The 72089-nt window shown below is 35.8% G+C and overlaps 5 protein-coding genes and 1 long non-coding RNA gene across 7 annotated transcripts; 3 read left to right on the top strand and 3 right to left on the bottom strand.

Annotated features, from left to right (window-relative positions):
- Positions 1-31418: 31418 nt before the first annotated feature.
- On the bottom strand, positions 31419-34440 carry LOC147568960 (FK506-binding protein 2-like). The gene is made up of 6 exons (XM_086655405.1): positions 34120-34440; positions 33872-33921; positions 33276-33338; positions 32185-32275; positions 31890-31994; positions 31419-31695 (listed from the first exon to the last, which is right to left on the bottom strand). Exons 1-6 carry the CDS (start codon positions 34181-34183, stop codon positions 31601-31603), a joined length of 468 nt encoding a protein of 155 aa, XP_086511531.1. The 5' UTR covers positions 34184-34440; the 3' UTR covers positions 31419-31600.
- Positions 34441-35080: 640 nt separating this feature from the next.
- LOC147568961 (large ribosomal subunit protein eL32z) lies at positions 35081-37350 on the bottom strand. Its single transcript, XM_086655404.1, has 4 exons — positions 37258-37350; positions 36117-36211; positions 35577-35758; positions 35081-35348 (listed from the first exon to the last, which is right to left on the bottom strand). The coding sequence occupies exons 2-4, from the start codon at positions 36204-36206 to the stop codon at positions 35219-35221; spliced, it is 402 nt and encodes a 133-aa protein (XP_086511530.1). The 5' UTR covers positions 36207-36211; positions 37258-37350; the 3' UTR covers positions 35081-35218.
- An 817-nt stretch (positions 37351-38167) lies between these two features.
- LOC147568962 (cytochrome b561 and DOMON domain-containing protein At3g25290-like) lies at positions 38168-40531 on the top strand. The gene is made up of 3 exons (XM_086655406.1): positions 38168-38962; positions 39445-39699; positions 39886-40531. Exons 1-3 carry the CDS (start codon positions 38297-38299, stop codon positions 40156-40158), a joined length of 1194 nt encoding a protein of 397 aa, XP_086511532.1. The 5' UTR covers positions 38168-38296; the 3' UTR covers positions 40159-40531.
- A 1057-nt stretch (positions 40532-41588) lies between these two features.
- LOC147568963 (ras-related protein RABA5e-like) lies at positions 41589-44753 on the bottom strand. Its single transcript, XM_086655407.1, has 2 exons — positions 44268-44753; positions 41589-42132 (listed from the first exon to the last, which is right to left on the bottom strand). The coding sequence occupies exons 1-2, from the start codon at positions 44593-44595 to the stop codon at positions 41825-41827; spliced, it is 636 nt and encodes a 211-aa protein (XP_086511533.1). The 5' UTR covers positions 44596-44753; the 3' UTR covers positions 41589-41824.
- Positions 44754-54480: 9727 nt separating this feature from the next.
- LOC147568964 (uncharacterized) lies at positions 54481-55839 on the top strand. Its single transcript, XR_015231155.1, has 2 exons — positions 54481-54557; positions 55623-55839. It is a non-coding gene; the product is annotated as an uncharacterized LOC147568964 (long non-coding RNA).
- Positions 55840-59159: 3320 nt separating this feature from the next.
- Positions 59160-65748, top strand: LOC147568965 (Nucleic acid-binding proteins superfamily). Of its 2 annotated transcripts, none has more exons than XM_086655408.1 (10): positions 59160-59670; positions 60572-60731; positions 61991-62052; positions 63055-63214; positions 63328-63448; positions 63938-64019; positions 64113-64216; positions 64862-64940; positions 65050-65100; positions 65477-65748. In XM_086655408.1, exons 1-10 carry the CDS (start codon positions 59329-59331, stop codon positions 65558-65560), a joined length of 1245 nt encoding a protein of 414 aa, XP_086511534.1. In that variant the 5' UTR covers positions 59160-59328; the 3' UTR covers positions 65561-65748. The 2 variants fall into 2 exon arrangements, with proteins under 2 accessions (XP_086511534.1, XP_086511535.1); XM_086655409.1 differs by having other exon boundaries at positions 59185-59670; positions 64122-64216.
- The last annotated feature ends 6341 nt before the right edge of the window (positions 65749-72089 follow it).

Raw genomic sequence — 72089 nt, forward strand, 5'->3', positions numbered from 1 at the left:
TTATGAAATAAAGTATTCAAGCAAAAAGTCAAGTTTAAAGGTTGTTTGAGTGTTCTTTTATCATTAAAGGCGTCGACATTCTCGGGAATTCATCATCTTACATTCCATAACGTGTATCTGTTTACCTTTAGGAGACATTATTAGAGGGTAGAGTGAGTGAGAAGGGTGAGTGAGCTTCCCCATTCCATTAGTGGTTATTTTCATTCTTAAGAGATCATTTCGTTTTATAACTTGTTATCCTCATTTAATTTTGTATCTGTTGAGTTTCCTTTCTTCCATGCTCACACATGTGAGTGAACCATTATGATTAGATTTTGAGTGGTTTCATGTTTAAGAGCGTATGACCGTGAGGCTAAAGTCGAGGCGAAATGTGCTATGATTGGAAACAAAGTTTTGTTACTTTAGACTTGGATGATGCTCATGATGAGGAGACACTTTCACTTAAGTATGAAACTATTAGCGAGGACACTCTTAGCATGCTTTTGTATTTATTGGTTTGATTCATATGTTTGACATACTCAAGTCTCTCACTTGTTAATCGTCACCTTATTTGCATCGATAGTTGAATTCTTTTGTCTCTTGAAAATCTTGAATTTTGTGGGTGTATTCACTGGAAACCCTCACAAGACAATACTCGTCCTTTAGGGGTAACCTAAGGGTTTAGAGGTTTGTTGCATACGCTAAATGCAATCGGGATTCCTCCAAAAGTGAGTTAGGTTTTTATTTTGTTTTATTTGCTCGAGGACTAGCAAAATTTAAGAGAAAAAGTACTAGATATAGAAGAAAAAGTGAAAGCTGCGTTATATTATGGATTAAGAGGGAACCCAAAGAAGAGTTTCATATTAGTAGATCATGTACTTTCTTCATCAGTCGTGAATGTAAATTCGATTGTTCTGGATAGAGAAAGTAAAACACAGTCATTTAAGAATCCAATAACAATAACTAGAAGAGAAATCAAATACCCAATGTCTCAACTCGTCATCAAATTCATCAAGAACAAACACATAAATCCAAACAACTTAAGAAGAAATCCAAATCGATCAAACCCATTAAAGTTGTACATGCAAACGAATTAGAACCAATAAGTTCAGTTTCTGATAATACTATTGAAGAAGATTTAGTTATTTGCTTAATGGTGCTTTCAGGGGATCACTAGGTAAATGTAAAGGAAGAAGAATGATGAAACATGAAAATGTGTCATCTAAATCTCTTAACTTGGACTAGTTAGTCTATTTCGGGCAGTTACTCTGATGAATTGGTTGTTTCTCTTACTAAGTGGATTTCCATAGAATTGAGCACGAAAAGTGGTTAAAAACGGAAGAAAGACATACAAAAGGGTAGTTTGGGCATTTGGAGATTCTGGTAATTTCGCCAATATTGATGATCAAGTGAAGGAAGCAGGGAAGCAATTGAGGAATTTCATAAAGACGAGATGAAATCTTGTTTCTCATTAACTTTCCATTCTTTTGGAAGGTTCGGTTGTTTTCAAACAACCATAAGAAGAAGAAGGAAAAATAACTCAGTGGGGCTAACTATTTAGTTGGGTTAGGTAAATAGTATTTTTTACCTTTCATTTCTCGTTAACATTTTTTTTGAAAAAGAGTGTCCAAAGTGCAACACTGGAAAAAGGGAGTCCAAACAGCAAATCTTTCTATGTGGAATAACCATTTTGAAAAAGATGAAAGTGTTATTGGCGCCCCTCAAGGCAATTTTTAGAGGGCTTGAGTATAGGGGTGGGAAAAGCCTTGCGAGCCCGGATACGCCCACGAACCGCCCAAACCCGATGTGGGCGTCTGGTGTTCGATACGAGCACTACTGTGTGGAACGTTAACTTTAGTCAGGTTGACACAGATGAAAGGCTCTACCCGACCTTCCGTCCGAGTCTGACCAGAGGCCCGACCGATTGATATTTTCAGCTTAGAAATTTTAATCGTGATAGATGGTTATGATCAATTAATGGCATTAGCATTTAGATTGCGTACTTACATATATCTACATGCTAAAAATAAGATTCACACGTTTCTTATTTATAAAGTTTTGCATCTTTTTCATCTCAAAGAATTTACAACGGGGGACTATGTTATTGTTGCAAAATAAGTTGCGTTCTCCACATTTTAATCCCACTAGTGATAAAGAAAAAATGATTGAAGTCTTTTAAAATAGACCCTTCTTGGTTGGGCTATGTTTTGTGGGTTTTGTGAGTGAAATATTGTTGAGTATCTTGTATGGGCACTCAAACGAAAAAAAAGAAACATTATGCCCGAGTCTGAATGGTCTGATACCCGGATTACTTGACAATTTAGACGGGTTCGGACAGGCAACCAAATGTTGTCAAGTGGCCGCTTGATTTGTCTGGTCCGCCCTATCACGCCCATAAAATTTTGGATAAATAATAGGCCAGTTTATGTGCATAATTGACACCCCCTTCCTCCGTGGGAGCCTTTAAAATTGTCTAAGAAACTCAAAAGACATCATATTAGGCCTAGCAAATGAACTCGGGCTATGTTTTACACGCTAATGGGGCCGCCAAGGGAGGAATTCTCTAGAGAGTTATGGAGCAACTAGGAGCATTCTAAAAGGTTTCTAGAGATTTCCATGGAGTGATGTAAGCAAGTGAGAATCCATTGTATGAGAGACATGTGTTTTAATCTTGTCCATCCATTGTATGTTCTTATAGTATAAATATGGGTGAACCTTCTCATTTGTAACCATCCAAGGAGTGATGTAAGCAAGTGAGAATCCAAAGTGAGTGACTTGTGAAGCTTGGTCGTATAAGTTTGTACTTAGAGAGTTCTTTGGCAATAAACTGGTTTATTCCACCAAAGTGTTAGTGTGGTCTTGTTGAGCTTTCTTACTAGTTCTCTACGTACTTTAGTAGCTTAAGTTTCTTGTGTGAGTCCGCCACAAGGGAGATTGTTTGCCTATAGTTATGTTACAGGAAAATATTAAAGTAAAGGTTGATTTGTGCTTGGCAAATAAAATTTGAGCATAAGTGTCGCACGACTTTCGAGTGATAGTGCCGAATCACTCTTTTATCCGTGACAGCCCGGACCAGAAAAGTAAGTAACCCTGGAGTGCGCAGTGCGGTTCGTTTCTCACCCTATTTGAGTGCGAGGAAAATGGGCGCCAATAACACTTTGGAAAGACGCGTTTAAAATTACCCAAAAGATGGATCTCTGATCTCATAACCAATCTTAAATCGACCCGTTTTAACAATGACAAATCTTAAAAAAATTAATTAATCACTGTCTATTGACTAAAAGAATTAATTAGTGTTATGTGATTATCCGGATCCACAACATAAAATGAGGATAAAGTCTTATAGCTGCTTTCACAAATTTTTTGTTCATTTTCTGATTTACTAACATAAGAAAGAGGAAGTGTTTCAAAATGAAATCGTTGTTTTAGGATATCTATTGTTGCATGTGTGGTTGTCCAGTGTTGAGCTATCTTCTTTCGTTTGAGGGTATCCACAATTTGGTGCGAGTCATAAGCAAAAAAGTAACTTATTTTAGTGTTGCCAAACGACACCTTGGTGTTTGAAACAAAAATGAAAATTAAATAAAACCGCAGACACTAAGATTTGAACCCATGTCTTTTGGTTGGAAGCTTACATACTCCTCCACAAAAACCAAACCATACTGTCGTTTATGGTGGTACCTTAAACAGTATATGTGGAGATCAGGTCGGAAACTGCCCATCCTGGTCTCCACATAGTTACTTCCGCCCCTGGTAGTAGTTGACGTGTTGTGAGTAGAGTTGTAGCGTTCCTAGAAGGATCATCGTGGTAGTTGATATGTCTGGAGAAGGATTATCGTGGTAGTTGATATGTGCGGAGAGTAAATGGGAGAGCGAACACAATTCAATGAACTGTGTTTCTATTCGGAGGAGTTGCATAATGATAGAGAAAGATATTCTCTATATTTAAATTAGGAGTTTCTATAATTTGGAAGATATTTTATAGTTATTTAGTATTAAAAGTTTCTATATTTTAGAGTTTCTAAGTAAGTTTCTATATTTTAGAGTTTCTAAGTAATTTAGGAGTTTCTATATTTTAAAGTTTTCAAGTAATTTAGGAGTTTCTATATTTCTATATTTCTAAATATTGAGTCCTAGTTAGAGTCTAATTTGTCTAGTTGTAGCCTATATATATGGTTGAGTTCATAGTAGTTAGGGATATATGAATATGAATTTTGAAGTTATTAATAAAGTTTTATATTAGTATTACGTTTATCTTTGGTTGGCCTAAAGAAGAACTTGAAGGTTCTTATCAATTGGTATCAGAGCAAACGCTCCTATCATTCGCTTTCGCATTACTTTTATTTTCGTTAGAGAATCTCGTTTATGGTACAAACTCGAAAAGAAAAGAAGAAAGAATGGAGAAGCAATTAGGTGAATTGGCGGAAAAGATGACTGAGATGACAGTGAATTAATCATTATTGATTGAGAAGATTGGTCGATTGGTCGAAAATAGAGAGATTGTATCTCAAAGAAGTGATCGTTTTAAAGGTGAAAGGTTATATTTTGCACGGTTTAACGGATCAGATGTAGAAGGATGGATTTTTCGAGCTGAACAATATTTTGATTCTATGACATTGCACAAGACCAAAAGATTCAATTTGCAATCAGTTACTTAGATGGGAAAGCATTACAATGGTATCGATGGGCTAAAAGAGGTAACTATTTTCGTTCGTGGGACGATTTTGTCGAAGCGGTTGTAGGTCGCTTTGGGAAAACGACGTATGAAGATGCAGGGGATGCATGATGAGACATGAAAATGTCCCATCTGAATCTCTTAACTCGGGTTAGTTAGTCCAGTTCGAGCGATTACTCCGATAAATTGTTTGTTTTTTTTTCTCAGGTGTCTTTTACGGAGTTCAGTGTGAAAAACGATTAAAATCGGGAGAAAGGCATGCTAAGGGCATTTTGGTCATTTGTTGATTCTGGTGATCCTGGTCGACTTTGATGCTCGGATGAAAGTAGAGTTCAAGACGAGTCCAACGGCGAAGACGGAAGTCAAATCGGAGTCTAGACGACAAAACTAGAGCAAGTCAAAGTTGGGAGTAGAACCGATTTGACCAAGTCAGCTTGTAGACACGTGGCGGCCAACCTAACAGGTAATCTGGATTTTCGGGCTAACGTTCGGTCATCAGTGGTGGTACGTAGGGGTTTCCCGGGTACCACTCCCCAGTATAACAGCGCGCATGATCCTGTGCACCCGTGTGCAAATTTATACCGTGCTTCCAGCTCGTCCACCGTCCAGATCTGTCCTCTTGGAATCCGACGACCACCCAATCTCTCCACCCAACACAGCAACACGGGAATGGCAACTTCCCACCATCTTCTCTGATTTTATGTTCTCATATTATTTTGGAAAGAGAGAAAGAGTTATAGGAAGGTTTTTTATAAACAGAAAGAAGAGAGAAGAAGGAAAGAAATCGAGGGAGAGAAGAAGGAAAGAAATCGAGGGAGAGAAGAAGGAAAGAAATCGAGGGAGAGAGCTGGAGATGGAAACAAAGAGAAGGATTTGTGGGATTGGTTTTGTTATCTTTATAACAGGAGGTTTAGAGGAGAAAAAGATGATCTCTCGACGGCAAAAACAGAACAGGGAGTGAAGTTTAGAGAGAGAAACCGAGAGCTAGAGGGTAGAGAGAGAAGGTGAGTGAAAGAGCTTCTTTATTCTTTTCTTTTTCATCTTCGAATCCTTCTCTTTGTGAGAGAGAGAAGGTTAGAAAGAACGAGTTAAGAGAGAGAGAGAGGTACTGTAAAGAGAGAGAGAGACTTCAGATTAATAAAAATTGAGTTTTGATTACATCTCTTCTTCTTCTTCTCCTTTCTTTCTTGTTTCTGTTAGAGAGAGAAAGAAAGATCTATATTATTGTTTATAGAGATAAAGAGAAAGGATAGAGTGAGAAAGAAAGAGAAAACAGTAGAGAGAGAGAAAAACCAGAGAAGGAAAATTATTTTCTCACCAGGAAACCGTTTCCGGGAAGACGAGAAAATAATTTTCCCTAAGGTTCTGTTTGGCAGAATTCAGCAAATTCAGAAGGAAAATACCCTTCCCTAAGGGTCTGTTTGGCTGCGCAGAGGGAAAATTGCGAGAAAAAAGGTTGTTTCTTTGCCGATTCTTTATCCCTCTCTTATTTTATTAATTTTTATCTCTCCCACCATGATTATGATGAGTAGCTAAATACCTAGTTTAGGGTTTTGATGACATTTTTTGTGTTATGCATGATTATTATGATTATTTCGACAACTTAGGTGCTTAGATATATTTCAATTTCTTTTTAAGTCTTTCATTATTTATACTTCGTTAGTCTTGATCCATTATATTTAGATTAGGTTCTTTAATATTGGATACTTGATAGTTGATAAATAATAGTTAGAATCCTTAAGAATTGATTATTAGTTTAGTCACCAAAAGGTATAGATTTAAATCGATGTTTATGCATGATTAAAATAGATTCAAAACCCTAGACTTTTCCTCCATTCATCCGTTCTCCGTTATTACTTATTTACGTTATTTTAATACTTTGCTATTTAATCGTAAAAAAATCAAAAATCGAATTCTTAAATCTCTATAGTTTTAAGGTTAGAATTTAGTTTAACTAAGTCTCTGAGGAACGAACCGGTCTTACTGGAAACTACAACTTGACACCCGTGCACTTGCGGGTGTAGACCTATTTAGGTAACTTTTTAGGCCCATCAATGCACTAGCAAAATTACGACAAACAAGGTCCATCTTTGAATATCAAGAAGAATTTGAGCGTCTCTTAAACATGGTTAATGGTTTACCAGATAGTTTTTTAATGAGTTGTTTCATGTGTGGATTGAAAGATGAAGTTAGACTGGAAACCAAATCCTTTAATCCAGTAAACTTACATGAGGCAATGTCTATAGCTAGATTGCAAGACAAAAAAGTCTCTTTGAGACACCAAAGTTATAGAAGTATTACAAGACCAAACCCCCTTATCAATGCAAACCCACTAAACTCAAGACCACCAATAATACCAAACCGGACTAATAATGAAGCACCCGTAATTCGCCGACTCACATCAGTTGAGGCTGAAGTAAGAAGGAAATAACAATTATGTTACAATTGCGATGAGAAGTGGTATCGTGGGCATCGATGTAAGACACAAACTTTATTTCTCATTGAGAAAGAAGAAGATAATGAGGACGTAAACAAAACTGAAAGCGCGAGAATTGATGAACAGGTATACACACAAGAAGAAGAACATGTGGAGATTTCTATGCATGCATTGGATGGCTCCCCTGCCTCAAAAGATTTTAGTTTTGTCGATGTATGATACGAATTATTGTACCAATACTCTGCCCATGGTATCCATACAACCCAGCTTTTTGGTTTATCTCCTACAAAGCATCGCAAATACGTTTCTAAACAACGATTCACCACCTCCGATTGGCCATCGGTTTGAGGGTGGTATGCTAAACTCATCCTAAGTGCAGTACCTTGTAAACGAAACAATTCTTGCCACAACTTGCTAGTAAATACTGCATCTCTGTCGGATACTATAGATTGGGGAAAACCATGCAATTTGACCACCATTTCCAGAAATTTTTGAGCAACTGTAGCTGCTGTGTATGGGTGTTTTAATGCCATGAAATGGTTGTACTTAGTGTGACGATCTACCACTACCAAAATTACTGATTTTCCTTTTGACTTTGGTAATCCTTCAATGAAGTCCATAGATATATCAATCCATATGGTTGTAGGAATGGGTAAGGGTTGTATAAGACCTGCAGGAGAGAGGGTGCTATATTTATTTTTTTGGCACGTGTCGCAACTAGCAATATATTCTTTGACATCTCGATGCATCCCCGTCCAGTAAAACAACTTTGAAAGTCACTTCATAGTCTTCAGTTGCCCTGCATGCCCTGCGGCCGATGATGAATGGAACTCAACCACTAACAATAGTTTCCGTCTAGATTTTGGACTTATCAATAACTGGTTTCCTCGGAAGTACACTAATCCATCCTTTACCGTGAAATTCTTCTCACTGAAAGAGGATTTGTTTATCTTTTGTATAAAATCTACTATCCACGGATCTGTTTTTAACTCAAGTTTTAGATCATCCATCCAAGCACAACTCACATATGTAATTCCCGATAATTCCCCCGACCCATACTTACGAGATAATGCATCAGCTACTTTATTTTGGCTACCAGGTTTGTACTGAATAGTATAATCGTAACCCAATAATTTCGCAGTCCATTTTTGTTGCATGGGGGTGGCTGCTTTAGCTTCCAAAAAATGCTTCAAACTTTGTTGATCAACCTTCACTATAAACCTTCTCCCAATGAGCTAAGGTCGCCATTTAGTGATGGCATGAACCATTGCTAATAGTTCCTTCTCATACGTAGATAATCCAAGGTGTCGTGGCCCAATAACCTTACTAGTATACTCTATGGATCTACCTTCTTGCATCAAAACTGCCCCGATTCCTACCCCACTTGCATGACTTTCAATTATGAACTCCTCACAAAAATTTGGTAGTGCTAATACCGAGGTAGTCGTCATAGCGGTTTTCAAGTTGTTGAAGGCTTCAGTTGCTTCCATGGTCCATTTGAAACTATCCTTCCTAAGAAGTTTAGTCAACGAAAAAGCCAATTTACCATAATCAGCCACAAATTTTCGATAATAGCCAGTTAAACCTAAAAACCCTCGTAATGCTTTTAATGACTTCGGCAATGGTCAGTCTATAATGCTTTGAATCTTGCCCGAATCCACTTCTACACCCTTAGATGTGATGACATGCCCTAAATATTCAACTCTTGGTACCAAACCAACACTTACTGAATTTGACCTTGAGTTGGTGTTTTTCAAGTATCTGAAATACTTCTCTAAGGTGTTCAAGGTGTAAATTCCAATCTGAGCTATAAACCAATATATCATCAAAGAAAACCAACACAAACATATCTTACTCCCACAACTGGGAAGATATCAGCGCTGCGCAACCTAATAACTTAATCCCGGACTTTCCAGAAAGATCTCAGTCGGTTACACATCTTGAAGTGTTTAAGCCCGGTTGGACCCCACGTATCTAAAGGAGGAAACTTCTCCTTTAGAGTGTATCACTCCGACAAGATATCAACGAAGTATCCTTGAACTTAAGAACTTTCACTTATCAAAGATCCGGGATAAACTCGAAGAGAAACCCTAGATACGCAAAAGAGGTAACTTCTATTACGATTTAACAGCAACCGCCTCACCACCGCCGCTGAGGACAGTCGGCTTACCTTCGCCTATAAAAGGCCCCCCACATCGTCCTTCAAGGGACACGACCTCCAGAGGGAAAAAAATAGATTCTCTCTCTCTCTAACAGACAAACTCTGGAGAACAAACACACCATCTCTCCTAAAAATAAGATCTCTTCATACCAGAAGGATCGCCCCCAAAAACTGAATTCTCATAACTCGCCCTCCAAAAGGATCAATCAATATTCATTCTTTTACTGCAAAGAGCACCCTGACTGTCTTGAGCGTCGGAGCGATTTTTGAACCCTTTGCAGGTTTCCCCCCTCGGGAACAGACAAACAGGAGCAAGGAATCAGGAGCTGGAGCAAGGAGCCACGAACTGGAGCAAGGAGCAGAGAAGCAGCGCAGAGGAGCGGAGCAGAGTAGAGAAGCAAAGCTGAACAAAAGAATCTCCCCTCTCTAAACAGAATATTCGATCATAACAGAGGCTGTCATGCATCAACTCCCTTTTTCATGCTGATTTAACCGGGAGTCAATTTTCGACATCAGCAGTCATAGAATTCAAAATATTGTTCAGCTTGAAAAATTCATCCTTCCACATCTGATCCGTTAAACCATGCAAAATATAACCTTTCACCTTTAAAACTATCACTTCTTTGAGACACGATCTATCTATTTTCGACTAATCGACCAATCTTCTCAATCAATAATGATTGATTCACCGTCGTCTCAGTCATCTTTTCCGCCAATTCACCTAATTGCTTCTCCATTCTTTTTTTTTTCTTTTCGAGTTTGTACTATAAACGAGATTCTCTAACGAAGATAAAAGTAATGCGAAAGCGAATGATAGGAGCGTTTGCTCTGGATACCAATTGATAAGAATCTTCAAGTTCTTCTCTAGGCCAGCCAAAGATAAACGTAATACTAATATAAAACTTTATTAATAACTTCAAAATTCATATGCATATATCCCTAACTACTATGAACTCAGCCACATATATAGGCTACAACTAGACAAATTAGACTCTAACTAGGACTCAATATTTAGAAATATAGAAACTCCTAAATTACTTGAAAACTTTAAAATATAGAAACTCCTAAATTACTTAGAAACTCTAAAATATAGAAACTTACTTAGAAACTCTAAAATATAGAAACTCCTGATACTAAATAACTATAAAATATCTTCCAAATTATAGAAACTCCTAATTTAAATATAGAGAATATCTTTCTCTATCACATTGTCGAGTGGTTGTCCTAGTGTACCACGCCTATCCCGGTGTACCGTGTATCCATCTATATTGCCAGATGCTTATCGAGCGCCCGCTTCCTACTTCCCAAACCGTGCCTTCATCTATTTTGGGTCCCTACTTAGTTACCATGGCTGCCCCATACAACTAGGGCTAAATCTCATTCCTAGTTTACAAAAATATCAAACCTAATAGATAGCAAGTTGGATATACACAAGGATTCCACATCTACCAACATTATCCTAGCCTACCACGTCGATAGTAAGCAGGGTCTTACTTTTTTTTTGGTCTTACTGTCATTACCTTTAAAATCAACATCAAAAGCATTCGGTGCACGGCTACCATTCAACTACTAATTTAACAGAATACATCTTCCATCAAATTCTTATACTTGCTTCTGCATCAACCCCGTAGCCATTTGAGGGTTGTTTACTTACCCTTTTGTAAAAAAATTGGTATGGATACAGGCTCTAAAGGTCTAATTCAGGCATTTATGATTCGTGTTGTCGCCTTTAGAGTCTTCCTATAACCTTTAGGAGATCTAAATATCTATGTTATCGCATTGTTTGTGCTTCTTTAATCATCATGTCGTTTTTTAATTTCGCTGAAGGGTAATAGTTGTTTTTATTGTTTAGAATATTTTCTTGTTTCCAATTTCAGTCAAAAATTATCAACTCCTTTTTGCTTAACTACTTTATTAGACATGTGGTAAATACCTATCAAGAGTGTGTCAACACAATTTACAGTATCAGTAATTTTCAACCCCAAAGTAGAACCATCTCATGCAATGGAAACTTCTAGTTAATTAGAGTTGTTTTTTTTCACATTAATTTCATCAAAATGAGAAAGGCGCATTAGGTATGAGAAATATGTTTGACATGTTCAAATTAACGACTTGTTCGTGAATATTTCATTTCGTGGTTGCCTCTGTCATGGTTTTAAATAATGTAGAATTATAGGTCATCTATATGAAAAGATTTGAAAGAAGCATAGTTTTATATAATGTATAGCTTTATAGGTTAATGTGTTATGTAAAAGTTGTAATGGGAGCAAGGGTTTATATATCGAACTTTGAAGGTTACTACTGAGGTAAAAGGTTAAGCATGAAAATGGGGAAACAACAATTAGGATGTTGGGGTAAATTGAGGAAACAATACTGGACACCTAAACAAGAAGGTTTGCTATTGCAAATGAACTTAAGGTTTTCATTATTTACAACAACCAAAGGAAGAACTAAAAATATAATAGAAGAATTAAAACAAGATAATGATTACTCAAAATCAACATTTTTATTGTTCATTAAGCAATAAAAACATTTGTAAGGGTCTTTTATCTTTCTCGATTGCAAACCATCAATCTTTTTGTTGAAAACTGAAAATGGAAGAAAATCAGTATTTGAGTCATCTCAACATTCTCACCTATATTTCCATGACATTGACACATGAGTGTATATTACTAGAGAAAATGACGGTTTAGGGTGAAAAAAATATTATAATAACTAAAAAAAAGCCTACATTATTTTCTATTTACTAAAGGTTGCTCAAATTTATAGTTAGATACATAAAATTTAAAATAATATGAGTAATTGTCATTAAGGTCATTTTTTTTTCCCAAAATACCCTGCCCATTAAAATTCTCTTTCTTTTCCACAAAAACACATCACGATTTTTTTAGGGGTTCTCTCTCTTCTACTTCTTCATGCTTCTTCTTCGACTGTTCTTCGAATCCTTCTTCTTCGATGTTTCTTTTCCAATTCTTCTTATTTTTCAATCTTCTCCAACATCTATGTTCTTTAGCCATCAATAGACGTTTTGAAGAACTTCATCAATAGACGTTTTATTCTCATCTGTGATTTTGGTAAGTTATTAGCTAGTTTTGGCTTCATGGGTCTTCTGATTTTAAGATTTTAAGATACCCAAATTGATATGATTGCTTTATCTGTACAGTGATTGATAATTTCGTCCTTGATAAATTGTAAGTGTGAATGAGGAATTCAAATTTCAAATGATACCTGAAATGTTAATTAAGGGGTCATAACAAACTTTTTAGTAGGAATCTAACAATTGAATTTGGTTCTTGTGGTTTGGTCATCTCAATTAATATTGAAAAGTTTGGAGCTGATATGTGTCACTTACGGTTTTGTAGTTCCTGTAAAGGGCAAACAAGTGAATATCAGTAAAAAAAAAAAGTGGAAGTTTCCAAATTCGTATGCACTAATGGGTATGTTTTATATTGGATTTCTGACCTAGCATGGTGAGATCTCAGTTAGAAATTTCATGAGAGACTACCCATTTAGTGTAGATTGGGTAGGCATTTGATTGCACGAACACACACATGTTATTCGGTATCACGGTGTTGGATATAGAAAACTTTTTCAATTCATAGTCATTTTGACCGTTCACTTTCCATAAGCCTATATCGGTTCTTCAACATGGTACAAGCTTCTCAATTTCGAGCTCTCAACCATAAAATTAGGGTTAAGTATAACAACAAATATTAAGTTGTTGTGTAGATGACAAGTATTAACTTTCACGTGTTTATCATGTTGGAGGTTATGTATGTAGTGGCCCCTAATATTAGGGTTTATTCATGACAGTGAGTTCAACCCATGTTAGCATGGATAAATGCTCTCACCTTCTGATTGTCCAAGAGATTAACAAATGGATAAAGCTCATTTGGTTATTATTGGTGTTTCAGCTGGCGTGGTTATTGGCTTGTTAATTGCAGTTTGTGCGTTTCCCAGGAGGCAAAACTGACCGAAGACCATAACAAGAGAATGTTTGTTGTGCGCATGAAGGGTGAAAGGGAGAAGTGGCTTGTAGCCATTAATACAACTTACAGTCATATAAAGGTATACAACTAGTATCTTTGGTAGTTGTAGTAACATTACTTGCAGGGCCGGCCCTGACATTTGTGAGGCCCGAAGCGAATCAAACACATGTGGCCCCTATACTTGTATAGGTATAATTTGCCAAGAGTCTCTAGGTGTCTTTTTTCAACTTTGTATAAAAGTCTGTACAACTTTGCACATAGTATTTTTGCACGAGGTTATACATATCATGCAAGATTTACCCACAAATTTGTACAAGTTCACACATTGTTTTACATACTTGCATAAGGAGCCAAAGTTTGAACAATATTCAAATTTATTTTTAACCATGAAAAACAGGAATTTTGACTTGTATACATGTTCATAATATAAGAAATAATAAGTATCTATACCTTTCATCAAAAAAAAAAGAAGTATCTATACCATTTTACGGGGAGAAAAATCACAAGTGTCTTTCATATCGATTCAAACTTTGAAACCCTCTTAAAAGGTTCCATTAATATTTTTTAATATGATTTCTCCTAGAGAGGGAGACTGTGTGTGAGTCGCTAGTGGATGGTGGAGTCGCTAGTAGATGGTCGATCAACACTTATATATCCGCAAGTTATTATTTTTAAGCAAGTTGTTATTAGACATAAATATGAAAATAAAGGGAAAGGATAATGTGAGAAATTGTTTTTTTTTTGTTGAAAGCTTGTGAGAAATAGTTTGAAGGTAAAGGGTAAAAATGAAAAGGCTCAATCAAAAGTTAAAGCTCATGAAACTGTTCACCAATGGATAAATATGGCTGTACATTTTAATGTTGGTAATTTTAGGGGCCGACTAGAGATTTACCCTTTTTAGTTTCAAATTTAACCCCAAGAAGAACTCACACAGCGTTGGGAAGTGAAAAAAGAACAGTGGGCCCTAGAATTGGTCATGGGCCAGCATAGGTCACTTTTTGTTTGAGGCACCTCAAAATTTAAACATTAAGAAGTGAAACTTTAGGGGCCCCAAAATTTGGTGGCCCAAAGCGAGCTTTGGGCCAGGGCCGCCTCTGATTACTTGGTAGGTTAATCAACTATCCTTCTGTTCTTAACTATCTTAATCCATAATAAATGGTCTTTCTGTGGTGTCCCTAGAAGTGTCAATGACTGAGAAGAAGAAGGAGAACAAGGCTACATATAAAGTAGAGTTTCCATTGAACATAGTCCGGAAACAGAATCGCAATTTCAAAACCTAATCAACAAAAGTTCGATTTTCATTTTTCTTCTAATCTCAGCAAGTACAAACTCCTTCAAAAACAAAATACGGTACGGTCTAATGATTGAGTATAAAAGGTTAGAATAAGTTGTTGCATTCTATCAAACAGTTTATGCTCTCACTAATGCTGCAAAAAGGATCACAAAAGGAAAAGAAAAGTGCAAACCTGCTAGAATTCTCTCGTTTCTTCGATCTATTTTCACTATGTACAATTGTATTTCCTTTGTGAGCTTTAAACTGCAAGAATGGTCACTATTTGATTATGAATTTGGTTTCTCTTGTTTCTTGTACATGTTGTCCTGCTTCCTATTCGGCCCCAAGTTTCCAACAGTTGGGTCCTCGATATGTATTTTATACGACTTCCAAAATTCTTCTATAGATTGTTGCAAGCACTTGTTTGCAAAATAGATTGTTGCAAACGCACGTTTGCAGACATTAACGCATGTTTGCAGACATTTGTTTGCAAAACATATTACATTATGCAAACACATGTTTGCAGTTTACATTATGCAAACACATGTTTGCAGATCAGATTGTTGCAAACACGTTTGCAGAACAGATTGTTGCAAACACGTTTGCAGAACAGATTGTTGCAAACACGTTTGCAGAACAGATTGCTGCAAACACGTTTGCAGAAAAACGTAAAGGAAAAAACGCGTTTTTTTTTTTCAAGGTTTTTTTTCGAAAAATGTATTGAAAGTGGATCTTGTTAGAAAGCTAATGAAAAATCATTTCTGGATATATAATTTTTATAGAAATCTGATATCTCAAACAAAAGTTATATCGATTTAAAGTTTAAAGAAAAATAAAAGAATTTAGTTACACAAAATGACAAAAAGAGGTATTTTAGTATTTGAACACTTTTTTGACCTGAATAATAATTTTCAAATGTTTTGTGTTTTTCTACTCATTTTCAATATTATTTTGACCTTTCTAGAAATTACCCCATATTACTAACATTAAATAGTTTGACGGTTGGAGTCAAGTCAAATATAAAAAAAAAAAAAAAAAAGCGTCTATATAAGAAACTTTTCAACATATAGCTTTGTCTTTTCTTGCTATTAGTATTATTGTTTTTTTCTTATTGTCAGTCTGTCTCGAATTAGTATTATTGTTGTAGTCAGCATAACTTGATTTCAACTTCCATCTCAATTTTAAATTATAATTATATTAAGTTGCATTGACGCTTTGGTTTTCTTCAATTTTGTTTTGTTCTAGTTATGTAGGGGTGAGCAATGATCGACAAAACCGATCAAATCGAACTTGGTCAAACCAAGTTGAATAGTTTTTTGGTTGAACCAAATAATGTTTAACTCGGCTTGGCTGAGAAACCGATCAACCAATCCTGATTCAGTTTGGCTTATTCAAGTAGAACTTGAGCTTGAAGGTGGAAAAGAAGAAGAAGCACCAAAAGAATTTCAAAGAGAGCCACAAACACCAATGTGTAGAGCATCATCATTATCTTCTTCACCTCCATCATCCTCATGATCGGAAAGAAGTTCTAGTGAAAGACCAATGAAAACAAGAAGCTTGAGAGAGATTTATGAAGTTATTGATAATGAAGAAGAAGTGAACTTCTGTTGCTTTCTCATGGATTGTGATCCTACTAGTCATGTAAAAGTCATTCAAGAAGTAAAAATGAAACAAATAATGGATGAAGAAACTAATACAATTGAAGAGAATAATGCATATGAGTTGACAAAGATGTACAAGCCTATTGAAACAAAAAGTGCATACAAGACAAAGAAGAATGCAAGTGGGAAAGTCCAAAAGTACAAGACAAGGCTTGTAAATAAAAGTTACAAGCAAAGAGTCGACATTGATTTTAGTAAGGTATTTATTCATTTTGTTCATATGAAAATATGGACCTATATAGTAGGTAAATACTCATGGAAAGTTATCGATTTGATGTCAAGTCGACAATCTTAAATGGTGTGCTTGAAGAAGAAAAATTTGATGAACAACTTTTGAAGTATAATATCTTTGAAGGATTAAAGTGGTTATTTAGATATAAGGAGTTTTGGAAATTTGGTTTAAGGGGGGATGTTGAAAATTGGGCTTTAAATCAAATTGGGCCTGAGCTCATTATTCAATTAAGTGAAGATAAAAAAACACAAAGAGGTTCAAGTAGTATTATTAGATTTTAGGCATCTGGTTCTTAAGGAAAAAAAAAGTTTATTGTGAGAGAAACAAGTAAATGTTTAAAGAGTTGTGGTTTAGAGAAGAGATCAGGTTGAAGATGCTTGTATCCAAGGTAAGTACCAATATCATAATTAGTTTCTGGTTGAAGAACTAAGTTTTTGCTGATTTATTTGAATGTGTGTTGGTTGAAGCTTATTTAATGAAATAGAATGAGTTGATTTGAGTAGTAGTCTTATTACTTGTGTTGTCGTGATTATATACTCCTTAATCTCCAACATCGATTTGTTGTCCACTACCAATTAAAGGAATAGCCTTTTTGCCGCCCAACTATCAACCTCATCAGCTCTAGAAGGTTGATCAAAATCAGAAACCCTCGAAAGGTTGGACCTTTGTTCATCATTAAAACCCCATATCATTTGCGACCTGAACCACCCCAATATCCATCATTGTTATCACTTCCCTCTCTAATCCTTCCCTGACCGGATACACTTGAACTACCACCATAAGATTTAAAACGATCAGCAAGTCGATCATAATCCATTTCCTCCCTTGACCTCTCCTTCGGTCAAGTAGGCAATCAAAGTATCTCACCCGTCATTAACCTTTCGAATTTGGACGAAAGAAATCACTTTCCACCACCACCACCACCACCACCAGGCCCGATGTAAGTTCCAACAGCGAACTCCGACAATGTTATAGTCGTTTTCTTTTTATTGGGTTTCTCTCAAATTCATTCCTTAAGACTTTGGTCTTTGAGTAACACTGGGGTTCATGAAACAGAAATTTTGAAAGGTGTTTTTGTTTCTCTTTCTTCCGCTGGTGTTTGTCGGTGACCATTTTCATAGTGGAGAGAAACCGGTGGAGACGTTGGGAAAATCAAAAAAGAAAAAGTACGAAGTCTTTGTTTCCCATAAAATATTCTTGTTTCTTCGAAGCGCTGGCCTATATATATAATATAAAATATATGTAAATATCATATATAATACTACTATATATTAGCAGTTAGTAGTTAATAGGGCTTGTAAACTAAGAAATAGATTATTTTGGGATTCAAATCTAAAATAGTTTAGAAATTGATTTCAAATTTCAACTTCTATTATTTTTGCTTAATATCACTGTTTTCTCATGTTTGAATTGGTTAAATGTTATGTCATACCAACCAATGGAATTCAAATGAGTGAAACCAACCCGGATCGAGCAAAGTCGTTGACGGTTTGCTCGACTTGACTTCGACCGATAATTTAATCAAACCGTCATTCGACTTAATCTTAAATGGTCGTTAATTGACCGGTACTCACCCCTAAATTATGTGTCATAGTAGGAGAAGAAAAAAAAGATACAATTCGGTAGTTGTAAATGTAAGCATTATTTGATTTAACCCATTATAGTTAATTTATGCACCTTAAGCGTATCATGCATATAAGAAGATATTAGTATAACAAGGCCAGCGCTTTGAGGAAAGTAAAATAGTTTCCGGGGTGTGAAGATTTGGTCAAAAATTGGTCAATTTTGTTTGACAATTTTATTTAGGGGGAAAGCAAAATAGCTTCTCCACCTCAGCTCTCTCTCTCTCTATCTCTCCACCTCATCTTCTCTCTCCCCACCACTCTCTCTCTTCTCCGACAGGTCGCCGGCCGGAAAATTTTCCGCCCGGCGACCAATAAACAAAAAAAAATCACTCTCTCTCCCTCCTCTATCTCTCTAAAAAAAATTTTTTTTCTTCTCTCTCTCTCTCTAGAACAAAAACAATTTTCTTAGAGAGAGAGTGAAATTTTTCTTTTTTTTGTTTTAATGGTCGTCGGCCGGAAAATTTTCCGGCCGGCGACCTTGTCGGAGAAGAGAGAGAGGAGAGGTGGTGAGGTGGAGAGAGAGTGAGGTGAGGTGGAGTGTTTTTTTTTATTTCCCCTTAAAATTTATTTCTTCGGAAAATTTCTAAAATTCTACATATTCCCTTTAAAATTTCACACCCCGGAAAATATTTAGCTTTCCCCAAAGCGATGGCCTATAACAAAATCAAACTTTTATTTTGGGGCAGTATTAAACGAACCCACTTTTTGGGTCCACACTGATCGAAAGGTGACATGGCTGATCTCGATCTCTTAGGTTGTTTCTCTCCTCACGGCCTAGGGGTCGGCCACGTTATATTTCGGCCCGTGTCAGCCCAAAAAATTGGGTCATTGAATATTTCTTGTTTATTTTGATAAAATTACTAAGGTGGTAATTTAATGTGAATCTCCTTGGTACTTTGTAATTTTTGTAGAGCCTATATCTATTTTTTTGTGCTTAAATCCAAATCAGTTCAGTTTCTACATAATTGATATTAGTTGCAGAGTCGGAGCTAGGCCCGGGCTGAAAGTTTAATGTCGATTAAAAGTAAATTTTTATATAAAGAGTACAAAAAAAAAATTTCACCATGTGAACCTTCAACTCGTTTCACACAATTCATGTGGTAATTACTATTATGTAAATGAGAAATTTGTACAATAGATCATTGATAGTTTTTTTTTTGTTAAGATTGATCATTGATAGTTTGATATATTGTGTTTAATTAGCTGAAAAGAATTGAAGTCTAATATTATATACTTTGAACATTTGAGACTCTTTTTAGGAAGTAAGAACCAAAGGGACAGGGACTTGAACTTTTGCCAATGAGGTGGACAGCTGACCATCATACCATTACACCAACACATGCTTTTGTTAAAATGAATGACTACTTCAGAACGTGCCTGAGAATCAAGGGGTCCTGTGCGAAATTTGAATATAGGCCCTTAGCGCAATAAAAAATTATAAAAAAATAAACAAATACAAGATAATTCGTCAGTCAGTAGATGAAATCATAAATGAATACAATAGTATTTTGAAGAAAGTAGTCGTAAGAAAAAAAAAATATTTTAAAGTTTCATTTTTTATTGAAAATCCAGTCTAAGAATTCACAATCACCGGTCAGCGAAAAGATTTATTTATTCTATCTTGATCATGTATCAATGCGTGTAATGACTAACGTAGATCGTAATCGATTTCTCAAAAAAAATGGAAATTATAGAATTTTCGTAATATTTGTTTAAGGCGCCCAATTACACAGAGAATTTTGTACCCTAAGCGGTGCCAAATACAATAACTAGAGGCGTCCATAAATCTCAACCAAAAAAAAAAAAAGTGTGACCTGCGAGAGTTGAACCCGCGTCAAAAGAATGAAATGCACCTACAATTACCATCTGAGCTAGTTGTTTACTTCATTTAGTCTAGATACCAGTATATTTTATACCTATATACTTCTATAAGGAATAAGATGTAGGGCCCATGTGTTTGGGGCCAGTGCGGGCGCCCTGCCCGCACACCCCCAAACACGGCCCTGCTGCTTTGTTTAAATACTTAGTAGGTTGACCCGGGCTGCAACCCGGGTCAGCCTAATAACAGCTCTGCCCTTGTGATTAGAAAAAAATTAAAGTCATCGTCTGAAGGGGAAGTCATTGCAGGAGAAATCTAAATGTGTGCGAAAAAGGGATTCAAACCCTTGACATAAACACAGTTATTCTATCAACAAAATCTTATATGAAATAAGTATTTTACAGAACACTGTTGGGCAGACTCACGCTAGAGCATTGGCCAACCCACTTATGGGTCCGCCTTGGTATACACCTGTGTAAGAATTAGGACCACATTTGTTGTGTCTACATCCAACCACCAAAAAGTTAGACCATGCTCTGAAGGTGAAATAACTTAAAATCTTAATGTGTCGGTTGGTACAAATTTTATACGATCATAAACATGATACAAATTTTCTCGAAAAACCAATCCCCTCAGACTAAATTAAATCAAATTCAACAAGAAAAATGGCAACCCCAGAACCCTCATTCTTGAAAATAAATGTAGATGCATCGTTTACAAATGTCGAATCTATTACAGGAATCAGCTTAATAGTACATGATTCTACTTCTAAATTCATAGAAGCGCATACATCTAGCAGAAACAGCGAGGAAAGCGAAGCCATATCAATCCTCAATGGCCTGCTGTGGGCAGAAGCGAATAATTATAACAACATCATCATAGAAAGTGACAACATCAACATCATCAATAATATAAAGAATAGCAGACACGGAGTAAAATGACAATCCAGAATTCACATACAAATAATTCACGAAGTCAAAAATAGGCTGGAAAATGTGCAATTCAAATACACGAATAGGAAATTCAACTCACACGCAGACAAGTTATCGAAATGGGCGAGGAAAAAGAACAGAACGAAGACTTGGTATAATGTACCTTACTTTTTAGTTAACCTGTATTGTAATAACGTTTTAATTACTTAATAAGAAATATACAGTTCATGTGACGCCCCGTGTTCCGAATCACGGTTTGCCATGCAATTTACAAAAAGAAACTCGGTCTCAGACTCACTATAACCAGTTTCAAATATAAACCCAAGTCAAAACTCTCATCACGGGTTACAAATCAAGAACAAGCACAACGGAAAATCAAATATAGTTTAAACCTTTGAAAATATGTTCGGAAAATGTGTAACCCAAAATAGTTTTCATAAAAAGAAAAACAACTTGAATTCATGTATATGAAAAATTCACAGAAGAGACTGAATTTGGACAGAGTCTCCTCTATAAATTGAACATATCAAACCTGAAAAACCTGTCAAACATTCATACATATCTCACAAACTTTTAAATATCAATAGCATCAAATAAAAAGTGATAATGTGCATACTATTTTCATGTGTACAACCGCAAACAAGTGAGAGAACGATTCTAACTATTCTAGATGATACATATATAATATTAACGTTGTGATTATGTTGAAAATATAATAGAAATTATCATCTTACATAATGTGAACCGTCGAAGTAAACTATGTCACTCTGGGTCACTAATACCTGCAACTGAATAACAACAAATAGGAATGAGATAACCCGAAGGTCAGCTCAGTAGGATATCTAGACATCCTACCAGCACCACACACATCAACATTTTAATACATTAATAGTTATAAGTGTTACATATATACAGATATATATACAGAGATATCAATATGCACACGAAGCAAAGCAATATAGCAAGATAATTCTTCTAGCTTACCAAGATCACGACTGAATACGCCCTTAGTCGGGGTCACCTACTATTCGGCTAGGAAGAACCAGTAGGCCTTTGTTAGTGCGTAGGCAGACGGCGCCTTATCGAACGTTTGACTACTGCAGTGTACACATGGATCCATGTAATACCCCGGTAAGAGCTTCCATAACTCTCCCTTCGTCATCATCGCCCATCGGGCTGGCTTGTGATCTCAATACGCATCGAATAGTAAATCTCACCCAAACAATGATACGCTTAGAATATGCCATGACTTACCCAGACGACTATAAGAGTATCGTCGCTTAGTAGATCCATATACCCACGGCGATACAATTATCTCGTCTTGAGGCGCGTCCTATCTCCGACCAGATCTGACGCTTCCTCGCAAGGTAACTCATTGACCATTCGAAGAATACCCAAACATATGCATGAACCTATATTAATATTAAATGATCTGATAGGCTCCCAAAGCTACAAGAACAGAGCCCTCCTAAAGGTCCCATCAACCCAAAGGAGAATAGCATTCTTGTCTCTCAAGGTAGGGTAAACTCTATTTAAAGCCAAACTTTTATAAGTGTCCACTTTCAGGGATTAAGTATTTTCTTATTAAGAAAACTCGGGTAAACACCCACTTTTAGTTCGGTGAAAACATTGTAAGTATCAACCACAAGTCATTACAGAATTCAAACCACACTCACTAGTGGCTTAGCAGAATAAATAAACAAACATGGCACTGGTCAGTCCCCTAATCACTCCAAGGGTCGGAATACCCCAACTCCCAATCTCTCTCGGACCCCATTCCGGGTAAACAAGAATGGTCGTTACCAAACGGCTGGCCACACGCACTGAGTGTAACCCTTAACATGAATTCATGGCTAACCCATAACAGAAATATAAATAAGGGGTCTAACCAATGCCCGACGTCAAACAATCAATACACGTAACACAGATCAAGCGATTCCGCCTCCATGTTATACACGCAGCTCAAGCGATTCCGCCACCACGTGTTTACAATTCACACAAAACGATCACACAGATCAAGCGATTCCGCCTCCATGTGATTATTTTTTTTTTAGAAAAACCAATTTGTTTTGAAAAGAGAAACATCCATAACATAGAGTACACCACATACATACATATCATACCATATCATATCATAAATTGAATTAGAGAACTATAAAAAGAAGAAAAATGACTATATATATATAATGGTGAAACGGGGAATACCCGAGCTCCAAGTAAGATTCGTAGGATCCTACCTCTTCTTGCGCTTCCAATGATGCTCCTGACTAAGCTCCACTTCTCCTCGAGCTCCCTATTGCAGTTTATTAGTCCTACTGAAATATGAAAGGGCAAAACGGTCATTTGACAGTTACATAACTGTCAAGAGTCCTCTTGCAGAGCATGAATGCATAAAATGAATGAAACTATACTAGAAATGTCCTATCGGCACTAAAGAGATCACCGAGACGTCCCATCGAATAACTGAAATACAAACAAATCAACCAACCAACTTCCCACAAACTCTATTTTACATTTCTGATATCCCATAAGCTGGCAAATTTTATAACGAACCAAATACTATGAATCTTGAACTATCAAATCATAAAATGAACCTAATGTTACGAATCCATAACTCAACCTATCCATTTATGTTAACGGCAAGGTTCGGGTAACCATCTCTATTCCAATTCATTATAAAAACTGATCCAAATATCAAATTTGAGTCGTAAAATAATTCGGCAGCAACCCGTCTATATATGAACACCCCAAAATAGTCTACAATCTCCTAAACATGTTTCTGAACACAAACCATTCGAAGAAATTGAATAATAATCGTCTAAATAACTCTAAATTTTGATCCCAAATGAAATTAGTATAACTATACAGTTATCGATATAACCATCATAAATCCACCAAATTTGGACGAAATTGAAAATTCTAAACCTCTAAATATGTAGAACAAGTCGAATAGACCTAAAACAAATTTCATTGAATTCCGACCACCAGACACGAAGAAATTGACGGAAGAAAATCAAACATCAAACCCTCAAGCATCTCACGGCCAAAATCCATTGTCCCTCCGTTTCCATTAATCTCCCAAATGAAATCCCAACAGAGACTAGTATGTGTTAAGTGTGTATGGTGAGTGGGGTCCATATCCAAAATAATTTAAAATTCCATTAGCTAGCGGCGGGACACGTTGTAATGGCATGCAGGATACACATGAGCTTGTTTAGTTTCATTTCAATAACAGTGAGGCTTGAGGGACCGTCCAAAAGGACCCCCAAGTGAACCGTATGAGAGAGGAACCCCGGTTTCTCTCTCATCACGTGTCACTTGGGGGTCCTTTTGGACGGTCCCCCAAGAGTTTTTGTTTCAATAACAATGGTGCCACGTGTCAACATATAAGGAACCACATGACATAATTTACATTATAATCCCTAGTCCTTATATAACACATTAACGAGTCCCGCCACATTTATATTGTTACTAATTCAACTCCCACGAGTTACTTTATGACCCCTAATTTAGCCTTTTCCTTTCTTTTTCATCCCACAAGCAACCATGAAGAAACTATATGGTCCCGCTAAGTTCGATACTAAAGAAAATTGTCGAATACGACTCGATAGTCAAACCATGTCCGCTAATTTCGTGTGACCAGTCAAAATTCATAATTTTTCGAGAATTGTCCAATGAGCTATCTGAATCAATCAAAATAAGTATTCGAAACCAAATCCCAAATGAAGCCACTTGATCCGCTCGGCGTTTTAACTTGTCCGATTCTCCGACTTGAAGGTCTAGGCGCTACAGTTCAACAAAAAAAAATGTGTCGGTTGGTCATCAAACAATTTTGCATGCCAATTACTATCAGTCTCTCAAAAAAAAATTACTATGGGGCAGGACACGCTGATGTCTAAGCTATAACACTAAAGACATTTGAAAGTGACTTTCATAATTAGGTTTGTGGAAACCTCAGTCAGTTGTAGCGGTCACTCCATAATTTAACGTAGGAGTTTCAGTTATCTGAGCTAAAATAATTTTTTTTAATTAACAAACATTTCATAATTATTATTTTGATCAAAAATCATATAAGGACTAAAGTACCTTCCTCGGTATCATTTTTCTCTTTAGTTTTGAATGTGCTAGGTCAAGGTGAAAATAAGTTAAATACTCTTAATTAGTAAATTGATTAGGTGAAGTAAACAGGTTAAGCATGGAAGACATTGATTCTGCCCTAATCAACATGCATTTATTTTGTCTCACCCAACAACACAAGTTCTTCTTCGTAAGAGATGTCTTATTTATAGATGTCGGATTTCGATAAAACTTATATATTTAGAAATGATTTCTCATAATCTTTCCAACAAGATTCACTTTCGTTAATTTTTTCTCAAAAATAAGAACCCAAAAAATAAAAATAAGATTCCCTTTTCTTATTTTTGTAAACTAGGTTTGCAAATTACGCAAACTCGATTGCAGATGCAAATTGAACTTGTAAATCTCACAAATTCAGTTTGTAGATGCAAAATTGGGTCAACGAATCGTTTGCACACTAGGTTTACAGATCTTGCAATGAGTTTCCAAATTTGCAAATTGAGTTTCTAAAAGCTGACAAACTAGGTTTGCGGATTTCCGCAAACGCAATTTATAAATGCGAGCCGATCCGAACCCAAATTTAAAAAAAAAAAAAATTTAAAGAACAACATCAAAATCTTAATTATCCTCAACGAAGAACATTAAACCTAGTTTTGGAGGTCATTAATAATATCACAACTGAGGACATCATGACTCTAAAATTTTTTCCACTTTTTCTTCCTTCGAAAAGTAGTAATTATGACATAAACAATTCTCTATGGAAAAGTTGAGAACTTGAGTTTCTTATTTAAGTATTCTTGTTTAAAATTCGTTTTTTGGATTGATGATTTAGTTGATTTGTTTCAATGACGGAGTCGAAATCGTTCATATTCAGATCTAAAGAAGAATTTCACCTTCGATTGGTAGTGTTGCTAACGAAGATGATGATGGCAAAGAAGTAAAGAGAATAAGAAGTTGAATAAAAGAGTAAACAAACGTACTACTGCTACAAATCTTGTTGTTGAAGTCAGATCTGGAAAAAGAAGAAGTGCAACAAGGATAATAATCCTAAAATTATAAGTTATTCTTGAGAGAGAATGAGTTTTTTTCTTAAGGATATTTTCGAAATGAAAAAGATAGAAAATTACCTGAATAATAATTATAACTACTATTTCATATATAAGTCACAATTTTACATAATAAACATGACATTTTAGTTATTCAAAAAAACACTATTTTTTTTACTTATTATGTATAATATTTTGACTCAAATAACTATTTCCTATTTAATTTCATCTGAGCCCGAGTGGTCTCACATGTCTAGATTTTAAAATAACGAGGCTTAAATCTCTAGTCTCTACTTCCTTGCACTCTTCTTGGTTGTGTCCTAATTATTCAGAAGTATTCATGAGCAAAACACAGGGTCTCTCTCTCATATTGGATACAATCCTTTTAAACAATTAATGACAAAGGTGTGGAAGAAAACCTAGTACCCAGGGACGGATCCAGGATTTTCACTTTGGGGGTGCAGATTTATACCTAATTTTTTTTTTTTTTTGCAAACAAAGCAATTAATCAAATACTTGTATTCATTAAATATTAATACATCAACAATTACAAACGCATTAACTTCTACAAGATTTCCTGTTTTGAAATGTTTTGATAATCGACTCATTATCAATTTTACTAAAAATTTATTTTCAATAAAGGTTACTAAACTATCATTCAACCACGAATCATTCATCTTGTTTCTTAAACGTGTTTTAATTAGTTTCAAAAAAGCTCTTGCAATAGAGACAGTCGCAACCGACAAAGTTTGTGCTAAAGTGATAAGCAAATAAACTAAATAATATGTTTTATTTCTCTTAATCTCATCCAAATTTGGAAAATCATCATTCTTCCTCGTACCGTAAATGTAATTATCAAGCTGAGAACTAAGTAGCAGTGTCAAGACTAATGAAATCTGACAGATAAAATTCAGCAAGACGCATCAACTTACTTTTGTCAAAAAGGACAAATCCTCTAGATAGACTCAAACATGTCATACAAAAGAACAACTTAGTACTCTTGAAACGAATTCAAACATAAAATACTTAAAAATGGGTATAATTAATATACAAATATATCTTTAGAAAAAAACATAAATTACTTATGGGTACCCCTGTATATTTAATGCATTTCCAGTGCAACACTTAATGCATGTTTGGTGAAAAAACAGCTTTCAAAGAAAAATCTGTTTCTGGAAGAAAACCGGATTTTGCAAACAATTATTTGGGGAAGAATCAGTCTCGGTGAAAAAATCCGATTTTGGGAAGAAATTTTTTTTGAAGAAAACAAAAATTCGAGAAAAACATTATTTAGAAAAAATATAATTTTTGAAAAAAAAAATTTAATAATCATTTTGTAGAAGGAAATATTTTTTAATGATTTTAAAAGTCTGAAATTTAGATTTATTAATCCAAAATCTTAGCAAATCCTAGGGGGTAGGGTGGGATTCTTGAGCCTTACCAAATCTCACTTTTGATGAAAATCCTACTTAGGAATCCTGCAACCATACACACCATAAACAATTGGAAATAGTACTACTGTACAGAGGCGGCCCTGGCCCAAAGCGAGCAAAGTCTCGCTTTGGGCCACCAAATTTTGGGGCCCCTAAAGTTTCACTTCTTAATGTTTAAATTTTGAGGTGCCTCAAACAAAAATGTGACCTATGCTGGCCCATGACCAGCTAAGAGATTGGATTCTAGGGCCCACCGTTCTTTTTTCACTTCCCAACGCTGTGTGGGTTCTTCTTGGGGTTAAATTTGAAACTAAAAAGGGTAAATCTCTAGTCGGCCTAAAGTTACCAACATTGGTGAACAGTTTCATGAGCTTTAACTTTTAATTGAGCCTTTTCATTTTTACCCTTTATCTTCAAACTATTTCTCACAAGCTTTCAACAACAAAAAAAACTATTTCTCACATTATCTTTCCCTTTATCTTCATATTTATGTCTAATAACAACTTGCTTAAAAATAATAACTTGCGGATGTATAAGTGTTGATCGACCATCTACTAGCGACTCCACCACCCACTAGCGACTCCACCACCCACTAGCGACTCCACCACCCACTCGCGACTCACACAGTCTCCCTCTCTAGGAGAAACCATATTAAAAAATATTAATGGAACCTTTTAAGAGGGTTTCAAAGTTTGAATCGATATGAAAGACACTTGTGATTTTACTCCCCGTAAAATGGTATAGATACTTTTTTTTTTTTTATGGAAGGTATAGATACTTATTATTTCTTATATTATGAACATGTATACAAGTCAAAATTCATGTTTTTCATGGTTAAAAATAAATTTGAATATTGTTCAGACTTTGGCTCCTTATGCAAGTATGTAAAACAATGTGTGAACTTGTACAAATTTGTCAGTAAATCTTGCATGATATGTATAACCTCGTGCAAAAAATACTATGTGCAAAGTTGTACAGACTTTCATACAAAGTTGAAAAAAAACACCTAGAGACTCTTGGCAAATTATACCTACACAAGTATAGGGGCCACATGTGTTTGATCCGCTTCGGGCCTCACAAATGTCAGGGCCGGCCCTGCTACTGTACGATGAGAAAATTGATATTTCTATTAGTTATTTCCAAAATGGCCCCTACTTTATGACCAGCTTCCCGCGTAACCCCCTAGTTTAGGCCCTTCTTCCCCTAACTCTTTCCATTCTACCAGCGAATAATCTGTAATAAGTCCTAAGTCCGGATCAGCTAATTGTTCTCTGGTAGCACTTGCTCCAGTCGAGATTTCTCGATTTCAAAATGTATCGAAGCCTTGAGTAGTAAAAAAAGTGGGATGCTGTATTTCCGGGATTGGATTTCATATTCGAATGAACCTCGTAATCGTAAGAAAGTAGGATCTTCCGCTGCATGGATTTCTTGGGAAACGAAGTCATAGGCACGTAGGTTCAGAGCCAGACCGACTACTCCAAGAGAACTCATCCATAAACTGGTTACTGATACAAATAACACAAAGAAATGTAACCAACGTTTACTGGAAAAAGCAACCCCAAAGATTTGGAGACCAAAAACGGTTAGCGGTGATCATTGAATAAGTCTCTTCGGCTTGAGCAGCATTATCGAAACTACCCAGATGACTCCTTTTGACCGTTACCGTCATTTGACTGTTAACTTTTCTTCTGATTTTTCAAAAATATTATCATTTTTAAACGGGCAGTCAACTCTCCCTATTTTCTTGAAACAAAAAAAAAACTAAAAATAAATAAAAGGAGGTCAAACGAAAACACCCCTTGTTAAGCATGTACATCTTCTCAACAAAAAAAAAGCATGTACATCTAATATGTTATCTTAATATAATCGTAAAAAAAAAAACAATTGTTCTACGTTCGTTCCTTTTGCTTTAATTCTCTTTCTTTTCGTTTATTTATATCCAGTGGTGTGATCTAATTAGTTTGTTTTATATATTTATTATCATCGTATTATGTCTGACTTTCAATTAAGATCTATCTTTTTTACTAAGATTTATTTTTTTATTTTTTTCCAAACATTTCTAAAATGTACTAAGAGCCTTTTTTAACATAGACTCCAAGATCATTACGTTCAATTTGGTATAGGTTCAATTTGGTATAGATACAATACGGATAGTATGAATATCATTAATTGAATAAGTTCAACCATCATCAAAGACATCTTGGACCCTAAAAGTCATCCCTACCTTTATTTCATTTATACTGTTTAACACGAGTCAATAAATAATGATGAATTCCTCCTCTACCCAGAACTTTCGGATTAGAGAAGTGTAAAGACTAATAAAAGTTGTATGATGAACGATTTTCAAGAGATAAAAAAGTAGAACTTTCGGATTAGAGAAGTGTAAAGACTAATAAAAGCTGTATGATGAACGATTTTCAAGAGATAAAAAAGTTTAAAATATTACGAATTTTATCTTTCTGAACTATCAATTGGCCTTTGAAAAAGAAACTTTGTTTGACAATTAGCATATATAATCAAACAGCATTCACACTGAAAATTGCCTCCTCAAATCAAACAATTTTTTCTTTCTTTATCACTTTAACTTAAGGTCAGGGCTGTTGACGTAAAACTCTGGCTACACCCTCGATTTAATATTTATCCATAATACTCTATACTATATATAATGTAATTGTGTTGATTTTGTAATTATTGCTTTCACAATTCTTTCTTTCATTTGGATATATAACTTTCGCTCCCCTTTTAAATCTTGGATCCACCGCTGGACTCAGCTTGACCTCCACATCTAATTATTCTTTCATTACAAAACCCAGCTGAGAGGTTGGAGTCTGGAAAAAAATCTATATCAGTGATATATGTTGATGAAATGTCATTGCTAGGATCTAGGTCCACAGCACATCAAGAGAAGCATTTCATGGCGAGATAAAAGTGCCCTTTGGTCAACTCTTTGATAGTGCAATTCTTACATCAAAAGATTCACGGGACAGACCGATATAGGGATTGGACATGCAAGTTACATGATTGATCTGCAAGTTTAGAATCAATAGGGATGTTCATTACAAACTCCGTGGTTAGGGTTGACTCCGAGTTGGGGAGGTTCTTCCGGTTGAAAAAAAAAGAAAAAATTTGCTTTCAATCTTTGGTTGCAAAGCTTCAACCCCATAGTGGAACCACCTCATGCAATTAGAATTTGTTTATTCACATTAATTTCATTGAAAGGGGCGTTCATTATGAGAAATATGTTTCTTGTGACTACTTAACAGCTTGTTCAATAATGTTTTCATTGACTTGGCCTCTATCATGGTTCTATATAATGTAGCTATGTAGCTTATTTTCTTATCTAAAAGGTTAGAAAAAGTATGGAAATAAAAATCAAAGAGAAACCTTTATGAGATGTTGGAGTAAATTGAGAAAATGAAAAAACTCGACAAATTAAGGAGAAAACTTATATAGTGTTATTAAGTGTCAGTGTGGTCTTGCTCAATGGTGAATCTAAAATTTACTTTAACATGTAACCTTACAGTAACATCTCAAGTAAAAAATGTAAGAGAACTTCGCTTCTACATATGTTTTAAAAGGATAGTCTCTTCACAACTTGAGTTGTAAAACTTTATAGATGGAAGTCATATTCTTGATTCTCCCTCCATAAAAATCAATATCTTTTAATTCTAAAATCTCACATGGTATCACTTCAAGGCCCAAGTTTGATTTTTTCCCCCCCAAATCCCTCTATAAATGTAATTGATTGTAGTGAGCTCATGTTCAACTTAACTCTGATTTTGACAATTTACATACCAAATAGTTCTTGTCGAACAACGATCTTCAACTAGTATAGATAGTCTTTGTTTCCATTGTCAAATTTATAAGTATCTTACAAGATTATGAGATGCCAACATTGGTTTGTTATCCTTGTGAGCGTTTTCGTCCCAATTTGAAATGAGCTAAAAATCTAAACATAACATGGATACAACTAACTTAACACTTCATGCTCATCAAAAAGATAAAAAAACTTAACACTTCATGGGGAGATTGGCAATTATACATAAGTTTTTAAACCTGTTTGAACATTGGAAAGAATGTTGGGCAAAAATACTTCCATGTTGATAGTTTATTCCATGTTACTTCCCCAAAAAAAAGTTTTCATTATCGTTGGAGTCCCCGCGCTTTAAATATCAAATCTAGTTTGACCACTAGAATGTGAGCCTACATAAACGTTAAACCTGAAAACAACTTAGCTAATAAAAGAACAACTGAAAACTGTCTATAATTCATTCTCAGGATCCTCTGTTGCTTCGGAATCTGATGGTTTACCGTTCACAGCCACAAGCTCAGTTTCAAATATCAGTGTCGCTCCGCCTGTGATTTTTCAAAGAAGGCCTTAGAACTACAGCTTTTGGAATGGATAGACATTTTTTATCTAATTTACATGAGTCAGATGGGAGATCACAAAGCCGAAATACAGATAACAAAATAAGGAGCAATGGTACATAATATAAACTCAAAAACTGATAAAGTTTCAAAATTGTAGTAGTGAATGAGAATGATCTTACCTGGAATGGTAGGTGGCGAACCCTGAGCACCGTATCCGAGTTTCGCAGGTATCTTCAACTTACGCTTCTCACCCACACACATACTCAAGAGACCCTGGTCCCATCCTGCAAGATATACGAAGTATTCAAATGCGGACAGTTGCATGATGATTTGTCAATCACAATTCCAAAACATAACCACCAAACATATCAAATGAGTATTAATTTGGCTTGCTAAAACACAATTTATCAGTTCTTCATTAGACAAATTGATTAATGACAGAAAATGTCAATGTATCGTTTGTTTGTAACACACCTTTAATCACTTGACCGCCACCAAGCTCAAATTCAATAGGGTCACCTCTTTCAAAACTTGAATCGAAAACAGTTCCGTCTACAAGAGATCCCTGCGATATTCGGAATCAAATTAAAAATGTAACATGGGCATTAAGCTAGTTAAGTAAGAGCTTTGTGTCAGATATGACAGCCAATATCTTCAAAACTAAACAAATTCATTGTTTTGATTTATACTAGTCATGGCGATTGAGTAAAACTTATCTTACGCATACGAAGAAAAATGCTTAACATTGTTGGAAAAAATGCTCAACTAAACGCATGTAAAAACTCGACCATGCAACATTCATTTCAAATGCCCCGTTAACAGAACCTCAAAAAAAACGTAATGCCCACTAAGCAAGCCCAGCTTTTCACGGATTTCATCTTTTTGCCAATATAGATGGACCAGAGGAGAAGTACCATAATAACCCTATCACCATTTTGGTGAAAGTTACCCGCACCCTGTCCCTAGAGATAGATCAGTATCCACGCTTGCAAGCGCAGATACATCAGATATGACCTCCAGCAAATATAGTAGTTGTTTTGAAGGAACATTCTATTCATCTAAAAGTCTAGTTAAAGTGCTACAGAAATTGAATTGCTCAACCAAGATACAGAATTTTTATTTCTGTGAATCTCATAAAGGCTTGGTTATGGAATCAAGAAAATCAGAAATCTAATCTGGATAATCAAAAGTTAAGAGCATCTTGACTAACATCATTTGGTGAGATATTCTCAAAATCCCGTTCAAATAAGACAGACTTCTGTATCCACATCTAGAATTTCAGTGGACGTAGCTTTGTCAATCAGACGACTATTATGGATGTCTTCAAAAAGTATCTGAATTGTACTTGACGACAAGGAAATTAAATTAAATTAATTAATGAGGTAAAACTGAACAATCGCCACGTTTGAACCAGCTTAATACCAAGACAAGAATAAACTAACAGAGCAATAATCGAGTGAACTGAGATGCCATTGTCCCACTTTGTTTCTATTATAACATTATCATGAAACCAAGTTTTTTGATATCATTATTCATAAAGTAAAGTAAGTAACTTAGTCGCTTACCCGATAGTGTACTTTGATCCTATCACCCTTACGTGCCTGGATCTCGCAAGACTTCGGCTTATACTGTGAGAACAAATACCAGGTTAAAACGAATCACAAAGAGAGAAGTCAGTAGAAGACACGTAATTTCCTATCATCGTCTATCAAAAAGCACATCATTCATTTATTTTTCTGTTACAATGGTCACAAGAACATGTGGGTATTAAGTAAGCTCCAAACCCGTAACCATTATGAGAATTATAACGCTAGACCAAAGTATCTACTCGACCTTCTTCTTGATTGCCTAGCTTATCAGACAGTTGTCTCAATATGGTAAAGATGAATACACACATTTACATACAATCTTGGTTATCAACTGTGAGGTCATCCAGATGGTAGAGTGAGAAGATTATCGTTACGAGAAATCGACCACATAACTCACCAAACAAAAGTCTCTTACCAAATGGATTACTACAAATCCGGAAAGACCCATCATCTCATAAACTAAATTTTGCAACTTGCAACCAAGAACTTGCAATAAATCGTCAAAACGGAACATTTTTGAAATCTTTCAAATGAACATGAAATTAGGGATGCTTAATCATTGACAAACATACCTTAACACCAATCTGTAACTCAGTAACATCACCAGTTTTCTTAGCTGAAACTGAGACAATAAATCAACAAATTAATCCATCAATCTTATCCCAAATTTAAAATTGTATAATGTCCTCTCTAAGGTCAAATTTTCAGTACACCAAGTTCAGATCTAGGTTAAATCAGATCTGAATTCACAGATCGAGAAACGAAAAACAGGGAATATAAACAATTAACAAAAGCAGATCTTAAAAATGACCTAGTTTACCTATCGCCGATAGAATCAAAATAGATAACATGAACGACGACAAGCAAATATTCATTTTCCCCATCTTCTCTTTCTTCCTCTTGATTTGGAGTCGGTATAAAATTGGCCGGGTGTATTATATCAGCTTATATACTGCAGAGTATTTGTATTGGAAGTCTGTATAGGTGTAATCGTTTACACTGTTATGCCAACTTGAGGTTGATTTTGTACAATTCCTCTTCTAGAGTGATGGAATTTTAGAGAAATATTTTTCACAAAATTAATTGGTTTGTTATTGTCAGTTGAGGTCTAGGGGGAGGACTTGGCCGTCTAAAATATTGTGGGGAGCATAAAGATTTTAATCTGTCAAATTTGGCATAGAATAAACTTTTGATAGGAGGAATGAAACATATTTGGGTGAATTTAATCTATTAATAAAGTAAGAGCATTCAAATTTTAAGTCTATAAACTAACATGTTTATTATTTACTCCCTAATATTCGTCTTCAATCTTCACACAACGTCATATCCGGTTACATCATTTTTAAGCCCAACTCCGACGAGGTTTACGGTTGAACACTTTTTGGGGTTTTCTTGTTTGTGCTTTATCTAAAACCCAACCTTCGAAAGAAAGAGGAGTTCGAGAGAGGGGAAGAGAGAAAAAAATAACCCTGGTAGAGTGGAGAAGATTGAAGATGAAGATGAGTACAGACAAGCAAATTAGTTTTTTGGAACTTAAAATTAAGGCGCCTCTAACTTATACCAAGCACAATACTCAATATCTGTGTCCAAACCTTCATCAAAAAAAAAATATCTGTGTCCAACACCATGATCAAGAATAATTTGTTCCACCCATTGATTTTTCTACTCAAATCCTATGGTTCGGGCACAACCAGGGGAAGGATTTCACAATATTCTTCTCTCCACAAAAGAGGGCATCAGAAGAGTACAACGAAAATAAAGAGCATTATAACAACTACATAAGGTAATTATCTAAAATTGATGAACAACGAGAATTAAGCCATTCAAAAATCAGTTTCATAGTAGTTTCATAAGTAAATCCTGTAACAAAATTTGTAATCCCCAAGTTTGAAACGAAATCAAAGTTCAACACCATCTTTTTACTCATCCTCTTGGCTGCGCAACCTAGCAAGTTTGTTAGTCACCACAACATCAAGCTGAGAAGCACGCTCGACAATGTCCTTCCTCTTCCGAGTTGAAACGTTGTGTGCAATTTCTGCACAATAAGTCCTGTATAGAACAATATAAGCATCATTAGGATTCCATTAAGATGGATTTTTTTAGATATGATGTTTATGTAATCAGATAATAATCGTAAGCGGTTCACACATTCGACCAAGCTCATTTGTATGGGTTTAAATTCAATAAAACCATGCTTGCCGAGGATGCTTAACCAGATTTAGTTGGCATGGCCTAAAGGCCCCAAGGGATAACAAGAAAAAGCGAAAGAAACATTACCTGTTGTGCATCATCAATAGTTCAAGCTCCTTCACATTATGCACCACAAATTTCTTGAACCCATTAGGGAGATAGTGTCGGGTCTTCTTGTCTGATCCGTAACCAATATTGGGCATAAGAGTCACTCCTTTGAATTTTCTCCTCACACGAGAGTCAATACCCTTTGGCCTACGCCAGTTTGTCTGCAAAAATTACATTTTATTCAACACAACATCCCAAACACCAAAATCACTGAAAGTAGTAAAGAAAATATATGAACTTCTTTCAATATAAGGATTCTTCCATCCTTCTCTCTGTATAAATATTTGAATGAGTAAAACAATAATATACCAATGGTGTCATAAACCAGTACCTACTACCTAGCGTAAGATAACTACTTAGAAAGGAACATAAAGCTATAAAAACAATTGTGTGATATGTATAGTTTTTCTCCATACACTAAAAACTACTTAGAAAGGAACATAAAGCTATGACCTTAAAAACAAAAACCTTGAAGCAGAAACAAATTTACTGACAACACAACTTAGTAAGAGATTGTACCTTCACACATATCTTTCGATCGCTTTGTGGCCTCTTAAACTGCTTGACACGCTTCTTGATAATCTTCTTGGTAAGAAGAGGGACAGCCATGGTTTCTGCAGTATAAAAAACAGGAAACGTAAGACAAATATAACATGTAAAGCATTATCAAACAATAAGCTTATACGCATCAGTTCTCACATAAGACTTAATGCTTTAAGAACGTAATAACTACTCTGACCTTTTCAGTAGATAATCACAAAATATGAAGGATGACGACAATTCAGTCCTGTATTTCTAATTAGGATCTTCCTATTCAGTTTTAGTCAATGTAAAAATAATAAGAACATTCACTTGTGATTTTCTATATCAAACAAATTTTTAAAACCATCAATGAAATAATAACAAACCAGCCAGATATATTTTTTCAAAATATACTCATTCTCTTTTTTCACGGTTGTTTTTTGGACAAAATCCAATACAAGAAATCGGCAAGAACGAACTTCCTACATACCACGTTACGAAATGATTAACTTGCCACGTTCACATAGCACAACTGAAACCAAGGCACGATTTTTTTAACAGTTAGATGGAGAGTATTAATCACTCAAAAGAATGCCACTACCCATACTAATCTACAAATTTCTATGAACTAATTGAAAGAACATATCTACCCTTTGTGAATCCAATGTTATTTTTTTGGCAAATGTCAGTGAAGTTTTAAAGAGGAGGCAATAACCTCATCACCAAGGATCGATCCCCGCTCTCCACATTAGAGAGAGACACCTGATACTACATACCAACTAGGGTTTCTTTTCTAGAGTGAAATGCTCACAGTTGTTGACCAGTTATCATTAACCAAAAACACAATTTCATCTTAACACCCCATTATAGCATTTAAAAGGCTTAGCTCTAAGAAAGAAAAGTTAGTCAAAATTCTAAATGGCGAACCCTAAACAGCTTAATGCCTTGAAAAAATGAGGAAATGTTCTGAAACTTAAAAACTCAAGCGTGAACATGCTAAATGAATATGTAATTAACTTCAGTGAAGGATTTAAACAAAATAAAGATCAAAGAAGCTGTATATCGATAGAATAAACAAAAAATTTCAAAAACAAACATACAAAACTGCATAAGATTAGAGAGAAAGATGACTACTTACAAAGTAGGGTTTCGGCGAAGCTTTTCTCCTCGTTTCTCTCTCTAACCTAAACCCTAATACCTAAAAGGAGAGAAGATGAAAAGAAAATGTTTCACTATTTATAGTGACAACAAAATATAACATTCTGGCCGTAATGGGCTGGGCCTTCCAAATAGTGGATAAAGGCCCCGGCTAGGCAGTCTAATCCTCAGGCCTCACATGACCTAAAGGCACCTTCTTTTTTTTTCCTTTGGATAGAAAAAATAACTTGAGAAAAGTAAGTTTGTGTTTGATAGCCTTTATATCCATCAAAATAAGTGTTTTAGGTTGTGTTTGCTAGCTTTATTCTGCTAACATCTTTCTCACTGTTTATCTCCCTCGTATCTGAAACCTTCGATGAGCAAGATAGGTATTGCGAGTTCGAGATCATCGAGAGACAGACAATAGAGTTGAACATGACAACAATGAACAAGAGATATAAAGTTTGTGGTACGACGAGATGATGGTGGTTATTGGCGGTGGTGGCTGCAATGGGTAGAGAATTAGAGATAGAAAAGGGTTTTCGCGAGAGTCTCAAAATAATAATCCTTCCAATGTGAGAAATTTTGGGCTCCCTTTAAACTAGTGAGCCTATAGTAAGCGTTCATGCAAGTAGCAACCACCAAACTCAAACATGTCAAATGATGGACCTTATACTAATAAACATGGCCCACAGCAACTCAACAGAAAATAATAGCAGAGACGGAGGTGCCCAAGCAAATTATTAAGTAATAAAGTCAACCAAATAATCAGTTACTTATAGACGTGCTTTCCATAACGTACTAGGAATATTCACCTAAACTCTTACCCCCATTTCTTAACTAAATTACAGAATTACCTCCAACATTCCTTCTGGCTTCTTCTGCTGATTAGTTAGTATATATTGAGATTTACACGGAATCACCTTCAAACTCACTAAATTTAGTGATTTTTCCACAACTAGAATTACCCAAACAACTTAACAAAACACACAATTTGGACTTTCTCTAACTACAAATACCCTTTTCTTTTTCTTCAAATTATGAACTCAAATTCATCAATGGGGTTTTCTTCTTATTCTCTTACTTTCTCTCTAGGTTTTCTTCTTCTTCTCCTCCTTTTCCAACAATTTCAATTCTCTTACTCTCTTACTTGTACATCTCAAACATTTACAAAAAATAGAGTATATGAAAATTGTAATGATCTTCCTTACTTAAATTCATATATTCATTACAATTTTGATTCATCAAATTCAACCCTAGATTTAGTTTTTCTTGCACCTCCTGTTAAACCTAATGGATGGGTAGCTTGGGCAATTAATCCAACTTCTGTTGGTATGATTGGATCTCAATCTTTAATTGCTTTCATGGGTGAAAATGGGAAAATGAATGTGAAAACATTTAATGTGAGTTCATATGAAATGGTTGAAGAATCAAAGATTGATTTTGAGGTAAAAGATATGGAAGCTGAATTTGTTAATGGGTTAATGAGAATTTATGCTAAAATGATTTTGCCAAAGAATTTGGGGACAGTTGTTAATCAAGTTTGGCAAGTTGGAACATCTGTTACAGATGGGAATCCAAATATTCATGATATGAAACCTGAGAATTTGAATTCTAAAGGAAAGCTTGTTTTGGTTAGTGGACATAGTAATACTACTACTATTGTTGTTGTTGATACTGGAGATTCAAAGATTAGAAGTGGAATTGTAAGTTGATTCTTCTTTTCTATTTTAGATTGTTTTAAATTTGTATTTAGTTTGTTGCAATTCTAGAAATACCTACCATGGTGGATGAGCACCATTCTTCGACGGTTCAACATTCCATAGGTGTCGGATTGTTTATCTATAACACGTAATGTTACCACATCGAAACTGAGACTATTGTGTTAATCACGTGCTATTTTGTTATGTTGCCTCAGGCCCTCAGCTATCTGAGTTGCTTGTGACACTGTCTGCTTTGGTGTTTTCGATTTGATAACATATGTATCTCTCTCAAATACCCCATAAACGTTTCGAAGTTGTATGGCTTATTTCTAGCATGTCAATTCTATTCGAGTCATTTACAATTCATAAATTTAACTACATGATGATTATGTTATACACTAGTCATTTTTCTTGTTTTCGAACTACTCTTTGTACATTCTTGTCTTTACCATTTTCTTGACAAGTTATAGATGGTTTCCTTGTAGATCCATGGAATTTTGAGTGCTGTGAGTTGGGGAATTATGTTTCCCGTTGGAACTATAATCGCTCGGTATTTAAGGGCATTCGAGTCTGCAAATCCGGCTTGGTTTTATCTTCACATATTCTGCCAAGTCTCAGCTTATGTCATTGGAGTTGTTGGTTGGGGAACAGGTTTGAAACTTGGGAGCGAATCAGAGGGTATTCAATTCACTAAACATCGTTACATTGGGATCACTCTATTCGCCCTTGCAACCTTGCAGGTATTTCTTCTTAAATCTTTTCTTTACTTGTTTCTCGTTGTGGCAAGTCATTGTTCTTTTTCTTGCTTTAACATGAGAGGAATCCGTCTTTTCGATTTATAAAATAAATGCTCTTCTAAAGTTTCTCTCTTGAAGTTCATCAAGGATATCACTAAATGGGTTCATTATGATTTGATTTTTTTGTAGTGTTTCGCGTTGTTTATAAGACCGAGTAAGGATCACAAATATAGACATTATTGGAATTTCTACCATCATGGAGTAGGATACATTGTCGTCATTCTTGGCATTGTAAATGTGTTTAAAGGTCTAAACATCTTGAACCCACCTTCGAAATGGACAACGGCTTACATCATTTTGCTCTTCGTGTTGCTTGCAATTGCTATTTTGTTGGAAGTTATTACGTGGATCGTACATAAGAAGAAGAAATCAAGAAAAACTGTTAACTCGTTCGGTGCTTGAGAAACGAGATAAGGGAAAACCATCATTTAAAGATCAAAACATGGAAATACATAAATATAAGAACTCTGTTTCTGCAATTCTAACTTCATGCTTTTTGTTACCTTCTTTGCCATGGATATAGGTAGTAAACTAGTTTTAGGGTATACAAATTGGTCTTGATATATAGCTTAAGGTGAGTTTACATATGGGGTAAGGTGAGTTTAAGGCTATACCTTCTTCAATGTCTTTAGGGAGGTATGAAAAGAAAAGATCTTTTACATGGGACACAATAGTCTAATAACATTATGGGAACAGTTATTACTGCTCTAATTGGAAGGACTAATGTTCAAATTGTACAAATCTGATTTTAACAAATTAAGTAAATGTTGTTATAGTTGTGCTTTCTCTAAAAATAAATCTAAATCCATATATGCTGGTAAAAACAAAGAAGATATTTACGCTTCGGATGCCAACGGATGACAGGATATTTTTTTTGTACATGGACTCCCACCCTTGATACAAGTTTTTTCTTTTTTAACGTTGGACAAAGTACTAAAACTGATTCGGGTATGTAGGGCAAACTTTTTTAGAAAAACTTTCACGGGGAATGACCCACCAGTGATACCGATATTATCCTCCCTTTCGCCCCAAGCCCGGCAGTTATTGATATTGTCCTCCCGTTCGCCACCACCCTCGCACGGATGGTAGGAGGTTTTGTTCGTGGCAAGAGCACTCCCAGCTCCCCCAAAAGGCCTCGGCACTTACCGAGCTTGAGCATACACCTGTAGCCCAGGCGGCGACACTCTCGTGAGCGATGTGGGACTATCACAATCCCCCCACCCTCAACGAAGAGCCGTCCTCGACTCTGATACCACTTGTGACGCCCGAAGCCCAGCAGTTACCGATATTTTCCTCCCTTTCGCCACCACCCTCGCACAGATGGTAGGATGTTTTGTTCGTGGCGAGAGCACTCCCAGCTCCCCCAAAAGGCCTCGACACTTACCAAGCTTGAGCATACACCTATATCCCAAGCTCCGAACACTCTCGTGAGCGATGTGGGACTATCACAACATCGATGCATCATAAATATAATATGGAATACATTATGAATTGAGTGATTACTATAACCCCAAATTAAAACATCTTGGGCTCTAAAGTCCATATAAAGCCCCTTAGCTCATCTTAGGAGGCCGAAAATCCATCTGTTCCTGAAGTACAAACCCTCCAGGGTTAAGGCCACAGTAGGGTGCCTAAAATTCATCTATTAACTCCGGTCTCCGGGATAGTTTTACTATTAAATTGCTTCCACGTGAGCTTTAAGAGGGGGTGTCGCACCAAAATGTCGTGTACCCGTGATACCATATTGGTATTATATCAACCAATCAAAACAATTTCATTTAACCATGAAAACAGAATGAAGTGAATTTTTCAGTATTCTCGATTGAAAAAACTTTATAGTCATAAAACTTTTATAAACTTTATTTCATATAAATATTAATCGCTTCTCTCTTTTCTTTGGGTCCCAAGGGAATAATATTTTCTTCTCAAATATCAAAAACACTTCCTATTATCATATTTGTTATCCAAATAAAAATCTGAAGAACAATTCCATCAATAAAACCAACAAAATCAAGGGCAAATTAACCTGACGAACCTCAATTCGGCTAGTGAAAACTGGAAGTTATCTTCAACAACAAGAATATTTGCTCTGAGTTTGCTTTGATCCATCATCAATGAGACTCACTCGATTCGTTGATAATTCGGCTTTGTAAGAATCAGAATTCAAGACTTTACGGCTTACATTGTTGTATATTTCTCGAATTACCATCTCAAAAGCTATTCGAACGTTTGTTGAATCAAGCGCTGATGTCTCCATGAAAAACAACCCTTCTGCTTCTGCTAAGCTTTTGCCTTCTTCAACACTTACATCTCTGATGTTTGTCAAATCACACTTGTTTCCTACTAAAATCCTTGCTATAGTTGAATCAGAATGTACTGCACAATATTTCCACAGATGTTATGCTTAAATTGGGATAAAATTGGAAGTATTTTAAGAAACTTAATCAAGAATGGAACTGTTACAAAAGAAAACCGAAACAATAACAATCACAAAACTTATTAATTTCACATGCTATAATCACACTATTATTGCCCAAGTGTCTAGGTTGACTTTGTTTCAGTAAAAGCTATACTAGCGTATGTCCAGAAATACAAAATTCAACCAAAACTTCTGAACTTATCAACAGCATAACACCCATCCCTAAAAAACTATCTTGTTACTTCGTGTGAAGTGTATATTACCTCATATTCTAGTCTAATTGTAAATAACATGGCATGATTCATATTGTCAAGTATCCAAATTGGTATGTTTAGAGTCAAACACACACGTTGCTGAATTAAGGTCGAGGTACAACGTTCATATAGCATTTTTGAGTTTTGATCATTAGGACCCATCACAAATCACATGATTTTAGTACTGATCAAGGAAAAAGTCACACGTTAAAGAACTAAGTTGATTTCAACCAGCTACACTTCCATAGGGTTCTCCACAAAAATACGAGAATCTAGGATTCTTTAAGGCAACTGAAATAGCGGTTAAAAATTAATTCATACACTAAAGTAAGCTGATATTTCAACCAATGATACATGGAGACAGATCGCGGTGGTAGGTGATATTGTATGTGATATACTACATGTAAGTATATAGCACGCCAACGCTGCCATGTAAGTATGTAGATGATATTTCAATTTACGTACACTATACACTATATTGCTAGACAATATCTACTTTTTCATGATGCATATATAATACATGCACACAGTTTCAGCGATTCTATATCCATTAACTTAAAATCTTAACTAGTTTACTAGTAAAATTGTAGTCAAGTACTTTAGTTAAGTTGATACATTTTTATAAAGAAATTGGGTTAATCGAATAGTAAAAGTTGTAGTTAAGTACTCTAGTTTAGCTGATACACTTTTATAAAGAAAATGGGCTAATCGAGGTTGATCATTTCGGTACGCCAAATTTTGAGTAACTGGATCACAAAAATGCCCCAAAATGGTAGGGGGAATCCAAGTACAGTAAACGGTACACAAGGGGGATCGAGTATCTAGTAACATTTGGTGTTACCCGCATCTTTTTACCAATCCTTTTAGATTCACCAAACATCTTTATATAGTATTTAGTAACCACCTGGTGGTAGTAAGGTGGTGGGAAACTTTCTAAGTGGGTCATGGGCAAGCAACTAGTAGCAATAGTCCCATTCGGAGAGTGGGGTATCTCTCGACTTCAAATAAAAAGTCATCATTTAGTTGGTAAATAAGGTTCCATAGAAGTAAATCATGTGATCAATACGCTAAAGTTTATTTCCTTTCAAGGACACACCATATACGAAGACCGAAGTAACACAAGATCCTACAAGCTCAAAATGCGGTATATCATCCCAAAATCAAGTTATTGGTAGGTGATGTTATTCGAATTCATCTTTTCTATTTTTGTTTTTTATCGACGAGACACCTAGATGGAGCGGCCAGATGTATCTTAGTATACCACTATACCCAGCCAGTTCAAATACAAATGGAACAAATACCTACAACTAAGGGGAACGAAATTTCCACCATTCGAATAACATTAGAGTATTGATCATCAACTACACTTTCTCATCAAAGTAGTTATTAGCAAATACTATATAAAGACCCATGGAAACCCTCACAAAACAGACGCATTCGGAATCACATATGCAACAAAAGCATTTCTACTTACAGAAAAGATCCATAAAAGAAACAAATTACTCTGAAATCAGAAGAAAAAACCCAAATCTTCCACATAATCACAAAGGAGAAATTTTGCCTGATTAAACCAACAACTTTTTTTTTGCTATAAAAGAACTAATCTTTTCTTTTTGGCAAACATCCAGAATCATAATAACATCTTTTTCAGATCTAAAGAAATCCTATCAATCTAAATAACCAATCAAAATCACAACTTATATAATCCAAAACAGAATATACATCATTAAACTAACAAAACCACAAGATTCAAACAATGGGTAATTTAAAAAATTGAAACTTGATTTAGGGTTTCAACAGATAAAGAACTACTAATACTAGTAATAGTGGGTACTTACTATTGAGTTCATCAAGCCATCGACCAACACTTTCAAAGGTAGTACGTCGAGTGATATCATAAACAATAAGGGCACCAACAGCTCCTCTATAATAAGCAGAAGTAACAGCCCTAAATCGTTCTTGACCAGCAGTATCCCAAATCTGAGCTTTAACTTCTTTACCATCAATATCCATACTTTGTGTTTGAAACTCAACTCCTATTGTTGCTTTTGAATTCATATTGAATTCATTTCTTGCATACCTAGATAATAAATTTGATTTACCAACAGCTGAATCTCCTATTATTACTACCTTAAACAAATACTCCTCTCCTTCATCATCTTCCATTTTCTTTCAGCTCACTCACGTCTTTGATTTTAGAGAGAGAAAGTTTTTAGAGAGAGAGAGAGAGAGGGAGGAAATGAAAGTCGTCTTGACACTGAAAATGTTTAGAACAAGAAGAAAGGCTGGCCGGCACGAGACATAATGCGCAAGTTGTGGGGTTCGTCTTTGATTCAACAAAACAATGATTCTGTACTTCGGGGCTATAGTTTTTATTGTTTCCAAGTCGTCGATTTTATAGACTGGCTGTTATTTCTCTGGTTTTTACATCATCCAACGATTGTATTAATCGGGTGTAATTAGGCGAAAAGGTGACTCATAGTTTGGACTTTTATTTGACAATTTTTGCAAACTTTAACAACATTAGTCAATGATCATGTGATATTTTTCCACCTGTGGGCTGTGGTTGCTTTTATTTTTTTTCATCTTTTTTAGATTTCTTTTCTTGTCAATGGATTTTTATTTCTTTTGTTTTACAAGAATGGCATTCATTAATTAACCATTTACAATCCATTGACGAAGAAATTGTTTGTGACAAGGAAATTTTTTAAAGTCTCGTTTAGACATTATATTCTATGTTGCTAAATAGATAGTATTTTCATTTTTGTCGGACAATTCTCATACGTCCTTACGTGTGTTTCTTTCTAGTGACGTAGAACACTGTGGTTTTTAAATATATCACTTGGATATGACATAGACATTATATTTTCAATTACTAGATAATGTTTTTCTCATTTGAGACTATTCTCACAATAAGAATATATAGGATCAAGAACGTCAATTACGTGTTTACTTTTCTATTTACACAAAACAAAAGAAAAGTTTCACCCTCCTATAATGTTATGTTATGTGTGGGGGCGGATCGACCTCGACATCCGAATAATGAACTTGAAAACCTCTATTGAGACACTATTATTAACCTTTAAAAAGTTTTCTACTGTGTTGTATCCATTGGTATTTTACGATCAGTTTTTAGGTCAAATTGTTTGGAAATGACTAAATATACAACTAAACGAGTATCCAAAAGAAAACTTCAACTGCAAAATAATTTTGTGTTCTGAATGTTTTTAGGTTTCTGTGGCACTTCAAATATGAATTGTTTCAAAGCTAAAAAATACGAATTTTTCTGTTTTCTTATTAATTATGAAAGAGAGACAAATTATTATAATCAACAATGGAAAATTTGAGTTGTATACAATTTTTTTAGAAAAAACTAGGTGCTAACATGACAAACTACGATTTTCAGCAATAAGTTTATATATATCTTCATATCAATAGCGAAAAATATTTTATTTGACAACAAAAACTACGATTTTCATCAATTACTTGATATATATCTTCATGAGGTTCTTTTTCTTCAAATTCACCAAATTGAAGATGTCTTACATAAAGGAAAGAAAGATGAGCATCATACAACAAAGTTGATTGAGTTTTCAACGAAGATTCGTTGATTGATTTTTTTTTAAACGAAGAAGATAAAAGTTATGAAATAACTCAATCTTCATCTTTAAAATCAAATGTCAATGTTTCTAGTGACATTCATAATTCTCCTCCGAAAAACTTGGTGGTGTTTTTGATGCAAACGTCATTCGTCTCTACTTGGATCATCCTTCTTAGTTAAGTATAATAACGTTCACGATCTTTAGGGTCTTCTCATTCGTGATTTTTAGGATCTTTTTATTTGTAACCTTTGGGGTCTTTTAGTTTTGCAATATTATACCTTTTTCCCTTCACGATGTCTTTACTTTTATAAGTTTCATGTTGTAATTTACTTTAGTAAATCCATGTTGTACTCAAATGAGTCAAAACTCTCAAACCATGTAATGTATTGGATTAAATTTCTTTGTATGAATGAAAATTCTGGTTTTACTCAAAAAAAAAATTTTACTTACCAAAAATAAATTTAATCTTGAAATTTATTAATAAATTAAAAGAATTTTGTGAAATAGATAAAGGTGGATCAAGTATTAAATCGTAAGCATTGGAAGAAAAAATAAAGTACTAAATTGTAGGCATTGAAAGAAAAAATAAAACTAGAAGCGAAGATACGTTCATGGGCTCATGACCCAACTATAGCTTACCAACTAGGCAAAAAGTGTTTCATATAATAAATTTGCTTTTCTTTTTATATATAAACTAAGGTATAGCCCGTGCAGACGAAAGTTTTGTCAAGTACTTTAACTAGATTGATTTAATAGAGTGCATTATCGTTCTAGATTGATGAACTATTTTAGAAATCAATCTCGAACTACAAAATTTTCTCAAGATAAAATCAGAAAGACAAAAATTTACGAAGTTTAAATACATGAGAGATTGTCGAAGGAGATCGATTTAAGCGAAGATGGCTGAAGCGAGGTCGATTTAGTAAAAGATGAAGTAGGAAAGAAACCCATGGACTAGGAAAAAAAAACAATTGAGTATGAAAAAAGTTTAACTTAATAAGCTGGACCGTACATTGATGGGCTAGGGAAAGAAACAATTGGGTAGAGAAAGAAATAGTTGAGTAGGGAGGGAATTTTTTGATGGGCTAGGGAAAGAAATCAATTGGGTACGGAAAGAAATTTAACTTAATCTAGACCGTACAATGATTTCCCTACAGTTTTTAAATCGAAAGACTATATTATAAATTTTGGGAAGAGCTGCTAGACAATATCTTTTATTAAAAAATGAGGTTTGTCCAAATCAACATAAAACACTTCTGTTTTATTATATATTTTTCAAATTTTGTGCCTTGATAACTCCCCTCGGAGCTTGGGGCCAAAGCCACTGATTTGGTGGCTTTGGGCCTATGTTGGCCTTGATATCTAGTTATTAACCTTATATTTGCACACTCAATTACTGATTTAAACGAGAAATCCAAGTTAATTTTGATGAATCCAAATGTAGGAGGTTTTCATGATTCCAGAATCATTCATGTTGAAGCTAAAGTTAGTGGTATGTGATGATCCAAAAAATCGTCACCAGTTGAATGAGGTCAAGGAGCCAAGAAAAGACTGAAAGTCTGTGGGTCAACTCGCGTCAAGTCAGCAGGGAGGTTGAATCCGAAGGAGGACTGTCACTCAAGCTCATAATTGGACGGTCGGCATGATTGTCCTGGTCGTCTTAAACCTTGCCCTAACTCAAATGCAACTAGGTTTGCCCCTTGGATTTACAAGAAGACTATGGGGTTCACGTAAGCAAACTCCTTACCTTAATCCCGAAACACAGGGAGGAAGAAGCGTGCCTAAAATTTACCGACTTAATCCCGCATCGAATCAATGATCTCAGTTAGTGAGGATCTTAAATATTTAATTAACTTGGACTTCAAAAGTCTTCCAAAGAGGAAACATTTCCTAAAGAATCTACGAACTCGGAGACAAATCTATTAAGGATCCTCGAACAGATGAACTCGTAAATATCAAATATACTGTATAACTTCAAAAGGAAACCTTATTATCTTCTAACTACAAAAAAGTAATTTGAATCCAACACGGTGGATCTCGACCGACTCAATCACGCCGCCTAACAACAATCAATCAAACACAGTTTATAAAAGTTCATCAACTTGCCTCGAAGAAGGTAAGAACGCCAAGGTTCACTTAATACTCAATTCTTGAAACTCCAAGGACAATTTGACTGTCTTGAGCGTCGGAGAGATTTTCAAGCTCTTTTGCAAGTTTTCTGCTAGGTTCAAATGAGCAGGAGCGCAAGCAGGATTGATCGTAAGGGATTCAACGTATCAGTCTCATCAATTACAACGGGATCCAGCATCACGGATCCGTTATTCTGACTTATACCAGATTGAAATATTTTGACATCAACTATGTTTTTGTATGTGGATTGAACTAGAATGTTGATTCTCCAAGTAATTGTGTATGGTCTTCAACAAAAAGAAAAAAAAAACAAAAAGTAGTTGTGTACGGATTGGGAACACCCACCTTAAAACGCATTCACAACTATGTATACGCTCTTGATCAATAAAGGCTATCTGTTTGATTTGGTCTAAGAGATATGTTCTTGATTGCTTGAAGTACTACCCATACCCGTGCCTATAACACAACGTTTTCATTGAACATTTTACATGTTTAAAGGCGATATGTATACTATGGTAGGCTTTAGTCTATGGTTGAATTTAAAGTAATTGGCATCCAACCGATACTCAATTCTCTATGTAGTGTAAGAATATGAATAACATGTAAGCAAATAAGCAATGAAAACAATATCTACGGGTAGAAATTGTAAGTGTGCATTGATAGTTGCATTCCCTTCTGAAAGTATGTGCATGGTGGACACATATGAAGACAAGGTACTGTAACATCCCGTGTTTTAAAAGGTTGGTTTAGGGGCTATTTGACATTTAGATCAAATCAAAAGAAGGGTTAAACAACAAAGAGGACAAATTAGGGGGTATTTTGCGAACATGGAAAAACCAGGGACCAAACTGTAAATATGGCAGATTCTGAAAATGGTGTTTGCCCGGTGGGTTTGTAAGCATGTGGATTTTTAAATTGATTGGTTAATAAAATTTGTAAATGGATTGACCCAAATGTTGGCTTATAATAATATTTAATTACTTTCAAAGAAAACCAACCCATACCTAGTCACTGCATGCTTATACACGTGCCGTCCCAATTTCCATCTATCTCACCCCACCTTTTATTCTCCTTTCCATCTTTGTCCCAAATTGATTTGAGAATCAATAAACAGCATTGAGACTTAGCCGTGGGAAGTGAAAGAAATTTAGGGTTCAGCGGCTATGAAATTCTTTCGTCGATTTCTTCGTGATGGTTTGTCGGAATTCAGTGAAACTTCTTCCAGGTAATCCCACTCGACTTGTTCTACATATCTATCCGTTTAGAATTCTCAATTTCGTCCGTATTTGGTGGATTTATGATGGTTATTTCGATAACAATATAGTTGTACTAGTTTCTTTTGGGTTCATGATTTGGAGCAGTTATTCTTTAGTTTCGTCGAATGATTAATGTTCAGGATCATGTTTAGTATGTTATGAACTATTTTGGGGTGTCCGTATATAGACGGGGTGCTGCCGAATTATTTTACGGCTCGAATTTCAGATTTGGACTAGTTTTGGAAATGAATTGGAATAGAGATTGTTACCCAAATTTTGTCGTATTTCATATAAATGGACAATTTCGGTTATAGATTTATATTATAAAGTTCATTATATGATTTGTCAGCTTATGAAGACTCTAAAATGAAAAATAGAGTTTTTGGAAAATTGGTTAGTTGGTTTCTATGCATTTCAAGTATTCAATGGACTTGGTTATGAAAGTTAGAGATCGATTCGATAGACACTTGAAGTCTTCCGAAGATAGCGAATTTGCTTTTGAGTTTTCATCGTTTTGTTTTATTTATCGTTTTTGTCGTGCAAGGTTCTTCGTTTAGAACCTAATGTTTCTTTTCGATTTTGGTTATTCTTCCTTATCCCAGAGTATGCGAATGAGGAGGAATTTGGTCGTCTGGTAGGCGGGAGGTCTTTGGTTATGCAAGGACTGAGGTAGGGGTTCTGAATCCTTTATCTAGCATAGTTTTATAGATAATGAATATGCTAGATTATACAGTTATATATGCGCCATTATAACTAGAGTTTAGGTAGCATGAAACTCGATTTATGTGATGAACTGAAATATGCTTGAAATGTTTTGATGCGATATGAGAAATGTTTTCGAACTGATTTTACGATGATTGTGAACTACTGGGATTTTCTTGTATGTACCCGACTGCGGAGTATGTCAACCTACGGGCACGTAGCCATTGAGGGTAGGATGACATGTGGACACGGGTGTGACCCGTGTGAGACCGGTGAGGTGGGCGACACTAGTCATGAGACCTGTGGGAGTAGAGTGCTTCACTTGATGGCCATTGGTGCTCGTGCCTCCAGTTCGAGGCTCAGGGACGTACTCCTGACCGCTCGTCTGGGAGGTGACATTGATTGGGAATCCCTCTGCTTTGTGGCGATATGACTCTTGGTTGTTCCACTTCCGTGTTTGATAAGATAATGAATATGAATATTGGTTTTGAGATACGAATGTAAATGGAACTGATTTTGAAAGATTGCATTAGATGCATGACAGGGTACCGAAGAGAATGAGGTTCAGGTCCTTCCATGGGTATTGGGGGACGGCTCTCTTATTCGAACTCGGTGATCAAAAACGTATTTAGATACTTAAGATATATATGTATCATGAGGTAAACTCTTCAATGATTGCGGAGTCCCTTAGTGGGAGAGGGGCTTACCGGCTAGGGGTAAGTCTCTTTCTCGAGGAGACGTAGTGCATTAGCTAGTGCCATAAATGGGCTGGTACTATCTAACGCACTCTAGGTTCTCCTGAGGTACTCTCCTCTTATTGGGAGCGCACCATGGGTGGGCAGCTAATCACTGCTATTGCTTGCTAGATTAAGGAAAATGGTTTTGTATATAGTATATATGGTAACTGGTTTGATAACTCGATTTGTCATGATGTTTACAACTTATTAAATGAACTTTTGAAAACGTGATGGGTTTTGGATTGGTCTTCTACCAGAATAACTCGTGTCGGTGAGTATTCTGACCCCCTACCAGTTGTTAGTGTGCAGGTGCTTGGTTGTAGCCTCGAGGCGGAGTGTGTATTCCAGCCGGTGATCTTGTCTAACGAGGCTAGAGGTGTTGCGGCGTTTTCTTTGGTTTTTGCTTATATGGTTTTTCGTTATTTCCAAGTTATGTATTTATTGCAGATAGCCAAACTCTAATATGTATATACGTAAAACTTAGAGTTGTTCATAAGTTGTATCGGTGTTTTCAGAGGCTTTTATAGTTCTTTTTGTGGTTCGGGTTTCGACCCGAAACTGAGTTGAGTTTGTTTAGCTTCCGCTTAATAGTTTATTCTTGTTTATGCGAATGTATGGTTTGCATGACAGGTTTTGCAGGTGCGACCGGTTCGATTTACAGAGGAGACTCTGTCGGATTTCTGTCTCGTCTGTGAATTGCCGGGGCGTGGTCGTGTCTATTTTGGGACACGGGGCGTCACAGTTGGTATCAGAGCAGTTAGTTCTGGTGACCTATATCAGAGCAGTTAGTTCTGGTGACCTATATCAGAGCTGTTAGTTCTGGTGACCGATAAGTCGTGTATAGTTTAGAGCATTGACTGCTTTAGACTTTAGGGAAAGATAAAATTGGACAAGATTAGGTGTCTAAAAGCTTCAAGATTAAAAACGACCAAGAATAAAAGATGCTATATATGTATTTGTTTCGTTTGATTTTCGTTTCTTGATTCGTTTTATTCTCTAAAGGAAGACTCGACGGATGGTTTAAGATTGTTGTAGATTTATTGCAATGTTGTACAAGATGTTATGGGAGGACAGTCAAGGGTTAAGATGTTTCAAAGGTAAATTTTGGGCAAGTTGACATATCGATGTTGTGGAAGTATCTTAGACAATAGTAGATGAGGAGATGAGTCAGACTTGGTATTGTGGACCTCATAGTAGTTATACACATTCCTTCATTTATGAGCTTCGATCAGATCATTCTGAGATAGTTTAGATTGATATTGATTAGGTTGTTTCGAGCGTGTATTGTTTCGGTTTGATTACAGATAAGTATGGGTCTGGATTTTATTGTGTTGACAGAATGTTTCGATATTAGAGGTTATATGGATTGAGTTGGTGTTGGTTATTAGAAGTATCGGGGGTTCTTAAGTTATTGTAGAATGTTTTTCGACGGTTGGTTTATCTACGACTTGTATAGATATTATAGCGGTCTTCTACTTCCATTTTATCATCTTATCGACAACAACTATATTTTTCTTGAGATTATAGTGTCAACACCGATGTTGACTTGAATTTATTATAGATGTCTTCATTCTTTATTTTATTATGGACAACGATATTTTCTTATATTATTGAGAACGATATTTTCTGAGGATGTGGGATCAACGGCAACTTATACTTATAGATAGATTATGGAGGTCTTCAATCTTTATTTTATTATATTATGGACAACGGTATTTTCTTATATTATCGAGAATGGAATTTTCTTTGAGGATATGAGATCAACGAGAACTTATTCTTATATATAGATTATAGAGGTCTTCATTTTTCTTTATCTCTTCATATCGTGGATAGTCATTGTTATAGAATACTTTTGGGTTGTGTAGTTATGTAGAAGAATTTGGGATATGAAGGATTGAATCTAGTTTGTTTATAGAGTTTAGCCAGATTGACTTTGGTTAGATGCAGTGAGTTAGTAGTTTCAGAAATGATTATATGTGTGGTCAATTTGTTCGATATGTATGGACTAGTGGTAAAATTGGTGAGCCTAAGTCACTCGAGCAGGTGATTCTTATATGAAGGCATTGCCAGGAGTAGCTACCCTAGGCGAACCGGAAATGTGAGAAATGCCATCGAGTAACGAAGAAGCTACTGATTGAACCACTGGAGATGTATTGTGACCACAATGAAGTGACCATAACTTCAGGAAGGATACATGAGGGTGGTAGAGAGGTTCCGAGATTCAGATGCAGGAAGAATGTAAAGATGGTGAAAGATATGATGTTATCTAAAAAAAAAAAAAAACTCATAAGTTTCAATGAACAAGAGAAGCTTTTGGAAGATCTATCAACATATTTAGAGTTTCCCATTACAGGGGAAAATGATAATGAAGAGTTGTGGTATGATTTGGTTAAGAAGTCGTTAAAGGAAAACGATTCAATTCAAGTGATGCATTGGGACAAAGTGTGAGTTGATCCAAATTTCGAGGACGAAATTTCTTTAAGGGGGGAGGATTGTAACATCCCGTGTTTTAAAAGGTTGGTTTAGGGGCTATTTGACATTTAGATCAAATCAAAAGAAGGGTTAAACAACAAAGAGGACAAATTAGGGGGTATTTTGCGAACATGGAAAAACCAGGGACCAAACTGTAAATATGGCAGATTCTGAAAATGGTGTTTGCCCGGTGGGTTTGTAAGCATGTGGATTTTTAAATTGATTGGTTAATAAAATTTGTAAATGGATTGACCCAAATGTTGGCTTATAATAATATTTAATTACTTTCAAAGAAAACCAACCCATACCTAGTCACTGCATGCTTATACACGTGCCGTCCCAATTTCCATCTATCTCACCCCACCTTTTATTCTCCTTTCCATCTTTGTCCCAAATTGATTTGAGAATCAATAAACAGCATTGAGACTTAGCCGTGGGAAGTGAAAGAAATTTAGGGTTCAGCGGCTATGAAATTCTTTCGTCGATTTCTTCGTGATGGTTTGTCGGAATTCAGTGAAACTTCTTCCAGGTAATCCCACTCGACTTGTTCTACATATCTATCCGTTTAGAATTCTCAATTTCGTCCGTATTTGGTGGATTTATGATGGTTATTTCGATAACAATATAGTTGTACTAGTTTCTTTTGGGTTCATGATTTGGAGCAGTTATTCTTTAGTTTCGTCGAATGATTAATGTTCAGGATCATGTTTAGTATGTTATGAACTATTTTGGGGTGTCCGTATATAGACGGGGTGCTGCCGAATTATTTTACGGCTCGAATTTCAGATTTGGACTAGTTTTGGAAATGAATTGGAATAGAGATTGTTACCCAAATTTTGTCGTATTTCATATAAATGGACAATTTCGGTTATAGATTTATATTATAAAGTTCATTATATGATTTGTCAGCTTATGAAGACTCTAAAATGAAAAATAGAGTTTTTGGAAAATTGGTTAGTTGGTTTCTATGCATTTCAAGTATTCAATGGACTTGGTTATGAAAGTTAGAGATCGATTCGATAGACACTTGAAGTCTTCCGAAGATAGCGAATTTGCTTTTGAGTTTTCATCGTTTTGTTTTATTTATCGTTTTTGTCGTGCAAGGTTCTTCGTTTAGAACCTAATGTTTCTTTTCGATTTTGGTTATTCTTCCTTATCCCAGAGTATGCGAATGAGGAGGAATTTGGTCGTCTGGTAGGCGGGAGGTCTTTGGTTATGCAAGGACTGAGGTAGGGGTTCTGAATCCTTTATCTAGCATAGTTTTATAGATAATGAATATGCTAGATTATACAGTTATATATGCGCCATTATAACTAGAGTTTAGGTAGCATGAAACTCGATTTATGTGATGAACTGAAATATGCTTGAAATGTTTTGATGCGATATGAGAAATGTTTTCGAACTGATTTTACGATGATTGTGAACTACTGGGATTTTCTTGTATGTACCCGACTGCGGAGTATGTCAACCTACGGGCACGTAGCCATTGAGGGTAGGATGACATGTGGACACGGGTGTGACCCGTGTGAGACCGGTGAGGTGGGCGACACTAGTCATGAGACCTGTGGGAGTAGAGTGCTTCACTTGATGGCCATTGGTGCTCGTGCCTCCAGTTCGAGGCTCAGGGACGTACTCCTGACCGCTCGTCTGGGAGGTGACATTGATTGGGAATCCCTCTGCTTTGTGGCGATATGACTCTTGGTTGTTCCACTTCCGTGTTTGATAAGATAATGAATATGAATATTGGTTTTGAGATACGAATGTAAATGGAACTGATTTTGAAAGATTGCATTAGATGCATGACAGGGTACCGAAGAGAATGAGGTTCAGGTCCTTCCATGGGTATTGGGGGACGGCTCTCTTATTCGAACTCGGTGATCAAAAACGTATTTAGATACTTAAGATATATATGTATCATGAGGTAAACTCTTCAATGATTGCGGAGTCCCTTAGTGGGAGAGGGGCTTACCGGCTAGGGGTAAGTCTCTTTCTCGAGGAGACGTAGTGCATTAGCTAGTGCCATAAATGGGCTGGTACTATCTAACGCACTCTAGGTTCTCCTGAGGTACTCTCCTCTTATTGGGAGCGCACCATGGGTGGGCAGCTAATCACTGCTATTGCTTGCTAGATTAAGGAAAATGGTTTTGTATATAGTATATATGGTAACTGGTTTGATAACTCGATTTGTCATGATGTTTACAACTTATTAAATGAACTTTTGAAAACGTGATGGGTTTTGGATTGGTCTTCTACCAGAATAACTCGTGTCGGTGAGTATTCTGACCCCCTACCAGTTGTTAGTGTGCAGGTGCTTGGTTGTAGCCTCGAGGCGGAGTGTGTATTCCAGCCGGTGATCTTGTCTAACGAGGCTAGAGGTGTTGCGGCGTTTTCTTTGGTTTTTGCTTATATGGTTTTTCGTTATTTCCAAGTTATGTATTTATTGCAGATAGCCAAACTCTAATATGTATATACGTAAAACTTAGAGTTGTTCATAAGTTGTATCGGTGTTTTCAGAGGCTTTTATAGTTCTTTTTGTGGTTCGGGTTTCGACCCGAAACTGAGTTGAGTTTGTTTAGCTTCCGCTTAATAGTTTATTCTTGTTTATGCGAATGTATGGTTTGCATGACAGGTTTTGCAGGTGCGACCGGTTCGATTTACAGAGGAGACTCTGTCGGATTTCTGTCTCGTCTGTGAATTGCCGGGGCGTGGTCGTGTCTATTTTGGGACACGGGGCGTCACAGGTACAACTCCCAATCTCGTAGAAATTTAGTGTAGAAGCGGATATGTAATAAACCTAACATGAATGCCTGAAATACTATGGAGAATGGGTATCTAAAGGCTGAGTGTGTATGTATACAAATCCATTACACTAAATTGATGTTAGGAAAAATAACCTAATTAACTTGTTTAGGAATATGAAGATATACGACGTGAAAGTAAAAACAGAGACACCAAGATAATTTAACGTGGCAAAAAACCCCTCCACACTAGAAGAAAAAACTACGGGACCTAGTCCAGAAATCTTCCACTGTAATGATAATAATGGGTTACACACAGGGCCGGTCCTGAGATTTCGGAGGCCCGAAGCGAGTTTTAAAAATGGGGCCTATACGCGTTTCACAAGAAAAAAAATTTGTACATCAGAACTTTTTGTGTTTTCTTTGCACATAATGTGAGATTTAAACATGAAACTTGTGTTCACAATTAATTTGCACTCTGAATTGAATGATTTGGTTGAGTTACTCGTAATTCGGCATGGGTTCGTGGAGAGTCCTTGTCGGTCTATGAACGACCTCACAGTTAAGTGGTTCAGCGAATTCAGAATTCGGTGAATCAGTATATTGTTTAGTATTTTTTTAAACCGAAAAAATATATATTAGATAATGATTCTCCAAAAAAGAAAATCAATAAGTTTCAACCTTCTTTTTTTGTGTTTAAGGAAATAGTGTTGATTGTGGTTTGATTGTGATTGTGGCCCTGGAGGTTTTATCATGGTGGTAGTTGTAGTTGTGGTGGTGGTAGAAATCAACTAAAGTAGAAAAGAAAAATTAATAAGAAAAAAATTGCTTATGCTTGAGATCGAACATGGGTTGTTTGGACTGCTAAAAATGTTTCCTACCAATTGAGCTGATGTTAATTTCTTGTCAAGTTTGATCATTGTTTGTATAAAGATACAAAAAATCGGGGCCCCTTCGATTCTTAGTTTTTTACCTTTCGTGAGGCCCTTTGGCCCTGGAGGCCCGAAGCGAGGCTTTGCTCGCTTGCCCCTCAGGGCCGGCCCTGGTTACACAATTCTTCCCTAAAGCAATATGTGATTAACCAATTCTTCAAGATGTGTAGAAGCACTCTTGGTTAACAACTCTTCACCAAAACTACGGTGGATAAATTGAACAAAGAAATAAAGAAATAGAAATCTCTTACTCCTTAGGATTTGAACAAATCCTAGATTACCAATGGCTGAAAAAGATAACCACAGACTAAATTGCTTTACAAGATTAATAATCTTCTTTCTTTAAACCAATATTCTTCTTTTTCAATCTCTCTTGAAAGAACCACTTCAGAAATTTCTCTTTCTCTGACTTCTCTTTGATCTGAAAGTTGTGAATAATCTCTTCCCTTTCATTCCCTTTTATAATGATAAATAGGGAGGTTTACCAATAGAAACATGAAGTCCTTTTTAAAGCTTGAAAAAATAGAAGTTTCTATTTTTATCCCCAAATAAATAAGGGAAATCCTATTTCAACTAGGAGTCCTTTTATTATAAGGAGGGACCTCAACAATTGACTCGGTTCTGACTAGCCAAAAAACAAAAACGTTTGCTCAAGCTTACACTCGAGCACAATGCTAAGAGAGCCAAAAACTGAGTCTGATCACTGGAAAAATGTTGATGTGTCCATCTCATGTTAGCCCATGTGAAGAGAAAAACACCAGGCTAAATTTGAGCCGACTACATAGCATTCAACCTATTTCGTGTCATTTAGAATTAGGGGCCATGGGTTGAAAGTCCAAAAGTTAGGAAACATTCGGTCCAAGATCCACCCTTAAAGATCTATAGATTTTTAGTCCTTTGTCTAAAATACCAAAATACCCTCAGTCAACAGATTTTATACATCTGGTAGTTTGTGCAATGCATCTGGTAGCTTGTTTAATGCATCTGGTAGTTTGTATATTGCATCTGACAGTTTGTACAATGCATTTTTAAATATGTAATCCATTTTAGTCTAAGATTTTAGGTTCTTAGCATATGAAAAATTAGGTTACGAACTTGACTTTGTAAGAGTCTTAGATGTAATGCATTTCTAATTCAATGTTGATATATTGTATCTGGTAGTTTGTACAATGCATTTTGAAGTGTGTAATTGCATCTGGTAAATTGTACAAACTATGTGAATAATGTACAATAATTCTAAAAATGCATGGAGAATCATAAGTAATGTTTGAAAAACATGATGAGCAATGTAAGGTACAAGTTCGACAATGATAAAGTAATGGTTGAATTATAAAATACAAATGAAATATACATTGTATGTAATGTATGGTACAACTAATACAATGCGACAATAATGGCTAAAATATAAAAGAAGCTTGAAGAAAATACATTGTATTATCATTCCTTACACATTCTTAAAAATGTACATATTGTAAATCATTAGACAATTAGAACATACATTTTAAAAAATGTACAATCTATCTGAATATTGTACCACACTATCTGAATAATGTACCATAATTGTGAAAAATGTGTACAGAATTATACGTATAGAGGGGTAAAGTTGGAAGAAAGAAAAAAAATTTCCCTAGAGATGAGATTTAGTGCATTGAGATCCGTTTTTAGACTAGATGTGGGTTTATAGTTTGTTTTTGGACTTTTGATTCATTTTGGGAGATGAATAGACTATCTGTACCCATAAAGTAAGAAAAGAAAAGGGTTATTTCCCTAATGGCCCCCTACTTTGTGACCAGCTTCCCGCCTGACCCCCTACTTTACGAGAAATACCCATATGGCCCCCTTCCGTTATAACACCGTTACTCTCTCTCTTCACAATCTTTTCTCTCTCCTCCAGCATGTTTTCTCTCTCTGTCGCCTGGCCGGCGACCCGTCGGTGAAGACGATGATGTGGCTTGTTTTAACGAGGTGGCAGAGAGAGAAAACATGCTGGAGGAGAGAGAAAAGATTGTGAAGAGAGAGAGTAACGGTGTTATAACGGAAGGGGGCCATATGGATATTTCTCGTAAAGTAAGGGGCCAGGCGGGAAGCTGGTCACAAAGTAGGGGGCCATTAGGGAAATAACCCAAAAGAAAAAAACCCACAAGCCACATGTGATATGAGTATGACACAGGTGATGTGAGGATGACGGTACAAATCCCCGACTAATTATCTGGTGGATAATGTCGACCCATGATAAGAGGAAAATTGCAATACGTCCATTTTACTTATCCTCTTCTCTCTCTCTCTCTCTAAAATTCTCTCTCTGTTTGTGAAGAACAGAGTGATACTCAATGTTCATCAGTGTTGCATCATCAGCATCACTAGTAGTTGGTACTTCAATCACAACCCTTCCATTTATAAAAAACAATGATACTTCTTCCTCTTTCACTTCTTCTTCTTCTTCTTCAAATTTTGATTCTATAATAAGATACCCATCTCTTTCTTATTATTCTTCTCTCCAACAAAGACCTCCTTTCCCTCTTAAGGTTTTTTCTGTCTCCGGTGGCACCGACACCACTAAACCCATCGTTGAGCCAGATGCTGGAGGAGTAGGAGGTCAAGATGGACAGGTTCCCAGACAAGGAGAAGAAGAAGATTCAGTCACTTCCATTGACGATCTTAAACAAGCTCGGGTGTGTTTTCTATTTTCTTTCTTTTCCCCAAATTCAACCTCTTTCTCACTGAATCATAGTATGTTATACCTTTATGGTAAGTTCATATTTTTGTATCAATTTCTTTTGGAAAGAGGCAAAAATTCAATTCAATAATGTCGTAATTCCTTCTACATTAGATACTATTAATTGGTTTCAATTAGGTTTAGTAACTGGCATAGATTCTAATGTGGTATCATGAGAGAAATCTGCAATTTTCTCAATAAGATTATATCAGCTTTTGATTATAGTTGAGAAAAATGAAACTAGTTCCTTTTGATTTATAATTTCCATACATATAAACCGAAGTAAAACAGTACTTATGCGCGAGTATGGATGGGATCATTAGGAATCGCATTCCAAAATAATGTCCGGTACACGAAATGAACCAGGAAGCACATTGTTATCCTCTTAAAGGAAGAATCCTAAACCCTAGAGGAGGGTGGGTTTTGTGATATCATATCCTTTGGAATCCTCGATCAAATAATCTATGTACAAAATCAAATTTTACCAGTCCTATTTCTGACCAAACCATACAATAGAGTAAGGTGTTGCCGATTACAAGGAATCTCGTTATGGGATTGTTGTTCCTGGTATCCGTGTTGAACTGATGTTTGTCGAATTTTGAGCAAATTTTGAACTCCTAGATGTTTTATACCTTACTAGTGTCGACTCGAAGTTAGCAGTTGAAAGCAGGCGTGTTGCTACTTTTATAGGTTGGCACCTTCCATATGAAAGTTGATCTTCATTTCCTTTATGGAATGAACTATAAATTTATTATTCACTCTGCTCTAATTCTTTCTTGATAGCTTAGTTCTTAAAGTACTATTCTCTAGGCTTAATACATATTATGATCTAATACTTAGTTTCTGCAAAGAGGTAGAGATCTGCTGATTGGAAGGCAGCAAGAGCTTATAAAGATAGTGGAGCCATTTTTGAGGGCAGGGTTGAAGGATTCAATGCGGGAGGCTTGCGGGTTCGGTTTTATTCAGTTCTTGGATTTGTTCCTTACCCATTGCTGAGTCCTTCATATGCATGTAAAGGTATTGTCTTTCTGAAATTATAGTTTTTCATTTAGCAGGTTTTGCTGTCAACCAGCTTCTCATTAGTGGAAGTGATTTTTGAATAGATGGGCAAATGTGCATACTTTTATTTATTTGACCTTATACATTGTCAGTTTGTGGCTAATGATTATGAGTTATAACTTAATGCTAGCTTTAGTCTGAAATTATTGAAACAAGCAAAGAATTTGAATATCGACTTCAATCATACGATATCTTTCAATTTATATCATTATAACTAGTTACAAGGTAAGGTCATGTACTCATGTAGTCATGTGCACCAAAGACCACTATGACATAAGCCAGTTGGTTAAAGTCTGAAGCATTGGAGGCTTACGACTGATATGTATGATGGTATCCGGTTGGAATCATAATCTTCGATGCACATATCTCATAACAAAGTTGCGGGTAGCTTGTTAGGAACTGAGACTACTTAAGGTTCTAATCCGTGTCATTTTGCCATCCTATGCAATCCATGTTTTAAGGTTGTAGTTCTTCTCTTATTTTTTCTTGTAACTGTTAGATACCCGGTACTTAAAACTAAAAAAACTAAAAAATCTGATATCTATATGCAATAAATTGGAAAGGTTGCAGAAACTCCAACTTCAGATATCTCAAAAGTCAAAACTACTTTTCCTTGGCAAAATTGCTCACAGATACTCTATGATCGGCTGATAGCGATTTCAGTTGATCAAAACATGATAATCAGATAGTTTAGTAATAGGGAAATGATAGAGTGACTTAGAAATTGGTACTTAGAGGATGACACGTTTCCTCATCTGGAAACAAAAGCGGTCCCCACCGTAGTCAAACTTTGAAAAAACCTTGTCTTTTAGGGAATTCCACGTCATTATGTCACCCTCCGAGTCATCCTCTAAGTCACTCTAGCATCTCCCTTAGTAATTTAGATTCACAATCTGTAAGGGGAGTGAGAAAAAGATAGTCCCACATTGATTTTCTCTAGAGTCTCTTCTGTAAACTTTATACATAACATCTCATATAATAGTTTAGATCACTCAATGCATCACTGTTTCTTGACTTAATAGTCATCCATTCTTTTTATACAATCATCCCTTTGTTGACTCTCTCGTGGTCATGGTTTGATTTTTAGTTAAAAACTAATAGGCTGTTATTTGAATTTGCTTACCTACTTTTCTAATATTTGTATTTTTTTGCTCACATTGTCGGGAGGTATATACATACCTAACTTACTTATATTATGGTTATAATGTTTCGTGCAGAACCACATAAATCCATGCAAGAGATTGGAAAAGATCTTGTTGGTTTACCTATTTCTCTAAAGGTTCACGACTTTTCAGTTCGAACATTTCTGAAGTTTTATTTGTATTTCTCTTTAGTAGACATTTACATGCCATCAATTGTATTTTGAGTTATTGTTTAAACTTGACGATTCTGTAAACATCTCAATTTCATATTTTGCGGACTGCATGATCCTGGAAACAGAACCACAAACTTTTAGAGGGGCACTAGTCCATATAGGCTACTAATTCTATGAGCTAATTAGTCTAACCCCGAAAATATTTGTACCTATTAGCCTAGCCCGCTTAGACAAATCAGCTATAGTATGGGTTAGCTTACTAATGATTTAGTTCCCGCGTAGTTCATGTCTCACTTTTATGTCCTCTCTTTAGCAGGATCCGAACTTCATTACAACCTAAATCAAGTACATACCTTTGAAGTAACAGTTAATTTAGGCATCCTGACAAGCTCTGGGACTCTCGGTAGTAGAAATGTACTATGATAAGTTAGTAGAACCCATTTCTATCTTTCCAAACTTCGATATGATCTAACACTAATGAAAATAGTTCTGGGAACTCAATTAGGTGGAAATCAAACTGAAATACATGAAATATTGCATATTATGCATAATAGATTTGGATGATGGAATTTATATATAAGGTGAACTGAAAGAGTTGTGCTTTTCCAACAGAAACATAGTGATATTTTCGAATTCAGTCATCAATCTTCTGCAACTCTCTATCTTTTCCCTCATTCCTTTTCTTTTCCTTTACGGGAAACTGCAGCTATAGAAGATTGTTTTGTTTCAAAACTTTCACTTCAAACTCGGTTTCTTTGTGGAGTTGAACTTTGAAGTTCTGCCACAGGCATAATCTATTTGTTTAGAAACTCCGTTCCCAAATAACTATCTGAAAATAGATTTATAGAAACATTTTAACTAAATTCATCGTCAATTGATTCCAAATGAAGATTCTTTGGTGGATATAAGGAAAAATTTAGTACCATGCTTAACTGTTAATAAATGGTTAACTTTGTATTCCTTTAGGTAGTACAAGCAGATGAAGATGAGAGGAAGTTGATCTTCTCAGAAAAGGAGGCGAATTGGGTAAAATATTCGGGACAAATTAAAGTAGGGGATATTTTCGAAGCAAGAGTCGGTTCTGTTGAAGACTATGGTGCCTTCGTTCACCTACTTTTTGCTGACGGTAACTTTAAGCTCTGAAACTTGTATTTCATTCTAACGTCAAGCTTCTACAGAAATTCTCCTTTCCTAGTTACCTTTATAGTGTCTGCTATAGGTGACTGAATCGTGGTGCAGGTAATTACCATATTACTGGACTTGTACATGTATCTGAGGTCTCGTGGGATTTGGTTCAAGATGTCAGAGATATTTTAAATGAAGGTGATAATGTGCGTGCAAAAGTTATTCAAATAGATAGGTGAGTTCCAATGTTCAATTGTATGATCTTTGCCTAACTGAGCAATATTTTATGAAATGTGGGCGACTCACACCAGCCTTCTAGTCCGCCTCGCCATGTTACTCTAAATCTACACGTCCCCCTCACAACGCTTTTTAATCCAATGACAACCTTGTATATGTTTGTTGCATCGTTCTTCTCTAATAATATAATTCACAGATTGAAGAATACGGTTCATGTTAGGACCACTTTCCAAGTTTTCTCTTATCGTTTCTTACAAAAATGACATGGTAAAATAGCAGAAACATTCTTTAGTCTTCTCATTTTGTTAATGAACTCCTAAAAGATATCTTCTTCGATGTGCATGACTGTTTTTTAGCTAACCGTTTCCTACTTCTTTAGACTTGCATTCTTTTCTTGAGTTTCAATTGTTTCTTGTATTATCTAGAACTTTTCTTCTAGTACTAACAATAACAATAACATGGGATATGATCTAACTCGATTATGCAGGCAAAGGTTGAGACTTACTTTGTCAATCAAACAGTTGGAAGAGGACCCTCTTCTAGAGACATTGGACAAAGTGATACCTCAGGTGAAATTCATATTTCATATAACCATGATTTTGTATTATCTCTTTCTTTCTTGAAAAGCAGGACAAAATTCATTTCTTGAAATTCCACTGCAGGATGGCCAGTTAGGGTTTGATTCTTCTACAGATCCCAGTCAATTGAATATTGAACCTCTTCCAGGACTTGATAGCATCTGCAAAGAGCTTTTACAAGAAGATGGGTAAGGTTTCTTGTTGCTTATTCTTGCATCTTAGATTTTGTTTTCGAAATGTTTGTCGGAAATATATTCATAAACTGCGTATAAATATAGCCGATCGATATGTTAAATGATGGTTCTGAAACTACAAAACCAATGTACTTGAATTCCTGTAAATTGAATCAACCTGTAACCATCACAGAATAGTGGCACATCATTGAATCATCAATGAAAATTTAACGAAAGACTTCCCATCTTTTATTTGTTTGCAGTTGTGAATATACTCACTTTAGTTTCATATTGTAAGGGATTTTAAGAACTGCTTCAAATACAGAATGAAGATGCGTAGCTTGTTTGAACCTTAATATCCACGAGCTTACAGTAATCCGTATCTTTTCTTGTGGATTTTCATAGCCCTGATGAGCAAAACTTTTTTTCTATTGTGCCCTATACTCCTATTCTTATGACAATCCCTTTTGTTAGTTTGAAAGCCACAAATGTCTAATGTTATTGACAGCTTAGACCCGGTGTCTGCTGTGTTGGGATCAAGTATTGTTCTTATGACAAAAGGCTTACTTAATAACTTTTGGCTGTGTGATTTTCTGAAAAAAACGACAAGGTAGTATATGTTGGTCACTGTTTAAGATTTCATCAATCTTGGTGGTACAGTATAAGTGAAGTGAGAATCAGTCGACAAGGCTTCGAGAAACGTGTTGTTTCACCCGATTTGCAGCTCTGGCTTTCAAATGTAAGTTGCTTATGCTCTTCTTATTTAACTCCTAATTTCCAGCCTAACCGAGTTTTTGCATATTGTCATGTCTGCTTTCTTAAATATGCTCATTTCACATTAACCACAGGCACCGGCTGTCGGCAATCAATTTATCCTCCTTGCTCGAGCTGGTAGACAGGTTTGTTCCGACTTCTACTGCTGTTCATGAAGTCACTTTTCACCGTTTCGACATAATTTATACTAATAATAGACCAGTTTTCCTGCTTCTTTTAACCAAGACCAACAGGAAATCAGGTCTTCCACCCAATTCCCTGTCACTTCTTAACACATTTAAACAACTCGTTGGTGGTAAAGACCTTGTATAAGTCTCACAAGACCGATATTATCTGTTCGTAAACCTTATTGGTCACCTCTAAAGAGTTTGATCTTGTCCTGCAGATAAATATGGAGACAAAAATCTGGACCATAAGAAAATAAAAATCAAACTAGTTTCCTCTATACCAAATTCTTACAATTTTTTTCTCTTTCACCTTGTATACTTATTTATGGATCAGGTTCAAGAAGTGCATCTAACAACTACACTTGATCAAGAAGGTATCAAAAAGGCGTTGCAGCGAGTATTAGAACGTGTACCGTGAACGTTACCAAGTTCAGTTTTTCGGCATATAAGAGGCTGCCTCTTGCGCATCCCCTCTGTTGTTGGTAAAGAATCTGTATTAACTATAAGTTCAAATGCTGTACAGAAAATGATTTAATCCAAACGAGAACCACATTTATCTATATACTAGGTATGGGGTGTGCCTCCGGCACGACCAATTCCATTGAACATGCAATCCAGATGAATTCGCGTGGTGGCAGAAAATATTTTGGTGGTCTTGTTCATGATTTTTTTACTGGCAAATAAACTTAAATTAGTTTTGAACGAACAAATAATTCTTTTCAAAAAGTAGTGGTCTTCTTAAATTGGTCAAAATTTTCTTATTAAATTTGTAAAAGTTGAAGAACTTAGAGAGAGACATGGTGGAGGGTAGATTAAAGTAAGAGAGATTAAAATAATGATTAAGTTTAAAGATACCAGCCAGATCATTATAAATCAGATAGATGTTGAAATACATCTAACTTTTTTTTTGGTGAAAAAAAAAGTACATCTAACTTGTTATAAACAAAAAGATAAAGGAAAATTTTCCTGAAATACATAAAAAAGGGAGAGAGAAGACTGTAAAAATGTTCATGTAAGTATAAATATCCGATGACAAACATGAATTAATTTTAAACATTAGTTTTGTTTGTGCACAAAGTGGAATTTTTCCACTCTCTCTCATATGCTTCGTACCACTTTATAACCTGCTTTTGTACAATTTAAGCTCCACCATGAAATACCATAAAAACTCAATAACAACAAACATTTTAGGTTGTGTTTGATATCAGGGAAACAATTTCATGGAAATAAAAGAGTTCAATGGAAAGTCTTCCACGGAATTTATTCCTTAGAAATAAGAGTTCTTTCGTTTAGTAGTCATTTATTATTCTGCGGAATTACGAACTCTGTTATTTGGTTGACGACCAACTTCTACGAATATAATAATCAATTAAGAGTTTTTATTTACTCTTTATGTAGTCAAAATGATACTTTTTTACTTTTATGTTATTAAAATTACATTTTCATTCTTATGTTGTCTAAGTTACATTTTTGCTCTTATGTTTTACCTTATATTCTTACCCCTATGTTGTAAAATTATTTAACCTTGTGTCACTTTGCTAATTTAAGAGTAAAAATGTTATCCAGACCACATAAGGGTAAAACTGTCATTTTCATATTATATGAGGGTAAAAATGTCATTTAGACCACATAAAAGGTAAAATGACATTTTGATATTATAAGAGGGTAAAAATGTCATTTGGTATTATACGAGGGTAAAAATGTCACGTTGACAACATAAAGGTAAAAGGTCAATTTGATATTATAAAAGGGTAAGAATGTAATTTTGCTATATAAAGCCAAACTATATTTTGACAACTTTGTAAACATGTCATTCGGTCAGAAGCACAAAAATGTCATTTGCCCAATGTATAAGTAAAAATTTATTTTGCTAAATTTTATGGGTCAAAATATCATTTTAAACATATATGGAGATAAAAAATATTAGGTTTCAAGTATCCGAATATATTAAAATATTTTTATTTTGATTTAGGAATATTTAATGTTTCGGTCAAGGATAAGTACCAGCTTTAGTGTTTGGGTCACTAGTTTGTCCGTTGTAGGGTCTGGGTCACGGACTAACCATTGACCCCGTTGACTGTTGACGAAAGTTAACTACCGTTCAAATTCAATGGAAATTAAACGAAATAACCAAACATATTTACGTTAGGTTGACGGAATAAATCGACGACCCATATACGATATGAACGGACGATCAAATTTAATGATTGAAATGGGTTGTTAAGTGGATTTCCCGCGGACAGAATTGGGGATTTTGTTAAATCCTAGCGTTTGTGCGATTTGGGAATTCTCGGCTTAGGGTTCTTGCGATTTGGGAGATTTCGACTGTGAAGGGTTCGTGTGAGCTTAAGGGTTACTTCGAAATCATATTGTTAGGGTTTATAAGGCAGAGTAAGGTAAGTGTTCTTCAATGACTTCTTAGTTGACCTAACTTCTGTTTACAAGTTATCCGTTTATGTTTGAAAGATATCGAACTTAAAAATCTTTCCATTTGTTGGACTAATATATGAATGATTAACAAGTTATTGATTACTAAGTTAGAGTTAGGCTAATCATTATTTCATTTCTGTTTCCGATTGATAAATTTGAGTTTTTCAACTTTTTCTGTTTAGAAACTCTTAATGTAGGTTTTCCATTTATTCCATTTTCAGATATTTAATTCCATGTTTGAAATTTTGAAACTCTTGTACCGTTTTTCCATGTTTCGAAGCTGTTGTGTTGTTTATTATATGTGGTTGTTGTTGTGGTTGTAAGTTTCAAAGCTTTTGTATTGTTATATTATGAATAACTTTGCAAAAAAAAAAATGGTGGGGTCTACCTCTAAAGAAATAATTAACAGTAAGGGTAAAGAAAAATGCTGAATTAATTCCTATATGGCCCCCTACTTTGTGACCAGCTTCCTTTATGGCCCCCTTTTTTTCGTAAATTCAAATATGACCCCCTTTTCTTAACACCGTTAGTCAACTTTTATGGTTAATCTTTCTGTTTCCATATTTACCCTTCTTATAAGAATGATTTCAAAATTCAAAATTGACCCCCTTTTGAATTTGGGTCAATTTCCAAAAACTTATAACTACTTTAGAAAAAACTAGGGGGCCAAAACAGAATACATATAAAAAAATTTTAAAAACACCTCATCTCTCCCTCTCTCTCCTCCATCTCATCGCCTCTCTCCTCCACATCATGAATCTCGCCACCTCATCATCTTCTCCGATGAAGGTCGCCGGCCGGCAAAATTTTCCGGCGACCTTCAAATTTTTTTTTTTATCTTTCTCTCTCTCATCTCTCTCTCATCTCTCTCTCATCTCTCTCTCTCACTTCCATCTCTCTCTCTCTCTCATTTCTCTCTCTCTCTCATTTCTCTCTCTCATTTCTCTCTCTCTCTCCCATCTCTCTCTCTCTCATTTCTCTCTCTCACCTCTCTATCATTCCGGCGAAGGGGAGGAGCCCCTTCGCCGGAATAACCAGACTCGGTCTGGTTTGAAACCAGACCGGGATCTGGTTTCAACCAGCCAGACCGAGATCTGGTTGGTTGAAACCAGATCCCGGTCTGGTTTCAAACCAGACCGAGATCTGGTTGAAGCCAGATCTCGGTCTGGTTTGAAACCAGACCGAGTCTGGTCGTGAACCAGACCTTGAAGGGCTGGTTTCACCTTGAAATCAGACCTTCAAGGTCTGGTTATTCCGGCGAAGGGGCTCCTCCCCTTCGCCGGAATTATAGTGAGATGAGAGAGAGAGAAATAAGAGAGAGAGAGAGAGAAAAAAAATTAGAGAGAGAGAGAGAGAAAAATAGAGAGAGAGAGAGAGAGAAATTAGAGAGAGAGAGAGAAAGAGAGATGGGAGTGAGAGAAAGAGAGAGATTGGTTAGAGAAAGATAAAAAAAAAAAAAAATTTGAAGGTCGCCGGAAAATTTGGCCGGCCGGCGACCTTCATCGGAGAAGATGATGAGGTGGCGGAATACATGATGTGGAGAAGAGAGAGGGAGAGATGAGGTGTTTTTAAATTTTTTTTATATGTATTCTATTTTGGCCCCCTAGTTTTTTCTAAAGTAGTTATAAGTTTTTGGAAATTGGCCCAAATTTAAAAGGGGGTCAATTTTGAATTTTGAAATCATTCTTATAAGAAGGGTAAATATGGAAACAAAAAGATTAACCTTAAAAGTTGACTGACGGTGTTAAGAAAAGGGGGCCATATTTGAATTTACGAAAAAAAGGGGGCCATAAAGGAAGCTGGTCACAAAGTAGTGGGCCATATAGGAATTAACTCAAAAATGCTTGGGTAAACAAACTAAAACAAAGGGCATTGACTATGTGTCTGAGGAAGAGATAAATTGGTTTCTTATCATAGATTTTGTTAGAAGGTGTGAAGATCAAGTTGCCAAAAGAGGTTCATATACAAATGTGTTAATTAGTGGTGTTGAAGATGACGAAGAAGATGGTATTGAACCAGATGAGGAATACCATTCTAGAAGAAGCAGTGATGGTGAAGAATCTGTCCCCGCAGATGCAAATGATGAAGATGAGTTTGTAAGAGGAGATTCTGATTGAGAAGATTTGTTCAATGCAGACTTTGTCAGTAGATCACAAGATGTGTATGATGAGGGAACACATGAGTTATGGGACAAATACGAGTTATTCATTGGTATAGAATGACAAAGTGTCACCCACGGTAGAGATTTTTATCAGGGCTTACTCCATTTCAAAGAAGTTTGTGACAATTAAAGTAAGGAATCACTCAACTCAACAAGAGTATAAGTGTAAAGATCCAGACTGTGAGTGGAGAGTGTATTACTCTGTATTGCCAGACAAATAAACCTTTAGACTTAGAATGGTGTTTTAAGACACACTTGTAAAGTGCTTAGGGATTTAAAAAATCCTATGGCAAACAACAAATGGGTGGCAGATAAGGTTCTTGAAGATTTGAGGGAAAACATTAATCATAAACCCAAAGACATCAGAAAATCATTTTGAGAAGGCACCATGTAAGGATCTCATATTGGACAGTTTGGTTGACCAGACACAAATACCTAGAGAAGATCTTGGGTGTTTTGAGGAGTCTTATAAGATAGCACCAGAATGTTGTATGCATGTACTTATATCAAACCCTGGTAGTGTAGCCACCTGCAGTAGAGATGATAGATTTGAGCCGTTCAAAGCTATGTGTGTTGCATATAAAGCAAGTTTAGATGGATTTGTTAAGGCTTGTAGGCCTATTTTAAGTTTAGATGGTTGTTTTTTGAAGGGGAAGTATCAGGGTATGTGTCTTAGCATTATGTCACTTTATGCTAACAATGGTTTGTTTCCTATTGCTATTTACATATGCAAGAATGAATGCAGAGAGACATGGACTACATTTCTGAGGACTGCAGGTGGCTATCTTATGCTACATCCAAAACCCCTAACAATCATTTCAGACAGACAAAAGGGTTTGATTGGGTCAGTACATGATGTGTTTGGTGAGGTGAATCATTTCCAGAGATTTTGTTTCAGACATATGTATAAGAACTTCAAGAAATTTCACCGAGATCAAACCTTAAGACTATCACTTGGAAGGCTGCATAAATTCATAGCAAGAGTGAGTTCAAGTCATATATGGAAGAGTTAGAGAAGGCAAAGAAAGAAGCAAGGCAATGGATGGACAGAGAACGCCCATCTCAATGGGCAAGATCACATTTTGATGTTGCATCAAAATGTGATCACATTATTAACAACTTCTCAGAGTCTTTCAACTCTTGGATTCTTGAGTCAAGAGCTAAACCAATATGTAAGTTTGTGGATGCATATCAATGTATGATAATGAGATTGTTTTATGACAGGAAATTAAAAGGGGGACAATGGGATGCGAATGATATGGTTCCCAGAGTGAAGAAGGTTATAAATGATCACAAACGAAACTACCACTTATATCAGACTTAGCCATCCACATAAACAAAGTGGAAAGTTGATGATTACAAGGAGATGTCATGGAAGGTTGACCTTCAACAATTGACATGTACTTGTTGTGTTTGGCAAGTGTCTGCATACCATGTGTTCATGCTATTGCAGTAATTCTTCCAAATTATGGACTTTCTAATGTTATGAAGTAAGTTTATGTACTTAATGTTGTGCCCAATCGGGGTTAATGTGAACAATATGAGTAATCCAAGACAAGCAACAAGAACAGTAAAGAACAATCAAGAACAGAACATAGAGATTTACGTGGTTCGTTTGTGAGACCTACTCCAAGGCGACAACGGCGCGATGATTTCCACTATGATAAGCAAACAAGTTTACACAAGAGATTTGTGAGATTGTGTCTTACTGATATCTCCTTAGGGTTTAGTTTATATAGCCACTAAACCCTAATCCCACCGCCTCACCGGCTCTCTCTTTACAACCGACATGATACACGGATAACACTAATCACCGACATAAGCCTAGCTTCGCATTCCAGCTCTGTCTCGGAGTCCAGCTTTGCCTCAGAGCATTGCTTCGCATACCAGCTCTGTCTCAATAATTAGCTCTAATGGGTCCAAGCTTCGGTAGGTTGTACCGGGTTCGATACCAATCCATATTCGAGTCACTTCTAACACTTAATATGATGGTTACTTATGTTATGGGGTAAGTTTATGTACGTAATATGATCTTATTTTGACAGGTATTTAGATCAATCACACACTGTAAGTACATACAGGAAAAGCTACCAGGATCACATTGAAGCATTAAACCATACATCAGAATGGGGGAGAGGTAATCATTTGCATCTTATAATATGTTATAAAGTTTAGTGTATTGTGTACTCACTTTAATGTTACTTGTGTAGCCAACATACAATGTGAAACCACCACCCCTTGTAAGACCAACAGGAAGACCAGGAACTCAGAGAAGAAGGGACAGAGATGAGCAAATTGGAGTTGTAAGAGATAGGAAAATGTGTGGAAAGTGTAAGGAATATGGTTACAATAGGAG

This window comes from Eschscholzia californica, unplaced genomic scaffold (assembly GCF_041429995.1).
Source record: "Eschscholzia californica isolate CP2 unplaced genomic scaffold, dmEscCali1.0.p SCAF_1, whole genome shotgun sequence".
Classification (NCBI taxonomy): Eukaryota; Viridiplantae; Streptophyta; class Magnoliopsida; order Ranunculales; family Papaveraceae; genus Eschscholzia; species Eschscholzia californica.

Bases quoted from the DNA above. Each gene is read 5' to 3' on its own strand.
- LOC147568960 (XM_086655405.1), bottom strand. From the start codon at position 34,183: ATGGGGAAAATGAATATTTGCTTGTCGTCGTTCATGTTATCTATTTTG. The intron at 33,922-34,119 runs GTAAACTAGGTC...TTATTGTCTCAG, and splicing joins TTTGATTCTATCGGCGATAG to TTTCAGCTAAGAAAACTGGT. The intron at 31,696-31,889 runs GTAAGATCATTC...GAAAAATCACAG, and splicing joins TTCGCCACCTACCATTCCAG to GCGGAGCGACACTGATATTT.
- LOC147568961 (XM_086655404.1), bottom strand. From the start codon at position 36,206: ATGGCTGTCCCTCTTCTTACCAAGAAGATTATCAAGAAGCGTGTCAAG. The intron at 35,759-36,116 runs GTACAATCTCTT...TAATTTTTGCAG, and splicing joins ATCGAAAGATATGTGTGAAG to ACAAACTGGCGTAGGCCAAA. The intron at 35,349-35,576 runs GTAATGTTTCTT...TGTTCTATACAG, and splicing joins CTATTGATGATGCACAACAG to GACTTATTGTGCAGAAATTG.
- LOC147568962 (XM_086655406.1), top strand. From the start codon at position 38,297: ATGAACTCAAATTCATCAATGGGGTTTTCTTCTTATTCTCTTACTTTC. The intron at 38,963-39,444 runs GTAAGTTGATTC...GTTTCCTTGTAG, and splicing joins CAAAGATTAGAAGTGGAATT to ATCCATGGAATTTTGAGTGC. The intron at 39,700-39,885 runs GTATTTCTTCTT...ATTTTTTTGTAG, and splicing joins TCGCCCTTGCAACCTTGCAG to TGTTTCGCGTTGTTTATAAG.
- LOC147568963 (XM_086655407.1), bottom strand. From the start codon at position 44,595: ATGGAAGATGATGAAGGAGAGGAGTATTTGTTTAAGGTAGTAATAATA. The intron at 42,133-44,267 runs GTAAGTACCCAC...AATATTGTGCAG, and splicing joins ATGGCTTGATGAACTCAATA to TACATTCTGATTCAACTATA.
- LOC147568965 (XM_086655408.1), top strand. From the start codon at position 59,329: ATGTTCATCAGTGTTGCATCATCAGCATCACTAGTAGTTGGTACTTCA. The intron at 63,449-63,937 runs GTGAGTTCCAAT...TCGATTATGCAG, and splicing joins AAAGTTATTCAAATAGATAG to GCAAAGGTTGAGACTTACTT. The intron at 65,101-65,476 runs GTTTGTTCCGAC...TTTATGGATCAG, and splicing joins TTGCTCGAGCTGGTAGACAG to GTTCAAGAAGTGCATCTAAC.